The 72,089-nt window shown below is 44.3% G+C and overlaps 1 protein-coding gene across 1 annotated transcript; it reads left to right on the top strand.

Moving 5' to 3' along the window:
- The first annotated feature begins 23,413 nt into the window (after nucleotides 1-23,413).
- On the top strand, nucleotides 23,414-58,127 carry MTURN (maturin, neural progenitor differentiation regulator homolog). The gene is made up of 3 exons (XM_055420939.2): nucleotides 23,414-23,905; nucleotides 36,411-36,533; nucleotides 52,802-58,127. Exons 1-3 carry the CDS (start codon nucleotides 23,744-23,746, stop codon nucleotides 52,910-52,912), a joined length of 396 nt encoding a protein of 131 aa, XP_055276914.1. The 5' UTR covers nucleotides 23,414-23,743; the 3' UTR covers nucleotides 52,913-58,127.
- The last annotated feature ends 13,962 nt before the right edge of the window (nucleotides 58,128-72,089 follow it).

Below are 72,089 nucleotides of genomic sequence, written 5' to 3'. Positions count from 1 at the left end.
TAGGAGGAGACGGGGACGACAGAGAATGAGGTGGCTGGATGGCATCACCGACTCGATGGACATGAGTTTGAGTGAACTCTGGGAGTTGGTGATGGACAGGGAGGCCTTTCGTGTTGTGGTTCATGGGGTCGCTAAGAGTCGGACACGACTGAGCGACTGAACTGAACTGAACTGAACTGAACTGAATGAGGTGGATGAAACTGGAGCCTATTATACAGAGTGAAGTCAGCCAGAAAGAAAAACACCAATACAGTATACTAACACATATATATGGAATTTAGAAAGATGGAAATGATAACCCTGTATACGAGACAGCAAAAAACACACAGGTGTATAGAACAGTCTTTGGGACTCTGTGGGAGAGGGCGAGGGTGGGATGATCTGGGAGAATGGCATTGAAACATGTATATTATCATATGTGAAACGAATCACCAGTCCAGGTTCGACGCATGATACAGGATGCTCGGGGCTGGTGCACGGGGATGACCCAGAAGGAGGATAAGGGGAGGAGGGAGGTGGGAGGGAGGTTCAGGAAGGGGAACACATGTACACCCGGGGCGGATTCATGTCAATGTATGGCAAAACCAACCAATATAATATTGTAAAATAATTAGCCTCCAATAAAAAAAAGAAAAAAAAAGAAAAATGACAAAAGCAAAATGTAAATAAATAATCTAGAAAAAAAATAAATAAGGTGATTATATTGTCTGGTCTCCAATTTGCTGCGTCTAAATGTTAGATGCCCCCTGCCTCCGTTGTAGTTTTCTTGTTAGAAAATTGCTCTGTTGGTGAAGCTTGGAATTCTGAAGGGGTCCCCCAACACAGTTGCTATCTAAGGGCTATGAGAGAGCAGAATTTGACTGCAGGTTTCTCCAGGGGCCAGGGTATAAAGATGGCTTGAAACCAAAGCTGAGGAATCACAAGCATGCGTGGTGGAATGGCATTCCTCTCCTCCTTCTAAAAGCAGCCTGGACTCAGGAGAACGGGCGTTGTGTTTCACGTAGTCTTGAAAATGCAGGTCTAACTTTGGCACAGCCTTTCCATCTGCCCACCAGCATCCATGCCCCAGTTGACACAAGGATTGTGGAAAGCAGATGGAACACTGCAAAGGAGATAATCCTGGAAATTCAAACAGGCAGACAGGGTCAAAGAATGGAAAGCATTCTTGGGAGGCCAGCGTTTCCAGCTCACAGTAATCAAGGAATCAACTCAAACCCTTGAAGCCTGACAAACCCTTGAAGGCTGACAAAATGTGCATTTCCTGTAAGTTATTCCTCAGTGCTCCCCAGTTAAGTCACCATTATATATATATGTGATGTCTCAGCCAAATGGATTTGACTTCCAAATTAGGTTCTTGAAACTCAGATTAGTTCCAAGTTCAGTTCAGTTCAGTGGCTCAGTCGTGTCCAACTCTTTCCGACCCCATGGACTGCAACATGTGAGGCCTCCCTGTCCATCACCAACTCCCAGAGCTTGCATAAACTCATGTCCATTGAGTTGATGATGCCATCTAACCATCTCATCCTCTGTCATCCCCTTCTCATCCTGCCTTCAAACTTTTCCAGCATCAGGGTCTTTTCCCATGAGTCAGCTCTTCACATCAGGTGGCCAAAGGATTGGAGTTTCAGCTTCAACATCAGTCCTTCCAATGAACACTCAGGACTGATCTCCTTTAGGATGGACTGGTTGGATCTCCTTGCAGTCCAAAGGACTCTCAAGAGTCTTCTCCAACACCACAGTTCAGAAGCATCAATTCTTCTGTTCTCAGCTTTCTTTATAGTCCAACTCTCACATCCATACATGACTACTGGAAAAACCATAGCCTTGACTAGACAGACATTTGTTGGCAAAGTAATGTCTCTGCTTTTTAATATGAAGTCTGGGTTGATCATAGCTTTCCTTCCAAGGAGTAAGCATCTTTTAATTTCATGGCTGCAGTTATCATCTGCAGTGATTTTGGAGCCCAAAAACATAAAGTCAGCCACTGTTTCCACTGTTTCCCCATCTATTTGAAATGAAGTGATGTGACCAGATGCCATGATCTTACTTTTCTGAATGTGGAGCTTTAAGCCAACTTTTTCACTCTCCTCTTTCACTTTCATTAAGAGGTTCTTTAGTTCTTCACTTTCTGCCATAAGGGTGGTATCATCTGCATATCTGAGTTTATTGATATTTTTCCCGGCAATCCTGATTCTAGTTTGTGTTTCATCCAGCCCAGCATTTCTCATGATGTATTCTGCATATAAGTTAAATAAGCAGGGTGACAATATACAGCCTTGACATACTCCTTTTCCTATTTGGAAACAGTCTGTTGTTCCATGTCCAGTTCTAACTGTTGCTTCTTGACCTGCATACAGATTTCTCAAGAGGCAGGTCAGGTGGTCTGGTATTCCCATCTCTTTCAGAATTTTCCACAGTTTATTGTGATCCACACAGTCAAAGGCTTTGCCACAGTCAATAAAGCAGAAATAGATGTTTTTCTGGAACTCTCTTGCTTTTTCAGTGATCCAGCAGATGTTAGAAATTTGATCACTGGTTCCTCTGCCTTTTCTAAAACCAGCTTGAACATCTGAAGTTCACAGTTCACGTATTGCTGAAGCCTGTCTTGGAGAATTTTGAGCATTACTTTATGAGCATGTGAGATGAGTGCAATTGTGCGATAGTTTGAGCATTCTTTGGCATTGGTTTTCTTTGGGATTGGGATGAAAACTGACCTTTTCCAGTCCTGTGGCCACTGTTGAGTTTTCCAAATTTGCTGGCATATTGAGTTCAGCACTTTCACAGCAACATCTTTCAGGATTTGAAATAGCTCAACTGGAATTCCATCACCTCCACTAGCTTAGTTCATAGTGATGCTTCCTAAGGCCCTCTTGACTTCACATTCCAGGATGTCTGGCTCTAGGTGAGTGATCACACCATCGTGATTATCTGGGTTGTGAAGATCTTTTTTGTACAGTTCTTCTGTGTATTCTTGCCACGTCTTCTTAATATCTTCTGCTTCTGTTAGGTCCATACCATTTCTGTCCTTTATTGAGCCCATCTTTGCATGAAATGTTCCCTTGGTATCTCTAATTTTCTTGAAGAGATCTCTAGTCTTTCCCATTCTATTGTTTTCCTGTTTCTTTGCATTGATCGCTGAGGAAGGCTTTCTTATCTCTCCTTGCTATTCTTTGGAACTCTGCATTCGAATGGGTATATCTTTCCTTTTCTCCTTTGCCTTTTGCTTCTCTTCTTTTCACAGTTATTTGTAAGGCCTCCTCAGACAGCCATTTTGCTTTTTTGCATTTCTTTTTCTTGGAGATGGTGTTGATCCCTGTCTCCTGTACAATGTCACGAACCTCCATCCATAGTTCATCAGGCATCTGTCTATCAGATCTAGTCCCTTAAATCTATTTATCACTTCTACTATATAATCATAAGGGATTTGATTTAGGTCATATCTGAATGGTCTAGTGGTTTTCCTACTTTCTTCAATTTAAGTCTAAACTTGGCAATAAGGAGTCATGATCTGAGCCACAGTGAGCTCCCAGTCTTGCTTTTGCTGACTGTATAGAGCTTCTCCATCTTTGGCTGCAAAGAATATAATCAATTTGATTTCAGTATTGACCATCTGGTGATGTCCATGTGTAGAGTCTTCTCTTGTGTTGTTGGAAGAGGGTGTTTGCTATGACCACTGCGTTCTCTTGGCAAAACTCTGTTAGCCTTTGCCCTGCTTCATTCTGTACTCCAAGGCCAAATTTGCCTGTTACTCCAGGTGTTTCTTGAGTTCCTACTTTTGCATCCAGTCCCCTATAATGAAAAAGACATCTTTTTTGGGTGTTAGTTCTAAAAGGTCTTGTAGGTCTTCATAGAACCATTCAACCTCAGTTTCTTCAGCATTACTGGTCGGGGCATAGACTTGGATTACCGTGATATTGAATGATTTGCCTTGGAAATGAACAGAGATCATTCTGTCATTTTTGAGATTGCATCCAAGTACTGCATTTCGGGCTCTTTTGTTGACTGTGATGGCTACTCCATTTCTTCTAAGGGATTCTTGCCCACAGTAGTATATATAAAGGTCATCTGAGTTAAATTCACCCATTCCAGTCCATTTTAGTTCGCTGATTCCTAAAATGTCAACATTCACTCTTGTCATCTCCTGTTTGACCACTTCCAATTTGCCTTGATTCATGGACCTAACATTCCAGGTTCCTATGCAATATTGCTCTTTACAGCATCGGACCTTGCTACCATCACCAGTTACATCTGCAGCTAAGTGTTGTTTTTGCTTTGGCTCCATCTCTTCATTCTTTCTGGAGTTATTTCTCCACCAATCTCCGGTAGCATATTGGGCACCTACCAACCTGGGGAGTTCATCTTTCAGTATCCTATCTTTTTGCCTTTTCATACTGTTCATGGGGTTCTCAAGGCAAGAATACTGAGGTGGTTTGCCATTCCCTTATCCAGTGGACCACATTCTGTCACCTCTCCACCATGACCTGCCCATCTTGGGTGGCCCCACACTGCATGGCTTAGTTTCATTGAGTTAGACAGGGCTGTGGTCCGTGTGATCAGATTGGTTAGTCCTCTGTGACTGTGGTTTCAGTCCGTCTGCCCTCTCTCAGTGCCTACCATCTTACTGGAGTTTCTCTGACCTTGTATGTGGGGTGTCTCCTCTCGGCCCCTCGCCACTCCAGTGCCGCCATTTATAGTAGAAACAATGGTCTTAAAATCCAGCACTTTTGATTTACAGCAGCCAGGATTTTTGAGAGAAAAGGGAATTTGAAGTTTCAAAAGACTCTTCCCCTCAAGAGATCAATGCACAAAGTTTATGTTTTAAACAAGGTATTAGAAATGAGAAGAATAACGAAAAGGCTCTACTTCCTGCAGATTAAAGATTGCTGAGATTTTGTCAAATATATATATTTTTTAATAAAAAAAGATATAAAAATATTTAGAGGCTAATGAGTTCTTAAAAGGGGCACAGAAACCTCTGGTAGTGAGCAAAGAGCTGTCAAAGGGATTTTGTGCAAAATCAGGTAGTTGGAGAGTGGTTGCAAGGACATGATGACCCTGGAGCAGATGGAATGCCTCTCTCCAAGGGGGTCAGCATGGGCTAAATGGCTCCTCAGAGGGCAAGAAGGATGCTGAAGAAATCTTGAGGTGACATGATGGTGAGAGGAACTACCCGCCCCCCCCAAAAAAACAATGCTGAAATGACTGAGTTTGCCTGGAGCTGAACTTGATTGCTTTTCTGCCGTCGGGTGGAATTGAAAACTCAAATGTAATTTTATCACAGAAAAATAAGGTTCAGTCACTTACCTGTTAAGAGTTTTGTGGGCGATGAAAATCTTGCCCACCAAACTCTGAGAAGCAACATGAGAAAATTTGTTATAAGTCTATAGGTAAGTGTCTCATGGCATCCAAGAGAAGAATATGTGAGCCAGGTTCATAAAAGACTATAACCAAGTACTGGAAACCCTCTTCTCGGCTCTCATTGCTGCTTCTTTATGCACACCCATTTCTGTCTTCTCTGAGGATCAACTGTCTGTACTCCCTAATCCATATTCCAGAATATAGTGGCACCGAGATCGTAAATTATGTGACAGTTCTAGCCACATACAGATTCTAACTTTCTGTCTCTTAATCTCAATTCCGAATTCTTACAGAAGAATCTGATTGGCCCCCTTTAATCCCATGTCTGTCTCCCTCAGTTCAGTTGGCAGTGACCTGAAAAGCCATGGCCTATGGCACAAACATGACTGCTGTGGTCCCTCATCCTGTTTCAGGGCATGGTCCTCAGGGAGTTGGAAATGGCTAGGAGCTGGGAAGACAAGATGATGACTCATTCACTGTGAGCCTTATGCCTTGCTTCTGCCATTTACAAAGTAAGAGGAATAATATCTATAAATCCCTACTTCTAAATGAAGACAAAGAGAACTAACATTATTAAACTTCTCTCCCAGATACTAGACATTGTAGTAAAGTTAGCCAGGTTATCCTAACTCATCCTATAAACAACCTAAGATATGGGCATTTTAATTTCCATCTTTACAAATAACAAATTGGTGTTTACAGAGGTTAAATCTCAGCGCTTGTAAGGGGCAGAGCTCAGATCTGAACCCAGACAGAACCAGTGCTGCCGCAGAGGAAAGAGCTATTAAGATTGAGATAATGTCTGAAAGCAGCACATTACATTCTCAGCTATGAGTAAATTGCCTGGGACAGGATCTTGCATGGAGCAAATGCTCAGAATTAAAAGTCTCATTAATAAGAGCACCTGACTCTTCAATTACAGTGGCAGTCTTACCATCATGAAGTGTTTGGCTCACATTAATCCACCAAACACCTCTACGAAGTGGCCAACCATCTGCTTTAAGGGGTTTCTGCCAAGACACGTTGTATTAAAAATGAAAAAGGATATTAAAACAGCTGCCTATACCGATTTTAACTGTGATTGACCTTCAGCCACTGTTTGGTGCGATGGAACAGAGAGCTTTTAAAGCTTCCTGTGCTGCTTCATGTTGAGGTGTGATTTGCCAGCTTAGGGGCCTGTTGTCATGGTGTCTTTAGAATCTATCCATGTGCTCTGATCTTCTGACCTCCCAAAGCTAAATATAACTCTTTATGATTGGTGCTGAGCTCACACAAAGTCCAGACTGTAAACTTTTGCCAAATGAAATATTTGTCAACAGGTAATGATTAATCACCTACTGTATTCTTAGCCCTGAGAATATTAAATCTCTAAGATACAATCCATGCCTCTGAGAGGCACAATCTTTTCTGTGCAATCAAAACCCCAAGAGCTTAGTAACTAGGGAAATGCAACTCTAAACCACCTTGAGATCTGTCTTCATACTCACCAGGTTCAGTTCAGTTCAGTTCAGTCGCTCAGTCATGTCCGACTTTTTGCGACCCCATGAATCACAGCACGCCAGGCCTCCCTGTCCATCACGAACTCCTGGAGCTCACTCAAACTCATGTCCACAGAGTCAGTGATGCCATCCAGCCATCTCATCCTCTGTTGTCCCCTTCTCCTCCTGCCCCCAATCCCTCCCAGCATCAGAGTCTTTTCCAGTGAGTCAACTCATCGCATGAGGTGGCCAATGTATTGGAGTTTCAGCTTTAGCATCAGTCCTTCCAATGAACACCCAGGATTGATCTCCTTTAGAATGGACTGGTTGGATCTCCTTGCAGTCCAAGGGACTCTCAAGAGTCTTCTCCAACACCACAGTTCAAAAGCATCAATTCTTCGGCGATCTGCTTTCTAAGTTAGCTATAGTCAAAAGACAGAGGGGCACGATTTGGAGAAATCATAATCCTCGCACATTGCTGAGGAGAACGTGAAATGTGCAGCCGCTATGGAAACAGCATGGCAGTTTCTTCATAAGTTAAACATCGAATTATCATATGACCCAGTAATTCCATTCCTGAGTGTATACCCAAAAGAGTTGAACACAGGTGTTCAAACAAGAGCTCATACGCAAGTATTCACAGCAGCACTATTTACAATAGCCAAAATGTAGAAAAAACCCAAATGTCCATCAGCTGATGAGTGGATGAACAAAATGGGGTATATCTGTATGTGTGTGTGTGTGTGTGTGTGTGTTCAGTCTTGTCCAACTCTTTGTGATCCCATGGACTGTAGTCCGCCAGGCTTCTCTGTCCATGGAAGTTTTCAGGCGAGAATACTGGAGTGGGTTGCTATTTCCTCCTCCAGGGAATCTTCCCAAATGAAGGACAGAACCCATGTCTCTTGAGTCTCCTGCACTGGCAGGCAGATTCTTTACCACTGAACCACCTGGGAAGCCTAGCATATCTTCATAATGGAATACTATTTAGTAATAAAAAGTGATTAAGTGCTGATGAAACACTGGATCAATACTAAATGGAAGAAGCCAGACCTGAAAGACCACACATATCATATGATTCCATATTTATGAAAAGTCTAGGTTTCTCTATATATGTAATATATGCGTGCATGCTAAGTTACTTCAGTCATGTCCAGCTCTTTGAAACCTTATGGACTGTAGCCCTCCAGGCTTCTCTGTCCATGGGATTTTCTAGGCAAGAATACTGGAGTTGATTGCCATTTCCTTATCTAATATGTAACATATATGTACATAAATAACTGTAAGAGCTATGACCAGAGATGAGCATATCAACATGAAATGCCTTGTGATTCCACCTGGCATTCTGTCAGATGGCCTTTCTTCTAAGGGGTGGAGTGAAAACATACTGACCTGGGAGCAGCTATTGGAAATTGGCCCATCTGGTTTCCTAATTTAGTTCAGAAAGCAAATACCAATGGACTCATATACTGATCTATCAGTATCCTCATTGCTGAGTATATATAAATCATACAAGACCCTAAAACTATATATTTATATATTAAACTTTTGTTTACACTTCCCACTGTTTTTCCCCCTATTGTGTTTTTTAAATGGTGTTACTGTGGCTCATGTTCAGGGTCTTATACTCTGAATCCATCCCCTTCCAAGAAGTTTTGTAAAATCATGTTAATCTAAAAGTCTTATAGTTGTGAAGTTCATTTTACCCATTTAAAAATTATTGAGATATAGTTGACTTGTAACATTATATTAGTTTTCAGTGTACAACATGATTATTTGGGCTTCCCCAGTGGCTCAGCAGTAAAGAATCCGTCTGCAATGCAGGAGATATGGGTTCGATCCCTGGGCCAAAAGATCCCCTGGAGGAAGGCATGGCAACCCTTCTCCAGTATTCTTGCCTGGAGGACCCCATAGACAAAGGAGCCTGGTGGGCTACAGTCCATAGGGTTGCAAAGAGTCAGACATGACTGAAGTGACTGAGCATGATGGCACAGCACATAATATGATATCTATATATGTAAGTATCATGAAATGATCACCTCAATAAGTCTAGTTAATATCCTTCACCACACATAGCTACAATTTTTTGTGTGTAACAAATACTTTTAAGATCTTCTCTCTTGACAACTTTTAAATATACAGTATTGTTAACTGTAGCCCCTATGCTGTACATCCCCAGGACTTACTTATTTTATAGCCGGAAGTTTGTACTCTTGACCACACTTTTACCCATCACACTCACTCCCTGCCCCCCATCCACCTCTGGCAACCACCACTCTGCTCTCAGTATCTACGAGCCATTTTATTTATTTATTTTATTCTTCATATTAGTGAAGTTCTTTTTACCCCTTTAAAAATTATTGAAATATAATTGACTTGTAACATTATATTAGTGTTCGGTGTACAACATAATTATCTGGGCATCCCCAGTGGCTCCATGATCTTCCCTTATAGCTCAGTTGGTAAAGAATCTGCCTGCAGTGCAGGAGACTTGAGTTCAATTCCTGGGTTGGGACGATCCCCTGGAGAAAGAAATGGCAACCCACTCCAGTATATACTTGCCTGGAGAATCCCATGGATAGAGGAACATGGCAGGCTACAGTCCATGGGGTCGCAAGAGTTGGACACGACTTAGCGACCAAACCACCACCACCAGTGGCTCCATAGTGAGATACTATGGAATTTGTCTTTCTCTGAATTATTACACATTGCATAATGCCCTTGGGGTCTATCCATGTTGTCACAGATGGCAAAGATTCCCTTTTCATGGTTGAATAATATTCCATTGTGTGTGTATGTGTATGACGTTTTCTTTTCCCATTCATCTATTGGTGAACACCTTGATTGCCTCCATGTCTTACCTACTACAAATAATGTTACAATGAACATGAGGGTTCATATATCTTTTCAAGTTAGCGTTTTTATTTCCTTCACATAAATAGCCCCAAATGGAGATGCAGGATCATGTGATAGTTCTATTTTTAATTTTTTAAGGAAACTGCATGCTGTTTTCCTCAATGGCTGCACCATTTTACATTTCCACCTACAAAGCACAAAAGTTCCTTTTTCTCCACATCATCTCCAACATTTGTTTTTTCTTCTTTTTTTTAAACAATAGTACCTTGCACTGATCTGTATTAAAAAATTACCCTTAGTGTTAAAATACGTACATTTGGGGTGTCTTCCCATTTTAATGGGCTTATGTGGTAGCTCAGCTGATAAAGAATCCACCTGCCGTTCAGGAGACCCTGGTTCAATTGCTGTGTTGGTAAGATCCCCTGGAGAAGGGATAGGCTACCCACTCCAGTATTCTTGCCTGGAAAATGCCCATGGACAAAGGAGCCTGTGGGCTACAATTCATGGGGTCGCGAAGAGTCAGACATGACTGAGCGACTCTAAATGTTTAAATAGGTACATTTTGGGGTGTCTTCCCAGTTTAGTACTCCCATTTCATTGAGAGCATCTCTATCTCCATGAGACAGCCATGTTCAGGATTGATGACCCTGCTTTGCTGGTGCCATGAATAGATACCTAACCTGAGGTGAGGCAATCAGACCAGAGTGGAACTTGGGGATGACTGACTATGCCTTTCAGCTGGAAAGAGGGTTACGGAAAATGAAGAGCAGAAACTGCCATCATGGAAAACCATTCTCATCCACATGCCAGGAGAAACAAAGAAAGTAGATATTTATAGAGAAGAGCTGATTTTTTGAATTGATGTGCATAATGAAGGAAAAAGGGGGGAAATAGTCTGGCTAGAGAGAGAAAGAGGAAGGTAGGCAGGGAGAGGGAAAGACACAGAGAAAAAAAACAGTAGTTCTTGTTAGTTTTCTAGTTCCTTGTTCTTGGTTTTCATGATGTCCATTCCTGTCCTTGGGTTCTGCGAGATACCCTGAAATTTTGTACAAAGTTCTCCTGATTTTTTTTTTTGCCTAAGATAGCTTGAATGAGTTTCTGTTATTGACTCAGACTACCAGAACCTACTTCTCCATCTTGTTTTGAGCCCCTAAACAAACAAATAAACTTTGACTCTTTCTGATTTATAGGCATTTATATCTGTAATCATCTAATCCAAACCATTCATTTTATACAACAAAACATTGGTGTCCAAGGAAGTGAAATCCCCTGCTCAAGGTCTCACAGTTAGGAGATGGCAGAGCCAGTAACAAAACCAAGGTCTCTTGAGTATCAGCCTAGTGTTCTTTCTGCTAAACAAGGCTACCTTTTCATGAAAACAGTTAGCATCATGCTTGGGGCACAGACGCCTACTCCCTATTCTGAATGACCACTGGAGTGGTCAGTTGGTCCAGGCTGAGCATTTGAAGTATCCCAGACCTCTGGAGTCAGCTATGAGCTCCAGCTATTGGCCCAGAGATGAGCTCCTGCCCCAAGTAGAGATACCTAGGGACTTTTCAGGGAGAATAATCAGGTACTTAGAGAAAAAGGGATGATCTGACTCTCCATTTTCTGAGCTCTACTACACTAGGGATCATGTGAGCTTAGTGCTTCTAGGGATTTTCTTTTTAGCATGAGAAGACATACAGCTCTGAAGAACAATGCCAACTCAGAGGAAAACAGAACCAAGAGATGAAAAGAGACAGCTGCCCAATGACTTTATTTGAGTAGCTAGAGTCAACCATGCCAAAGTTTTCAACTCCTAAATTCTCAGTTACCTGACCCAGTGTGTTTTCTCTTTGCTTAAGCTGGTTTGGCCTTCTGGTGCCTACAACCAAGTAAGTTAGAATACCAAAATGTTGACTACTAACCACAGTTTAATTTATGTACTTTGCTTCTTATTCTCATATACTACATAGAGGATACATCTTTGGGTCATAATAAAGGGAAGTTAATTTTTGTGATTTAAAATTTAATTAATATGAGTTATTAAGACTTCCCCGGTAGTCCAGTGCTCCCTAGTCAAGGAACTAAGAGGCTGCGTGCCACACAACATGGCCAAAATAAATAACTAAACGAGTTATTGAGGCTACACTAAGAACAATAATGACAAATAAATATAACTGTGTATGTGCTTTTTAGAAATTGAGGTATAGTTGATTTATGATAGTACATGTTACAGATGCCTAACATAGTGATTCACAGTTTTTAAAGGTTATACTCCATTTAGAGTTATTATAAAACTTTGACTATATTCCCTGTGCTGCACAATACATACTTACAGCTTACTTATTTTATACATGGTAAGTGGTACCTCTTAGCCCCCTATCTCTCTCTTGCCCCTCCACTCTTTCCTCTCCCCACTGATGGTAACCACTAGTTCTCTTATCTGTGAGTCTGTTTCTTTTGTGTTGTGTTCACTAGATCATTTATTTTTTAGCTCCCACATATAAATAATATCATTACAGTATTTGCCTTTGTCTGACTTATCTCACTAAGAATAATACCACTAGGCCCATCCATGTTGCTGCTAATGGCAAAATTTCATTCTTTTTTGTGGTTGAGTAGTATCCCATCATCTTTATCCAATCATCTGTTGATGGATACTTAGGTTGCTTCCATATCTTGGCAATTGTAAATAATGCTGCTATGAACATTGGGGTGCTTGTATCTTTTGGAATTAGTGTTTTTGTTTCCTTCAGATATATATGCAGGAGTGGAGTGCTAGGTCATATGGTAGTTCTGGCTTTAGTTTTTTTGAAGAACTTCCATAATGTTGGTGACTGCACCAATTTCCTTTCCTGCCAGCAGAATTCTAGGGTTCCCTTTTCTCCACATCCTCACCAACTTTGGTTATTTGTAGACTTTTTAATGGTAACCATTGTGATGGATGTGAGGCGGTATCTCACTGTGGTTTTGATTGGCATTCCTCTGTTGATATGTGATATTGAGCAGTTTTTCATGTGCCTGTTGGCCATCTGTATGTCTTTTTTAAAATTTTATTTATCCGGCTGTGTTGAATCTTGTGGTACACGGGCTCTTTGTTGCAGCACATGGGCTTAGGTGCCCCATGGCATGTGGGATCTTAGTTCCCTGCGGGCATGTGCATGCTCAATCATGTCCGCCTCTGCACTCCAAGGACTGTAGCCCACCAGGCTCCTCTGTCCATGGGGATTCTCCACGCAAGAATACTGGCGAATGGGTTACCATTTCCTCCTCCAGGGGATCTTCCTGACCCAGGGATTGAATCTGAATCTCCTATGTCTCCTGCATTACAGGTAGATTCTTTACTGCTGAGCCACCAGGGAAATCTTTATTTCCCTGACCAGAGATCAAACCCTTCTCCCTTGCACTTCAAGGTGGATTCTTAACCACTGGACCACAGGGAAGTCCCTATCTGTATGTCTTATTTGCAAAAATATCTATTCAGGTCTTCTGTCCATTTTTAGATCAGGTTGTTTTTCAATGTTAGGTTGTATGAGGTGTTTATATATTTGGGTTATACGTATTGGTCATATTTGCAAATACTTTCTCCTACTCAGTAGATTGTCTTTTAATTTTGTCAATGGATTCCTTTGCTGTGCAAATGGTTTCAAGTTTAATTAGGCCCCATTTTTAAAATTTTGATTTTATTTCCTTTGCCTTACATGACAAGTTGAAAAACATTGCTACAAATTATGTCAAAGAGTTTTATACCTATGTTTCCTTCTAGGAATTTCATGGTTTCTGGTCTCACATTTAGATCTGTAACCTGTTTTTAGTTTATTTTTGTATATGTTGTTAGAAACTATTCTAATTTTGTTATTTTATGTGTCCAGTTTTTCCAGCACCACTTATTGAAGAGACTGTCTTTTCTCCATTGTATGTTCTTGCCTCCTTTCTTATAGCTTAATTGACCAAAAGTATCTGGGTTGAACACAGTATATCTTTCCATCTGCTTGTGTCATCTTCAATTTCTTTCATTAGTGTCTTACAGTTTTCCAAGTACAGATCTTTTACCTCCTTAGGCAGGTTTATTCTTAGATATTTTATTCTTTTTGATGCAGTTGTAAATGAGATTGTTTCCTTAACTTCTCTTTTTGATAATTCTGTTAGTGTATAGAAATGCAACAGATTTCTGTATATTGATTTTGTATCCTGAAACTCTACTCAATTCATTGATGAGCTCTAGTAGTTTTTATGGTGGAGTATTTAGGATTTTCCATGTATAGTCTCATGTAATCTGCTTTTTGCAATTTGTATTCCTTTTATTTCTTTCTTATCTCATTGTTGTAACTAGGACTTCTAATACTATGTTGAATAAAAATGGTAGGAGTGGGTATCCTTGTCTTGTTCCTGATCTTAGAAGAAATGCTTTCAGCTTTTCACCATTGAGTATGATGTTAGCTGTGGGCTTGGCATACATGACCTTTATTGTGTTGAGGTATGTTCCCTCTGGGGCTCCCAGGTGGCTCAGTGGGAAAGAACATGCCTGCCAATGCAGGAGACATGGGTTCAGTCGCTGGGTCAGGAAGATCCCCTGGAGAAGGAAGTGGCAACCCACTCCAGTATTCTTGCCTGGGAAATCCCATGGATAGAGAAGCCTGGAGGGCTACAGTCCACGGGGTGGCAAAAGAGTCAGACACGACTTAGTGACTAAAACAACAATGATTTTCCCTCTATGCCCACTTTCTAGAGAGTTTCTATCATAAATAGATGTACAACTGTTAAGTAAGCTTTTGTTTTCCAAGGAAAATGAATAAATTTAAATTTATCCTAAGGTAATACTTCTTGGAGTTTTTTTGTTAGGTTCTGGACCCCTTTACACTCACAATTTATTGAGGACTCCAAAGATATTCTGTTTATGTGGGGTATAATTATCAACATTTACTGTATTAAAAGTGGAAGTGAAAATCACTCAGTCATGTCCAACTCTTTGTGACCCCATGGACTGTAGCCCACCAGGCTACTCTGTTCATGGTTTTCTTCAGGCATGAATACTGGAGTGGATTGCCATTTCCTTCTCCAGGGGATCTTCCAGACCCAGCGATCAGACCTGGGTTTCCTGCATTGCAGGCAGTTTCTTTACTGTCTGAGCTCCCAGGGAAACCCATTAAAAGTGGAAACTAAGAAGTTTGTTTTTTAATTAAAAGTGGAAACTGAGAACTTTCAAAAATATATACTGATTTATTTGCCAATAGCCATGATTAATGCATTATATGTTAATATAGATAACATCTTACTGTTATAATAAAACAAGTTTTGACCCTGCAACCCCTGAAGATGTGTTCTAAGGTAAAATATTAGATTGTTTCAGAATGGGAAAAAGGATAGTGAAGAACAAAACTTGGCAAGTACATTTTGTTTGCATTAGTTTATAATACTTGAGTCTGAAAAGTAGCTCTGTAATGTGTTAAAATCTTAGCAAATTTGCCCAATTTTGGTAAGCTTGTTGCCTTGATTTACTGAGTAATACCTCAGCCTACAGCCTAAAAGGTTATCATTATCTGCTATGTAACCTGCCTGGGTAGCAAAGATTCTGGGTTTTACTAGAATAATTACCTGTGCTTTACGTTGACTTTTCTATATCCTTGATTATTTAAGGAAAAAAAGAATCAAGGTTCTTCACTTGTGAAAGAGCATAGACTTTTTGAAAAATCCTGTTACCATCTATGTTTTTCAGTGCTTTATTTTAACTCTAATTAAATAGGTAGTCAGTTATTTTTTCTTAGGCATCCATGATCCCCTCTTAAGTATGCAAATATCTTCTGACAAGTTTCTTTTATTTTCACTTTCCCAAAAAAATTGCTTGTAGATGACAGAGACTTAAAGTGGCTATGTTTAATTTATAACTAGTAATCTTCAAATGCTAAAGTTCTGATGAGGGAGTGCCTACTACAAGGAAATTTGGTTGTCCATTTACATCGATTATGATTACACATGCTCTGGAATCATTTACTCCATCTTATTTTGTGTATATCATTCTTTAGAATGATTTTTCTTGGCTTCTGTTTTTTCCATTCCTGCTGTCTGTTGAATTGGTGGACTTTCTTTGGTCCCCATTTTCCTGTCTATCTGTTTGGAAGTTTCTCCTCCTTTCTCTAGTATTTAGTGGTTACCTTTATGGCAGAACCTGCTAGATGTCTCTGCCATAGCCATTTTCCCTTTTTTTCCTTAGCAATAAAACTGGGAAATAAATCTTGCTGAGAAACTGCATTTCTGAGTTTCTCTCATAGATAGAAGGGACACAGTATGTGAGAAGTTGGTTGGCTGGAACATCTGGGAAGGCTCAATGAAAGGGTAGTGACAGGGGCTTCCCTGGTGGTCCACTGGTTGGGAATCTGCCTACCAATGCAGTAGACACGGGTTTGATCCCTGGTCCAGGAAGATCCCACATGCCACAGGGCAACTGAGCCGATATACCACAACTACTGAAGTCCCCATGCCCTAGAGCCCATGTTCTGCAACAAGAGAAGTCTCTGCAGTGAGAAGCCCACACACTCAGAGAAAGCCAGAGCAGCAATAAAGACCCAGCACAGCCGAAAATAAACTAATTAACACATTTAAAAAGGAAAAGAGTAATGACAGTTGGCCTATGTTCCTTTATTCTTTCTTCCTTTATCCTGCCTGGAATGTGGGTATGATAACTGAAACTCCAGAAACCATCATGCACCCTGAGGCAACTTTAAGGATGGAAGCTACACCCTCAGGATAGTAGGGCAGAAAGAGCCTGAGCCCCAGTGACCAAGGAGTGGCCAATCTGCCCTGAACTGCCCACCTCCAGATTTTATTCATATGAAATAAAGACCAATTCTGATCTTGTCACTTTAGTCAAGATTTTTATTATTAGCTGAATGCAATTTATAACTGATTCACCTGAAATTTTTAAACATGTATACTTAATGTAACAAGATCCAAACTTAATCAGTACCTCTACACACATTATAGACCAAGGACCACTACTATCAGAACTTTGGATATGCTGTCATTTCTCACTTTTTAAAAAGCTTCCAGCTGATCTTTGCACCATCTTCCCCTACTACACACACACTCACATATTTATTTTCTCAGATTCTTACAAGTTCAACAAGGTATGTACACTTACTCCAGTTTCACAGATGAAGAAACTGTGGTTCACAGGTGTTAGGTAACCTTTCCAAGGTCACACAGTTAATAGGTGGTAAGACTTTGGCCTCATGCGACGAGTTGACTTACTGGAAAAGACTCTGATGCTGGGAAAGGTTGGGGGCGGGAGGAGAAGGGGACGACAGAGAATGAGATGGCTGGATGGCATCACCGACTCTGTGGACATGAGTTTGAGTGAACTCCGGAAGTTGGTGATGAACAGGGAGACCTGGCGTGCTGTGATTCATGGGGTCGCAGAGAGTCGGACACGACTGAGTGACTGAACTGAACTGAACTGAACTGAACTGAAAGTCTTTCTAACACCCAAACTTTTCTATTGTGTCTTAAATCTTGAAAAGTAAAAGTGTTAGTCGCTCAGTCGTGTCTGACTTTGTGATCCCACACACTGTAGCTTGCCAGGCTCCTCTATCCATGGGATTCTCCAGGTAAGAATACTGGAGTGGGTAGCCATTCCCTTCTCCAGTGTATCTTCCCAACCCAGGGATCAAACCTGGGTCTCCTGCATTGCAGGCAGATTATCTGCCGTCTGAGCCTCCAGGGAAGTCACAAATCTTAGCTGTACTCTTTCATCAACTACTTGCTGGTACTGTAGCTGAGGACAAGCACACCGTCTGACTGGGGCAAGGCTGGAGTAAAGCAAGCTATGCTATTACCCAAATCATCATATCTTACTAAATGGACATATATAAGAGATCAGTCTGCTAATTTAAGGACAGCAGCTTCTGGTTTAGCCAATTCCAGGATACAGGACTTTTCCCAGAGGGAAATCTACATCCTTGTAGGAGTTCTCTAGTAATGCTCTTGGGACACCTTGCTAGAGAATGAGCTAATACAACTAGGTCCTAATAAGCCTCAGCAGACAAACAAAATAAAGGCAGAACTATAATCATGATCAGAAAGGGAAAAGAAAATAATATTAAAACAACCATTTTGCCACCATAAAATCTGTGTTTCTTTTTCAGAGCCACCAAAGAGATACCACTGAAAAGGACGTTTTGTGTGTTGTACGGAAAGAAGGCAATGAAAATGTTTAGAAGCAAGGAACTTGAGAAACTATTTTAGTTGAGAGTAAGGGCAAGGACAGGGAGTGACTGAACAGAACAGACTACTGAGGTGTATTAAATGAATTTTAAAAAATAAAATAGAAATAGTTTCTTTTCCTTTGACGTATGTAAAAGGAAAAGGCCTATCAGATAAATCTGATCAGATAGACATGCTTTGAAGACAAATGTAGTCAAATTATGTAACCCAGAGCTTCCTCAAGTTCTAGATGCAAAGCTTTTAGAGGAATAACAAAAAAGAAAAGATTTTGTAGAAATCCAGATCGACAGATTCAGAAACACAATTTGGAATGAATTTTTCTGGCCAGAGGGCAAGAATGCAGAAGAAAATCCTTCTCCTCAGGTTTATGGAGTATTTGGGTCACAATGACCCATTTATGTAGATTTTTAATTTTTGCTGATCTTCCAATTTAATTTTTTTCCAAACTCCAGTTAGAATGAAACATGAACTTTGGCATGGGTTGAACTCAAGAGACTACCCTCTATTTATCTTCCCCATCCCACTGCCCAGGTGTCACCTCTCTTGAGTGTATTGGGAAGGTGCACAGATGGCTCTCATCCCTCTTTTATTTTTAACTGGAGGACAATTGCTTTACAATTGTTTTGTTGGTTTCTGCCTCACAACAATGTGAATCAGCCCTAAATATACACATATCCCCTCCCTCCTGAGCCTCCCTCTCTCTCATCCCTCTTATGGTGACGTCTTGGGGGTTAGGTCTTCAGACCCTGGGGTCCTCTCACCTCTCCCATCACTGCTGTGACAAATCACATACCCCTCTAGTGACCGTCACCTCTTGGAGCTTGCCGTCTGCTGCGTCTCTTGATAACATGCAACTACCCTGAGTTCACAGGGTGAGTGTGGAACCAGCCACACTCCCCGTTCTGTCATTCCTCATACTGCATAGCCACGAGGCTGTGTGGATGAAGCAGATTCACCAGATGGTAGGGTTAGCTAAATGGACTTACAATGTGGGAGTAAATAAAAGGTACAATTATATATTCAAGTCAGCATTGCTCACGCTAGAATAAAAGCCACAGAGGACCTGGGAACGGGGGTGGGTGGAAGAGTTGGCTTGAGTAGGAGAATCTAGGGTGGGTTTTGCAGTTCTGAATTGGGTTCCTGAGAACTCCCAGCCAACGTGGGGTTTGAAGATGCCTTCTCTCCTTAACAACATCTCCAAAAGACAGTGGTTCAACAGGGGAAAAGTCTAGATTCATATTATAAGAAGAGAAAGATTTCTCTAAATGCAATGAAGCCTGCACAACTCTCTGCCCGCTAATGGAGCTACGTTTAATTTTCCTTCTACTTCTGAATAATGGCCAAAGGCAAAACAGGAAAGGGGACTCAGCAGTCCCTGATGTTCCTTCACTCCTGGGCTACACAAAAGACCTGGCTGAAGTTCTGGAATGACCACTGCCCTGTACCTGGAGCCCATATACACCTCTACATGGGATGACTCACAGGGCTCTCCAAGCAGGAGGGAAGCAGAGTGACTTGTCTTCCTATCTAAGAAACTGACTTAGCTGCCTTAAGGAAATCAAGGTCCAAGCAACTTCTGAAGATTCACTTTGCAGGACTAATTTCCACTGCTTTTATGTGATAACCCTCTCCCTTAAAGGTGCAAGACTTCTGTCTCTAAATCTGTGGTTCTCAAGTAGGGGTGATTTTGACTTCCAGGGAACATTTGACAATGTCTGGAGACATTTTGGGGCTTCCCTGATGGCTCAGCGGGTAAAGAATTCACCTACAATGCAGGAAATGCAGGTTCAATTCCTGGGTTGGGAAGATTACCTGAAGGAAGAAATGGCAGCACATTCCAGTATTCTTGCCTGGAGAATCCCGTGGACAGAGGAGCCTGGCAGCCTACAGTCCGAAGTGTCACAAAGAGTCAGATACGACTGAGCAATTAAGACATTTTTGGCTGTCACGTCAGTGAGGAGTGGGGGAAATGCTGCTGGCATCTAGTGGGTATGCCAGGGATGCCACTGAACATCCTACAGTGCAACAGATAACTCCCTACAAGAAAGGAATATCCAGCTCCAAGTACCAGTAGTGCTGCTACTGAGAAACTCTGTTCCAAATGCTTAGAAAATGAGATTTCACGTCATCTGTGACCAGTCCTCATCATGCTACCCTTCTCATGTCATTCCTGAATTTTACTTTTAAAATTCATCAGCTGATCTTCCTACAAAGCATTCCCAAGAAGTAGATTAAGAGTAATCATGGCATTTACTGAGTTCATAATATGTGCCAGGTTCTGGGAAAAGGACTTTATCTCATTTTTTGTCACCATTTTTCAGAAGAGAAAACTGAGGTTCAGGACAATTAAGTTGTAGATGTACATGAAGCTTAAATTCACTGAGGTGGGATTCAATGCAGAGCTCAAGTTTCTGATCTTTAACTCAATGCCTTTCTATGAAAAACAACAGTGTGCATTCAGTTTATTGAACAATTCCTTTATACTCAGAATTCTATTTTTCATCATAAGAATTTTTCATCTTCTGACAAAAAGTATTTGTTAAATACATAAAACTCTGTACTTATGGCCATCCATCACTTGGAGCAAACTTGATAGATGGATTTTGAAACACATGTATTTGTAAAACTCCCTCCTTTCCCCAAAGAAGAAAAACTATCTCTTTTATATATTTTATATATATATTCTCAAATTTAAAGAATCTCTATCTTGGGGTGTCTGTATTTAAAAGAAAGAAAGAAAAAAGCAACATTTTGTAACATTCACCACAGCAGATTGAATTTTCTTATTCATATGCCTGTCTCCTCTGTCCTGTGTATTCCTTTTCTACTGCTGCAGAACAAATTAAAACAAACTTAGCAACTTAAGACAATTCCTATTAATTATCTCACAGTTCTGTAAGTCAGAAGCTCTGTAAGTTTGAAATCAGTTATGCATAGCCGAGGCATAACTGACTTCTCTGCTTAGGCTCTCCCAAGGCTGAAATCATGGAATCAAGTCAGGCTAAGTTCTCCTCTGGAGGCTCTGCAGAAAATTTACTTTCAGGCTCACTGAGGTCACTGCAGTTGTAAGACTAAAATCTCACTTGCTGGCTGATGATCAGGGATTGACCATCTACACTCCTCTCCAATGAAGCAGCTCCCTCCATCATCAAAGCTGTTAGGAATGAATATCACTTGATGATGAATCTACTTCATGGCTTGAATCTCCAAGAAAAGCCCAGTCCCCTGTAAGGGCCCATGTGATTACATGAGGCCCACCAAGGACAATATCCCCATCTTGAGGTCTATTGATTTGACTTCTTAGTTACATGAGCAGAATCCCTCACAGCAGTACCTAGATTCATGTTTGTTTGAATAACTGGGAGAACATCTATGTATAGCAGGAATCTTGGTTTACAAGGAATCTTGAAGATCTTCTTAGAACCCTTCGAGTTCACAGTCTGTAAACTCCTTGATGGCAAAATCTGGGTCTTGTGCATCTTTGTCTGGTACTCAAGAGATGCTCCATGAATGTTCACTGAACTGAATTGTTTTAAAGGGATTGAGAAATTACTGAAGTCATGAAATTGTTACATATAAGCATTAATTTCCAGGTAAGGACAGCTCCCATCAGGGAAAACATCAATGCCCAGGTAGCCTTTAGGGTGATCTCTATCATGACCTCTTCCATGACCTCTTCCCCTATCAAAAGATTAAGTGGACTTTCTATTTTCACTATGGGAATGCAGCTTTGATTTCATTAAGGGAAGTCAAGAGGAAAAGTATTCTTATCCCAGAAATGGCAAGAGAAACAACTTTCCAGAATCGAATTAATTCTATTGAGTAAAGGGTGTTTTCAGTGGGTTCAAGGTGTCATGAGCTTCCCTTGCCGAGTCTGCTAGCTCTTTGAGAGCAGAATTACATATTATTTATATTAAAAAAAACTAAGATAGTGGCATCTGGTCCCATCACTTCATGGCAGATGGGGAAACAATGGAAGCAGTGGCAGATTTTATTTTCTTGGGTTCCAAAATCACTGCAGATGGTGACTGCAGCCATGAAATTCAAAGATGCTTGTTTCTTGAAAAATAAGCTATGACAAACCTAGACAGCATATTAAAAAGCAGAGACATCACTTTCCCAACAAAGGTCTGTATAGTTAAAGCTATGATTTTTCCAGTAGTCATGTATGGATGTGACAGTTGGACCAAAAAGAAAGCTGAGTGCCAAATAATTGATGCGTTCAAACTGTGGTGCTGGGGAAGACTCTTGAGAGTCCCTTGGACAGCAAGGAGATCAAGCCAGTTAATCCTAAAGAAACTCAACCCTGAATATTCATTGGAAGGACTGATGCTGAAGCTGAAACTCCAATACTTTGGCCACCTGATGTGAACAGCTGACTCATTAGAAAAGACCCTGATGCTGGGAAAGATTGAGGGCAGGAGGAGAAGAGGACGATAGAGGATGAGATGGTTGGATAGCATCACAGACTCAATGGACATGAGTTTGAGCACACTCCTGGAAATAGTGCAGGCCAGGGAAGCCTGACATGCTGCAGTCCTTGGAGTCACAAACAGATACTAGCAACTGAACAACCACAACACATTTATATCCCTAGAACTAGCATGGTGCTTGCTTCAGAAGACCAACTTTAAAGATAAAAGCTGACTGAATGTTTGTATTATGGAATGAATACTATTTGGCCTGTCTCTGCTAGTAGTCACTTCCTGTGGGCCAGGGCTCTGTCCAATGCATTTTCTGCAATCCAGCAATGCCTGTCTGGTCCCGGCAGCCATTGAACATTCAACAGGTGCAATGCTTGGACCTTGTTTTAACATGTACTTTCTCCTCTCCTAATTTGAGCAAGCTCAAACTCATGTCCATTGAATCGGGGATGCCATCCAACCATCTAGTCCTCTGTTGTCCCCTTCTCCTCATGCCTTCAGTCTAGACTTATGAGGCTTATTTTTAGAAATACTCAGCTTTATGTTAATGCAAAAAAATCCCAAATCCATAAACTTTCATCTTCTTTTCCAAACGGACATTCATTTCAGTGTCTAGTAAATGTATTTATGGAAAACATTTCATCATTCAGATGACAGAGCTGTGATTTCCGAAAAAGATAAGCTCTGTTTCCCTTTGGTTTTCTCAGCTCCTCCATTCCTAGCCTCAGACAAGGTACACTATGTGCAGTTCCGTGAATTTCTCTACACTTCAGTCTCATTGGGAAAAATGCCTTCTCGGCCTTCAAACTCCAGATAAACGCGATCCAGATAACTCCGCTTCACTGTAACCTGCGAGCTGCCGTTTTCGGGCCCGCGCTGTGACGTCACCCGGCTCACAGAGCTCGGCGTTGGTCTCCGACTCCGGTGATTGGCTGGATCCCATGACGTCACTGGCCGGGGCGGCCCTAGGTTCCTGAGGGCCCCAGGATGCTCCGGGTTCCTTTTTCAAAAAGAGGGCAGGTGGAGACAGGAGAGTCCGCGGAGCACCCTGTACCTCCGGCCGTGCTCCGTCCCGCCCCGCCACGCCCACTGCCAACCTCGCCCGGCCGGGCCGCGCCAGCCTCCGGGGCTGCCCGAAAAGGGGCGGGCGGAGAGGCGGAGCGGGGAGGAGCCGGGCGCGGCGCCGCGCAGTGCCTGGCCGCCGCCCACCCGGTTACACACAGCATGTAAACAGTCCCCGCCGGGAGGAGCCCCGGGACCGGAGGGAGCCCGAGCCGCCCGGCCCCGCCGCCTGCCCGAGAGCCGCAGACCGCGCGCTGCCGGCCCGGGAGGAGGGCGCCGGAGGGGAGGAGGGCGGGCGGCGGAGCGAGCGGGAGGCGCGCGGCGCGCGAGGAGGCTAGGGAGCGGCGGGCGCGGCGGGCCAGGATGGATTTCCAGCAGCTGGCTGACGTTGCGGAGAAATGGTGCTCCAACACGCCCTTCGAGCTCATCGCCACCGAGGAGACCGAGCGCAGGATGGATTTCTACGCCGATCCCGGCGTCTCCTTCTACGTGCTGTGTCCGGACAACGGCTGCGGGGACAATTTTGTGAGTGCTCGGGGGAGGGGCCGCCGCAGCGCGCGGGAGTGTGGACGCGCGGCCGCTACCCTGCGCCCCGGCGCCCGCTGGCCGGGGAGGCGGTGGGGCGGGAGGTGGGGGGGCGTAACCGCCCGCAGGCGCCCCAGTGCCCCGCGCTCCGCCGGGCGAGCCCCTGAGCCTGGCGCGTTGGGGCCAGCACTCCGGGTGAGGCCAGTAGGAGGCAGGCAGGGGCATCCTCAGAATCCGGGAAGCTGGGCTAGGGAGGGCAGTTTCCGGGACGCGACCCCGCGGCTCGAGCGCAGTGCTCGGCTGGAGCATCTCCGAGGATGTCTCCGCCTAGCTCCAGTCCGGGCCGGGGCGCACGCACCCTTCACTCCCGCAGGATCCGGAGTCCGGAGCTTCCTCGACCCAGGCGTCCCGTCCGGGTGAGGAATCTCGTTACCCTCTCAATGCGCAGACACAACTCCTCGAGTTTTCTCGCCCGAGAGAACCTTCATCCCGACCCCTCTCCCCATGTTATTCTCAGTGGTATTAAGACACAAAGCCTCTGTCCACACTAGCGATGCCCCATCTCCTGGACCATCTTTGCGGAATTACACCCCGGATCTTAAAAACGCACACGCGCGTGCGCACACAAACACACACGCTCACACACAGAGGCACGCCTAGCCCCCTTTCCTCTTGTGCTTCCATTGCTCCTCTATGAGCTTCCAACGAGATGTGTGGAGCCCGAAAGGTTCTGTCCAGCTGAGGCGGCAGCTTTGGCCCTGACATAGCCTTTCGGTTTTTCCAGATGGGGGTGAAATTCCCCCTCCCCATCCCACCTCCCCGCCCCGCCCCGGGCTCGGAGGGACTTGGACCTGAAACTGCGGTGTCCAAATTCTCGACTTTGTTTCCTGCCCTCACTTGGGATCTTGGTGCTGGCAGTTAAGGAAGGGGAGGTAGAGGGCCGGGGAGTTGGGGTGCGAAGTGTGGAGACTGGGCGAGGATGGCGTTCCATGAAGTATTTGTAAGGAGGGGGAAAAAATAATGGTCCCTACATGTAAGATGGAGGCGGCTATGGGCTCAGGTTACCGGCCTGAGTTGCCGGCCTGAGCCTGGAGCTGGCGCTGCTAACGCCCCTGGGGACGGAGGTGGGGCAGTGCCGAGGCGCGGCCTGGCGCTGGCTCTTCCGGTGGGGTGAGAAAGCTGGTTCAAAGTCCAGGCTGTCCTGCACCCCAACTACCACAGAAAGTTCGACGAGGAGTTAGCGTGATTGTCTTTCTTGGCCCCAGAGAGATGAAGTCCTCTATGTGACTTAACATGAAGCATGCCCCTCCCACCACCTCCATTCCACTCCACAAAGGTGAGAGACTCACCAGGCCCCAGCCTCCTGACCCTCTAGAAGAGGGATAGCCTTGAGTGACAGTCAGATTTGACTTGTGGCACCGTAACTCTGGTCAAAAGCATTTTAATGTTTTAAAATGCTCAGTGTACACACCTGAAAAATGGGTATAATACCAACCCCCAGGTGATCAAATAGATAATGCACCTGACAGTCTCCACTGCACAGCAAGGGCCCCACAAATTTGGGTCAGAGATCTGGGGTTCCCCAGAGTTTAGAATTTGTCTCTTTAAGAGCCTCAATTTCTCACCTGTAAAATGAGGCTAATCAGAATGCCTCCATCGTAGGTATTTGTGAAGTGCAAGTAAGGTATAAATGTATGTAAGAACACTGTTAACTGTAGTTAAAATAAGTACGTGTTGTTTGTCAATGTGGAAGATCATTAAAAAGGGATTTATCCCATCGTAAAAGTATGAATAAGGGCCAGGGATGTAGTGGAAAGGGCACCAGGATCCAAGTAATTGCAGTGTTAGGGTTTGACTAGGGGTCCTTTCCACCCCTGGGCTTCCTTGGTCTGCCAGTGGCCTTTCCCCTCCTTACTGTGTGAGATGGGGCAGGAATCACTCATGGTTCTGGAACTCATGGTTCCACACAGCCATCCTGCTGTCACTGCAGGAGACATATCCAAAGAGAATAAGTGGGTGAGGAAAAGCACGGCTATTCTCTTGATTTGAATATGTTCAGCAAACCATCATTCAGAAACATGAAGTCTATCAGGCCTTTATAAAGGGCACCCATATTACATTTTAAATCTCCACCTGTATGAGTGAAATACTTGGAAGTATTTCTTTTGAAAGCATTCATTCACTGACAATTAAATGAAATAAATAGGAAAGAAAGTGGTGGTGGGGGGGTGCGAGGAGTAATTCATTGGGCAGACTGGACCTTTTTCAGTTTTTAGAGGGCATAATAAACAAGATGCCAAACACTGGAGTTTTCTTAGCCCAAAACCTTGCCTCAGATTTGCAGGCCAGGTTTGTCAAGATGCTGTTTGCCTCTAGTTAAAGAAACTTAGACATGAAGAAAATGTCCTATCTTTGTTCATTTCTTTTTCCCAGGAAAATCTGCTAAGTATTAGAAGAAATTTGAGATGAATGGAATCCTTGTAATCTGAAGGATTTGTTAACAATAAGAATATTTACATAGCATTTCTCAGTTTATGAAGTGTTTTTATATCATTTATTCATTTAACAAACATTTATTGAGGGCTCATTCTGTACCTGGCCAGGGCTACTTAGAATGGGGCCATTCTCTTCATCTGAGAAACAGTGTGGTATAATGCCTAGGGGCACAGGCTCTGGGGCAGGCTACTCGAGCTTTCACCCCGGCTCCCCACGTCTAACTTTTTGCCTTGGAGGAAGTTGTTTAACCCCTCTCTGTCATGACTTCCACATCTGTAAAATAGAGATGATATTAGTACCTCCCTAGTGGACTTGTTTGAGAACAGTGCCTAAAGTGGGGATGATATTAACAACCCTCAGGCAGAGTTTTCACATAGCAGTCCCTCTGGATCTATTTAAAATGTTGATAAAACGGCAGGTTGTGTTACCACTCCCTCCCTCTCCTAAATTGACTTCCCATCACTTTTGCAATAGAACCTAAGCTTTCCTGGCTTCAAGCCCCCACATGATCTGTCTCTCGCCGCCTCTCTGACCTCATCCTGGCCCATTCTTCCCCCTTGCTTAGTGTGTTCCTGCCACACTGGCCTTTCTGGTCTTTAGAGAAACCAAGCTCATTCTTGCCTTAGGGCCTTTACGTCTGCTGTTCTTTCTGCCTAAAATACTCTTCCCCCACCTCCTTACATAGGTCCTTTCTTTATACCATTGCAGCCTGGGAGGAAACTTCCTGACCACATACTCCCTTACTTCACCCTCTTTTATTCTTACCGTAGCACTCACTAATACTTGATAGTCCATTGCTCATTTTCTGCCTCTCCCACTAGCCTATAAGCTTCATGAGAGCTTGTCTTATTCATCCCTGTATGGCAGCGCTCACAACATACCAGACATGGGATAGATATTCAATCCATGTTTGTAAGAATGAATGAATGAGTGATAGCCTAGTGTAGAAGACATATTAAATGTCAAGAGTGACAGCTTCAAAGACAGCTACCACTTAAGTGTGAATTACCATGTATCAGACTTTGTATGTATGAACCCATTTAATCTTAGTAATCTCAGAAGCCACTCTCTATAATTATCTCCACTTTACAGATGAGAAAACTGAAGCCAAGTGAGGTTTACTAACTTCCCTACACCTAATAGATGGTAGCCCTGTACTGAATACCTGGTTTACCACAGGGGTGACAACAGGGGACCCGATTCAGACTTGGGTTCAAGGGCTACTTCTTATGGAGCCTCACAAAAATTCTGTAAGGTGGGTATTGATATATCCCTATTTTATAGGCGAGGAAACCGAGGCTAGTAACTTTAAGGACTTAGCCAGGACTATGCCAGTAAGAAGTGACAGGGTCAGGACTTGAGCCAAAGCCCAGAGGGCTGTCCCTTCCACCATGCAGAAGGTCTCCTGCACAGGATCAGGCTGGGGCCTAGGAACAAGGACTTCTTTTTGTCTGTCCTCTCTTTGGGAGCTCCTGGGTCCCTTGAGAACTCCTTCCCCTGCTTGCTTTATAAGCTATGTGGTCCCTTTGCAAACTGCTGCTGATTCAAGTCTCTCTCTACGGATGGCTGAGGAGTTCAGGTCCTGGATAAAATGCTGGCAATGCCCTGTGTGTGCTGGGGGTTCAGGGACACGGCTACCCTGCCTGGCTCTTCGGGTGTCACAGAGAGGGTGCCGAGAGCTTAGACAGGCGGCACGCCCATCCTCTGCCAGCTTGAAAGGTCCCCAGGGCTCAGTCAGGCTTGAGGAATGGGGCGTTGGCAGCCACTAACATGCCAGACGGACAGAGGGGCACGTGCTCCTGGGCATGGCAGCACCAGCTGCTTTCCCTCCTCGCCTCGTCCTGGAGAAAAGAGCTCTCTGGAAACAAAGCCCACTGCCCAGCCTCTCCCTGCTGCTGACAGCGGGGGTTGGGGGGGTGCTCCCTTAATTGTCCTGCCATCCATTCACAACATGTTTGGTTCTACATGTATAGTTTAATCCCACCTAAATACAAAACAAAGATAGCCATTGTCATAGTATTAAAGAAACATGTTTTATTTATAGAAGAACTATGTGATTTAATTTTGTATGTGTCCCTGTGACTGTGACTTTATATGTATATATATAGATATAATCCCCATTTTCATTCTAGGCATGTCTCTATTATTAACTGTGTGACTAATAACCTTTTTATTTTGGAGAAAGAAGATACAACTTGTTTGAATGAGGTTGCATCATCATGTTTCCATGGTGGTATAGTGGAGAGAAGGCCCTGTCTTGTTCAATTTAAACCCTATCCTCAGTTTCCTCTTCTGTCTAATGGGGATAATCATACCTATATCACAGTATTTGCAGGTTAAATGAGCAGTAGTGGTAGACTGTAAAGCTTCCTATGGTGGCCATGTATTATTCATCTAGAGAGATTGCATCAGGGAAAAAGATATGTCCTGTATCATTCATGGAGTGGTTATCCCAAAGAGAGTAAATTTCTGCGACGAGTTGACTCACTGGAAAAGACTCTGATGCTGGGAAAGGTTGGGGGCGGGAGGAGAAGGGGACGACCGAGAATGAGATGGCTGGATGGTATCACCGACTCTGTGGACATGAGTTTGAGTGAACTCAGGGAGTTGGTGATGGATAGGGAAGCCTGGCGTGCTGTGATTCATGGGGTCGCGGAGAGTCGGACACAACTGAGCGACTGAACTGAACTGAACTGAAGGGGGAGAAGACATAAGCACTCATACCGGCCTCTGCTAAATGAGAGGCTATCTCTTAGAACCTTTTTTGTTAAGATTTTTTTTTAATGTGGACCATTTTTAAAGTCTTTATTGAATTTGTTACAGTATTGCTTCTGTTTTATGTTTTGGTGTTTTGGCCCTGTGGCATGTGGAATCTTAGGATCTTAGTTCCCCTACAGGGGATCAGACCCACACGTCCCTGCATTGGAAGGCAAAGTCTTAACCACAGGACTGCCAGGGAAGTCCCTCTCATGAAATTTGAAATCTTTATATCCACCCTGCTGTGCTTAGTAGCTCAGTCGTGTCTGACTCTCTGCAACCCTGTGGACTGTAGCCCACCAGGCTCCTCTATCCATGGAGTTCTCCAGGCAAGAATACTGGAGTGGGTTCCCTTGCCCTCTTCCAGGGGATCTTCCCAACCCAGGGATGGAACCTGCGTCTCCTGCAGCTCCTGCTTTAGCAGGTGGGTTCTTTACCACTGTGCCACTTGGGAAGCCCATGTCCGCCCTGGAGGTATTGCTATTTTCTTTGACTTACAAAGGAAGGAGCTGAGGCTCAGGTTGAAAGCGTGACATCTCTCTTGATATCCTGGCTTTGCCCATTACTTCCTGTGTGACCACAGACAAGTTGCTTAAACTTTCTGAGTCTCAGTTTCCTCCTTGATAAACCAGATCAGTGTTTGACACCAAGAGCAGATTGGAGGTATGGTCAGACATGTTCAGAAATAATGTTGGCTGTCATGAGATGGCTTGTCACTCTTCCCTCACCTCTTATGTGGGTAGCAGTCAGTTTTGGGTTAAGCTGTTTTGGGTTAAAATGGACTCCCCAGTACTGCTGGTAGCAGAAAACCCACGTGGTGAGGCTGAGGCGCTTCACAATGGCCCTTTGAAACAGATAACTGACTCCTGGCAGGACAGCGGGTGTGTTCTTAGCTCCCTGCCATCCCCAACTCTGCCTAAGCACCAGGAAGTCAAGCACCATCCCCACAAGTGTTAGAACAGTAGGAGCATACAGACTGTGATCAAAAAGGTGTTTGTCATTTGAATTACTTTAATAATCTAATTCCATTCTTGGACAAGCTAGATATTCTTATCTCTACTACAGAAAACAGAAAGGTGCTCATTTTCCTGTTTGCAGTTGACATTGTTTTATTGTCTTAAACCAGACGAACTTTGATAATAAACTCTGACCCAACTTAATGACAGAAAGAAGGGCCACAGATGACATGTGCTGAAATCAGAGTTCTCACTGGGGATTTTCAGCTCCAAATGGACAGGAATCTGTAGGAAAGAGTAGGCTGATCAGGGCAGGTACAAGTTGGGGCTGCTTCACTGCAACCCATGTTGTCCTGAGAATTGGAAGTAGTTTTAGTCGATAATGACATTTACATTTTTTTTTTTAGTGTAATGAGTGCATGCTACGTTGCTTCAGTTGTATCCAACTCTTTATGATCCCACGGACTGTAACCCTCCAGGCTTCTCTGTCCATGAGATTTTTCAGACAAGAATACTGGGGTGGCTTGCCATGCCTTCCTCTAGAGGATCTTCCTGACCCAGGGATTGAAACTGCATCTTTTGTGTCTCCTCCATTGCAGGTGGATTCTTTACCACTGACCCACCTGGGAAGCCCTTTTAATGTAATTGTTGTTCAGTTGCTCAGTCATATTTGACTCTTCGCAACCCCATGGACTGCAGCACACTAGGCTTCCCTGTCCATCATCATCTCCCAGAGCTTGCTCAGACTCATGTCTATCAAGTCAGTGATGCCAACCAACCATCTCAGCCTCTGTCATCCCCTTCTCCTCCTGCCTTTCCCAGCATCAGGGTCTTTTTTAATGAATCGGCTCTTTGCATCAGGTGGCCAAAGTATTGGAGCTTCAGTTTCAGCATCAGTCCTTCTAATGAATATTTAGGATTGATTTCCTTTAGGATTGACCGGTTTGATCTCCTTACAGTCCAAGGCACTCTCAAGCATCTTTTCCAACACCACAGTTCAAAAGCATCAGTTCTTCAGTGTTCAGCCCTCTTTATGGTCCAACTCTCACATCCATTAATGACTCCTGGAAAAACCGTAGCTTTGACTAGACAGACCTTTGTCAGCAAAGTAATGTAATGCCCATCCTCAAATATGTGGTTAGTCACAGTTCTATTCTATCCTCAAATGGTGGTCCCAGAACCAACAACATAAGCATCACCTGAAACTTGTTGGAAATGCAGTGTCAGAAACTCCTGTGTGGGACCCAGTGATGATGTTTTGATAAGCCTTCAGGTAACTGAGAGGGCTTCCCTGGTGGCTCAGACGGTAAAGAATCTGCCTGCTAAGCGGGAGACCTGGGTTCAATCCCTGGATTGGGAAGATCCCCTGGAGGAGGGCATGACAACCCACTCCCGTATTCTTGTCTGAAGAATCCTATGGATAGAGGAGCCTGGTGGGCTACAGTCCATGGGGCCGTAAAGAGTCAGAAGTGACTCAGCACAGCACAGCACAGGTGACTGAGATGCACTCTAACACTTAAGAACCACCTCTTTCCTGTCCTTTGTGAAGCCTTTTCTTGGCATTTCTAATATTGTAACAGTCCATGTCTGTGATCTGCCTTGGCTCTAACTACCAGATTGGAAGTTCAGTACATTCTGTTCCCAGATGTATATTTGCCAAGGAGTTAACATTGTTCATATCCACAGGTTCTCTGACCCCTTGCTATAGTTTTATTATGACCAGAGTGGGTGTTTGGTTTCTCATGCTTAAGATATTTTCCAAGTGAAAGGCCTTGTGGCCATGCCCTGTGGTGCTGGACTCTGGGTCAAGTTCCTGTTTGTCCTTGTACAAGGCTAGACCCCAGATCTTGCTTTCAGGTGTTTTAGCCCAGCCACCACATACTCTTTCTGCCCTCCCCTGGTTTTGGAATAGGCCTCTCTAATTTCCTTTTTTTTTTCAAAGTTTAACATTATATTTCAATTAAACTGAAGAATGTTAATAAGCTCTGAGTAGGTATACTTAACTTTTAAACTTATACATTTTAAACAAGAGAGGCAAGGCACAGTACATTTTTATTCTGCATTGGTTAATATGCAACATATCCCCACTTCCCTTGAGAAACAGTATCATATCTAAAGCACACTTTGATGAACACTGAATATTAAAATATTACACAGTCATTCCTCAGAATCCTGAGAGGGGTGGCTGGATTTGTCCCAGGATCACCCTCTCCCCTCACACACACAGATACCAAAATTCAAGGATGCTTAAATCTCGTAACAGCAGGCCCTCAGTATCCACAGGTTTTGCATCCACCTAAGGAGGGCCAACAGTCTACAAGTGGCTTGAACAGCAGTGAACACAAACACCCTTCAACTTTTCAATATTCTAAGAATATAGCACTGATAACATGAAGAAAAATGTCTGGATTTATTTTTAAATTCAAAATTCTTCTGGTTGGTCTCCACTGAGAGGCCTCAGAGGCGAAAAGGAAATCAGGTTACCACCAAAGGAAATGTGTTTGGTCTGTTCTTGATGTCTTCTCTCTAATTTTCTAAGAGTAACCCTCCTGCCCCTGGAGAAGGAAATGGTTACCCACTTAGGTGTTCTTGCCTAGAGAATCCTAGGGACAGAGGAGCCTGGCAGGCTACAGTCCATGAGGTCGCAAAGAGTCGGACACGACCTAGTGGCTGAACAACAACTACAGATCTCCTACCCCTAATCCCATTCCTGTTAGTTCAGAAGAGTTGGTCTGTTTTGTATGTGGGCACTGCCTTGGGTCACTGGTTGTTTGTCTTTCTTTGCATAGGGCTCTGCAAAGCAGTGGAAGCCAATCTGTGTTCTATCCATGGCATGTGCCAGGCTTGTTTACCTGGCAGTGTTGTCCTGATCTCACTGGTTTTTATATGATTCTCCTTCTGTTGTTTTCCCTTTGTCTTTTTTTTCCCCAACTACAGACTTATTTTTTAGTTCATCTTACCTTGTATTCTGCAGATTTTCACTGACTGCCGTGATTAGTCTTAGAAGGGGGCAGTTTCAGTAAAACTGAATACCTTTTGTTATGAGATACAATGGATATGAAATAATTAGCATTTAGTAAGTGATGTCTTATAAGTGGCTATGTACACCTGGGTTTGTCTTGTTCCAAACCCCCTGCTCCGTCAGGTTATCATATGGGCAGGAATTCAGTTAAAACTCTTTTCTAAAACAAGAAAACCAACACTGCTGGCAATTTGGGGTAAGTTAGAAAGCCACGTGAAGGAAATTTAGGGAGAATGGACAGAAAGTCCTTTCACAGTGTTCAGTCTTTCTTCTCTAGGGCTTCCCTGGTGGCTCAGCAGTGAAGAATTCACCTGCAATGCAGGAGCTGCAGGAGACCTACGTTCCATCCCTGGGTCAGGAAAATCCCCTGAAGGGAGGGCATGGCAACCCACTCCAGTATTCTTGCCTAAAGAATCCCATGGACAGAGGAGCCTGCTGGGCTACAGTCCATGGTGTCACATAAGAGTCAGACATGACTGAAGTGACTTAGCAGACATGTATGCAAGTCTTTCTTCTCCAGTGTATTTATAAATCAACAACTCCAAAAGTGGAGTAATGAAAATGGTGGCATCGTGAATAACCTCCTCTTCATGAGGCTGTAGATAGCCTAGAAACACTTAAACTGAAGAAACTGATTGCCAGGCGGTGGTGGATACACTGTGATTCTGTTACAGTTTGAGGGATATTGGAGAAGGAAATGGCAACCCACTCCACTATTCTTGGCTGAAGAATCCCGTGGACAGAGGTACCTGATGGGCTACAGTTGATGGGATTGCAAAGAGTTGGACACAACTGAGTAACTAACGCTTTGAGTGATATACTTTTCTTAATTTATTTCCTTAATTTATAACTTCAAATACTTTTTTTTAAAAAAAGATAGTTAAAAAATAGGCTATATTTGTAAAAAGAAATACAAGGTTTTCATAGATACACCTTCTTCTGAATTCTAACCCAAGTTGCCTTGGATAGTGTTCTCAGTGAAATCACATAGGCTGTCTGATTTAGCGTTACTGCAGATGGAAATCCCCCACACTATCCTCCTGCAAATGCAAAAGGGGAAATAGGGGACTTACAGCCACCATTTATTGAATAGCTATTGTACTATCTGCCAGCCAGGCACTGTACTAGGTACTTAATCAACTTTTTACTTTCTCTGTAATCTTCATAACAAGTCTAGGGAAGAAGGCAGGCTTAAGATTTTCCATTGTGTGGTGCTAGGTGTTAATCCCATCTCTGACTTGGATAAGAATTTGAAATATGCCAGAACTTTTAAAAATTTTAGTTTGAAAATAGGTGTTGAGCCAAACTTGTATTAAAGTGGACTTTATTGTTCTTGCTGAATCCCCACCAAGAATCAAGTGCAATAATGGATTTACAGGCACTTCATACTATTATGCTTTTTTTACAGTGCAAGAGACTATTACATGACTGGCATTTCAGTGACTCGACAACTTTAAGGCCCTCCATTTAATAGGGAATCATGTTTGAGCTGTTCTCTAAAGTTAGAGAGTCTAGAAAGTATCTTTATTAGGTCAAGGAGGAAGCTACTCTAGAAGTCTGCTGGAAGTAGAGCAGCATGTATCAGAATTGGACTTTCACATCTGTGAAACACAGATAATTGGGCTGTAAAGATGGCATATTAGAACCATGTTATTCTCTCTTGAACCTGAGCAGCGTTTTCAGTTCTTTCCAGTTCCTGAAGATCCTGCAGTGAAAAGGAAGAAGGGGAAATCTGTTTATTGCATGTTGGGCATATGACTTTCTGGGGGTGATGCTCTTATCATTTGTATTAATAGCAGGGGTAAGTATGTGCTTGACATGGACCATTTCTCCAAGTTGATCTTGTCCCTTGCTTCCCAGTGCCTATTCCTTGCTCTCATTTGCCAAACAGCTTCCTCTCCTGTACACTTATTTCACCAGTGTTGAGCTGTCATTGATCCGGCCCCTGCAAACAGCAATGCTTGGTACCTGACTGACACCCTGATGTCATCCTGGTCTTCAATAACCCCTGCCCCCATCCTGTTGCTCAGATATGCAGAGCAGGGGGCTTCTGCATCTTCATCTCTCAAACCAGTTTCTTGGGCTTATTCCAGATCCTTGAACATTTATGGGAGAAACTAGCCAAGTCTTAAAGATGTGCTAAAATGGATATCCTCATGTGGGAAAGAAAAAAAAAAAAAAAACTTGCCTAGCCTAAGAAAAAATAAAGCCTAAATCAGTTTCCTTCTGGTGCATGTTAACATCGCAAAGTGTTGCTTGGGTACGTTGCCCTCTTATATATATATATATACATATATACACATAATAATTTTACTTTATTTACGTTTATGTTTTTGGTTTTGGTAGGGGAATGTTGATCCCCCTGCCCTTTTACTATGTATGGGATGATGTTTATTTCTTCACTGCTACATGGGCTTTTCTCTAGTTGAGGCAAGTGGGGGCTGCTCTCTAGTTGCATAGGCTTCTCCTGTTGCAGAGCACAGGCTCTAGGTGCAGGGGCTTTGGTAGTTGCTGCACATGGGCTCAAGAGTTGCAGCTCTTGAGCTCCGGAAGATAGGCTTATTAGTTGTGGCACTACTTCACAGCACGTGGGATCTTCCTGACCCAGGAACTGAACCCACATCTTCTGCATTGACAGGTAGATTCTTTACCATTGTTCCTCCAGGGAAGCCCTATGATATCCTCCTAAAGCATTTTAAGGGAAGGTGAGATTTCAGAGAGCCTTTGTTTCCTGGTGAGTAGGGATGACTTTTCCATGTGTCCTCCTAAATTCGTTTCATTTTGAAGTAAATTGACCATCGCCCCCACTCTCAGGCTAATCTGGGTAAAGAATGTTTCTGGGTAAGCAGTTACAAGCTCTGCCTACTTAATCCTTCAGCCATTGCTGAAGGCAGTGGTAAGGATTATGCAAGCTCTTGGTTTCTCCTCCCTCCCGTTTTAAAGCCACCCTTCGCCAGCATCAGGAGAGGGACATTGGAAATCACGGGTAGGGGAATATTGATCCCCCTGCCCTTTTACTATGTGTGGGCAGATCTGATGGAAAATTGAGCAGGTGAGATTATGGACCAGGAGCATGGGGGGTTTCTGCAGGGTATTCATTTTCTGCCTTCGATACAAATCAAGAATAACTATATGGATTTTTACTCTGGAACGGAGGCCTTCTTCAAATTCACATAACTGGAAAAAAAAAAAAATCTTGGTTTTGTGTATTTCAGACTGAGTATAATAACTGTGTGTCTTTGTTTTCTCCTTTCCCTTACCGGTGGGCGCGCAGCATGTGTGGAGTGAGAGTGAAGACTGCCTGCCTTTCTTGCAGCTAGCACAGGATTACATCTCCTCCTGCGGCAAGAAGACGCTCCATGAAGTCTTGGAAAAAGTTTTCAAGTCTTTCAGACCTGTAGGTGCCTGCTTGGCTTCCAAAGCCGTCTTATTGTCCCCAGTGACTGTGCTCTGAATAACACGGATTGTGGGGAAAGTGGGCAAACCTAGAATGACTAATTGTTTTTCTCTTGTCTGCCCTGTGGCTTAAAGATAGCAGTTCGTGGAGGGAGGCTGAAGGCGGAGAGGGAGGGGGGAACGGGATGTGACACAGCTGTTTGTTGCGGGGATGATGGTTATTTCTAGCATCCCTTGAGTCAAGAATCTCTGATTGGGTGGGAAGCACACAGTCTTTTATGAGACAACTGAGTATTCCGGTTCTCATCGAGTAGACTTAAAACCAAAATGCTTGCAAGTGCTATGGAAGTTCTCTTGTAATAGAAAATTGCCGGAAGGCTGTATAGAGGATGTACCTTCATGTGGATGGATATGGAGACGGAAACTGGATAGTTGTTCTTTTCTCTTTTGATAAAGTCTCTTGTAGAGAGCTTGCTTCCCCCCCCCACCCCCTAGCCTTCTTAGTATTTAGGAATCTGGATGTTTGTGGTTAGCTGATGTTTTGTTTCATTCTAGCTGAAAAACTTGTGAAATGAATACTCACACCTATTTTATAAACTACTACTGTCTCTTTATTGGAAGACAAAGTCAGATTGTGTGACATTTCCCCCAAGTTCAGTTCCCTGCCCACTGTAAGCACTCTACAGTTTCAATGTTATTTGCTCTAGAATTTCCATTTTTTTCAAATCTTTTAATATAGTATCTACTTCTTTTTTTATAATTTTATTTTTGGCTGTGCTGGGTCTTTGTTGCTGCTCTGGCTTTTCTCTAGTTGCAGCAAGCAGGGGCTGCTCCTCTAGTTGTGGGAGGAACTAGTCTAGCTCGGGCTTTGCGTTGTGGTGGTCTCTCTTGTTGCGGAGCACAGGCTCTAGTGTGTACGGGCTTTGGTACTTGCAGCACATGGGTTCAGTAGTTGTCGTTCCCGAGCTCTGGAGCACGGCTCAATCCCACACTGGCTTAGTTGCTCCAAGGCCTGTGGGATCTTCCCTGATCAGGTATTGAATCCGTGTCTCCTACATTGGCAGGGGGATTCTTTACCACTGACCCATGACCTACCAGGGAAACCCCTAGTATCTATTTCTTTCTTAGAATCTTCAAAGTTGTTTTTTGTTTCTCTGAACATGGTAGGCTTAGCTGCATAAGAGACTTTGGGATATTCCAGTGTTTCAAAATTTTGAAGTCTGTTTTGTCATCTTTTGTTTTCACTGAGTCCCTCTCCTGGTATCTTGTTTCTTTGTGTGTTGGATTATCTCTGTGTGCTTGAAAATTTGTATATTTGTACTTGAAAATTTATATTTTGGGATAAATTAAGGCCTAAGATAATGGTACTTTCCTCCAGAGAGGATTCAGTTGGAGACCACCTTCAAACAATTTTAGACTTGTAGTTCGTAGAACTCTCCAGGTGATGCAAAGCCAGGTTGCAGGTCTGGTTTCTTCTTGTTCTGAGAGCAGACTCAGTCTGTTCAGGCTGTTATAACAAAACACTAGGTAGCTTATAAACAAGAATTTATTCTTCATTGTTCTAGAGGCTAGAAGTCCAAGACCAGCATGCCAGCAGACTTGGTACCTTGTGAGTGCTCACTTCCTAGACAGGTGGCCATCTTTTCATTGAACCTCATATGGTGGAAGGAGAGAGAGAGAAGCCAAGAGACTCTTTTATAAGGGCACTCGGTCATTTATGAGGGCTCCACCTTCATGATCTGATCACCTCCTTAAGGGCCCACCTTCTAATATCATCACCTGGAGGGTTAGGATTTCAGCATATGACTTTGGAGGGGAGAACATAAATATTCAGACCATAGCATAGGCTTTTGGGGTCCTAGCCTAAGGCAAGGATAGTTTGTCAACAGAAGCTCCTTTGTTGACTTTGGTCTCCCTAGCTCTTAGAGTAGGCCAAGCAGGCAGTAGTTTCTTTGAGAACAGTAGATGAGATGTCCTCAGGACAAAAGCAACTTTTTATGATAGGCTTACGTCTATGGGTACTAATTCTCAATATAATTAAGAAGGCATTTTTCATATTGAATCCAGCTTTTTTTAGTTCTCTATGGAAGAATTGGTCCTGACCAGTATCACTTAATCCACCATTATAAGAAGAGGAATTTTAAATGGCCTTTGTCACTCTGATTAGTATCATTTGTCCAACCAGTTCTTTTTGTTGTTGTTTGTTCATTTTCTAAGCCTGTTTGACTCATCCAAAATAGACTTTTGACTTACAGATACTGGTCTATCCCACTTTCATCCATTCAATTTGTATTTACTGAACACCCAGTAAGCACTTGACACTCTGTACTGCTCTGTCCCTAGCACTTGAACCAGACAGATGAAAATCTTAGATCTCATGGGGCGTGTATTCTAGTGTCTGGGAGACAAGATAAATGAGGACAACACATAGCGTGTTAGTGACAAGTGCCAAGGAGAAAACAGCATGAGTCAGGGAAAGGGGCTGAGAGGTGTCTGAGGCCCTTTCAGCTCTGATTAAGGGAGTAGGCAGTGCTGCACGGAGAAGGTTACTTGAGTGAAACTGAAGTGAGATGTGGGCTGTGAGGAGATCCACAGGAAGGGCTCTCCAGGTAGAGAGGACAGCAGATACCACCCCAGGGGGAGAGAAAGCCAGGGCTCAGGGAGCAAGGGGAGGCTGGTGTGGCCTGAGTGAAGGTGGAAGGCAGGAGGCGTGAGAGATGAATCTGAGGAATTTCCCGGGCTTGTGGGTCACAGAAGGACTTGACCTGGGGAGCCTCTGAAGGGCTTGAGCACCAGAGAGATCCGCCTAGTAGAGAGCAGGCTGTGAGGGGGAGAGGGGGTGCAGGGAGCCCCGTGAGGAGGCTGTCACTGTCATCCAAAAAGAAGATGAGGATGACTCCAGAGTTCCTCAGCTACTCGCTGAAGGGAATGGCGTTCGTTTACTGAAATGGGGACAGTGCAGGAAGAAACTTGGGGAGTAAGGCCACCAAGACTTCAATTGTGGACTTGCCAGTGTGCTCTTGCCTGGAAAATCCCATGGGTGGAGGAGCCTGGTAGGCTGTAGTCCATGGGGTCGCGAAGAGTCGGACACGACTGAGCAACTTCACTTTCACTTTTCACTTTCATGCTTTGGAGAAGGAAATGGCAGCCCACTCCAGTATTCTTGCCTGGAGAATCCCAGAGACGGTGGAGCCTGGTGGGCTACCATCTATGGGGTCACACAGAGTCGGACACGACTGAAGTGACTTAGCAGCAGCAGCAGCAGTGTTTGAAATGCCTGTTAGATATCCAAGTAGAGACATCAAAGCGTGCAAAAGTTAAAGAAAAACCATGGATTCCCTTAAATCGTACCTTCCCCCCTGACCCCCCCGCAAATATCTGATTAGCACATGATACTCACTTTGCAGCTGGTTTCCACAGAGGGTCCACTCATGAGCTGGCCACCTGGCTCTCTCATCTGTGGTGGCCAGCCACAGGTTACCGGCAAAATGTGCTTCACTGGGGAAGGTGAGCTCCCACCGGAGCCCCTTCTGCCATCTTACTTTACCAAGCCTATGGCTGTGCTTAAGCAATCAGGCAGCCTTATGTAAAGGGGAAAAAAATGCAGTCCAAAAAATCCAGATATTTAGCTAAAAGCGATTGACTTGGTTGAATACTTTCTTTCAGATCAAGCTGCTTGTGTAACAGAGACACACAGATTTTATTAATGCTGTTGGGTTTCCTGAGTTCATTTCTCAAGTGGAGCCTTCCGCCAAAGCGGGCAGGATGGTACTTCCAAGGTGGGGCCTTTGCCTGGTACGAGGCCCCTTTTGCTAGGGGAGCTTTTGTGTGCTGGGCGCTCTAGCTGAGTTTTTTGTCTTCAGGAAAGTGCCTTCTCGGGGCTGGTGAGGGTGAAATACACACAGGCTTGGGTTTCTCTTAGTTAGGATGACCCTAGATCAGATGAGAAGGGAGTGTTACAGACCCAGGTGAAGGACTTCTAGAGATCAGGGGGGAAGCTTTCACCCTCTCCCTCTCCACAGAAGAGTGCCTTTCTCCCCACTGCTATTTATCTGTTTTATGTAAAGGACGTTTTATATAAAGGAGGCTTAGGTTATGATTCAGGAAAGGGTCTTGTTGCTGTCGTAGCTTGTAGTATTTGTTGAAGTAACACGTACCCAAATGCTGCAAGGTTATCAAGCAGGTGAACTTGAGTCTGTCATTTCCCTGAAAATTTTTGATAATCTGATCCAATTGTGCAACTGCCTTTTTTTTTTTTAATAGTTGGGGAAACCACAGGAGGAATATTTTTACCTTTCTCTTAGAACAGCCTCATTCATGGCTTTGAATCCTTGTTTTCCCTTGGCAGGCCCGTTGCCAGCCCCTATCCTGTGCAGTGTTTCCAGAAAGATAAGGACCTTTCTATTAACAGCTTTCTGCTGCCTTTGGGGGCAGTAGTCAAGCAGAGTCAATTCACTTTGCTGAACACACACATGCCTGCCTGCCTGGACCAAAAGCATGGAGTCATCTCCTAGCCCTCCCCAGTGTCCTGCCCGAGAGGCTCAGGGTGCTACGGTAGCACTCTTTACCTTTCCATTCAGTTTAGTTCAGTTCGGTTCAGTTGCTCAGTCGTGTCCGACTCTTTGCGACCCCATGAATCGCAACACGCCAGGCCTCCCTGTCCACCAACACCAACTCCCGGAGTTCACTCAAAGTCACGTCCATTGAGTCGGTGATGCCATCCAGCCATCTCATTCTCTGTCGTCCCCTTCGCCTCCCACCCCCAGTCCCTCCCAGCATCAGAGTCTTTTCCAGTGAGTCAACTCGTCGCATGAGGTGGCCAAAGTATTGCAGTTTCAGCTTCAGCATCAGTCCTTCCAATGAACACCCAGGACTGATCTCCTTTAGGATGGACTGGTTGGATCTCCTTGCAGTCCAAGGGACTCTCAAGAGTCTTCTCCAGCACCACAGTTCAAAAGCATCAATTCTTTGGCGATCAGCTTTCTTCACAGTCCAACTCTCACATCCATATATGACCACGGGAAAAACCATAGCCTTGACTAGATGGACCTTTGTTGGCAAAGTAATGTCTCTGCATTTTAATATGCTATCTAGGTTGTTCATAACTTTCCTTCCAAGGAGTAGACCTTCCCATTTCATAGACGGTGTGCTTCTGCCTGCTTTCTGTTTGCCTTCCTGCCCCTCCCTTGCCATAACAATCAATCTCACAAAGTCCGTGCCCTACCAGAGAAATCTGTTGTTGGATCTGACAAGAAAAAATAATTATTCTTTTTCTTATTCACCATCTTACCTTCCTCTTTTTCCTCTGTCTCTTCATAACGTAATTAACAAAATGCAGGAGCATCTGCTATTTGCCAAAGCGCTGCTTTGGCGAGTAAGAGACAGGCATGTGTACTCAGTCGTGTCTGACTCTTTTCGACTCATGGCTGTGGCCCACCAGGCTCCTCTGTCCATGGGATTTGCTAGGCAAGAATACTGGAGTGGGGTGCCATTTCCTTCTCCAGAGGCTCTTCCTGACCCAGGAATCGAACTCTCATCTCTGTGTCTCGTGGCAGGTGCCAGTGGGAAGCCATGCGCCACCTGGGAAGCTCCTGCAGGAGACAGGGCACAGTGCCAGTCCTGGTGCTCTAGGACCTGGCTTTCTGGGAGGAAAGGCAACCACAGGAAAGTACAAAGAAAGCCCAGGTTACATGGCTAAGCACTGATTTTGGTCCAGACACTCTGCCTGACACTGTGCAGATGGAGGGAGGGGGTTCCCTTCCCTGTCTCCTGGCTCCACTCTGCTGGTTCTTTGGGGAAGTGTTTTCCGAGAGGATGTCAGTGAACAGGCACCAACCGCAGCATGATGGCTGTGGTCCCTTGACCTCGTTATGCAGAATCAGGTTACTACAGCGATGAAGAACCCATGCTCTGTGGGGGCAGGCCGCCTGGATTCAAATCCCAGGTCTGCCACTTGCTGGCTGTGTGACCTCAGCTAAATTACTTGACCTTGCTGTTTCTCAGTTTCCTCATTTGTTAAAACTAGGAAACAAATGATGATAGTTACCTTAGGGTTGCTGTGAAGATTAAATGACGCAATTTTTGTTGGGGACTTAGTGCAGGGCAGCACACATGAGAAGCGCTGATTAAAGGCTGGCATTGACGTGGATGGGATGGGGACACTCGGCAAAATAGTGTTGAGAGGTGAGCTCAGTCATGGAAACTTTCGTAGGACTCTTAGGTTTTTGGTAGAGAAAACCATTTGCTAAGTCATTTCGGCACACACTTAACAGAATCATCTGGCTGAGGTAAAGGATCTTCAAGGGGTAGTGTTGAGGTATTATAGCCAGAAGTTTATCAACATTGATTTTGGCAAAATAATAATCATCCATTCAGTACTTCATCCATGCAGCTCACTGGGGTGGAGGCTAGTGCTACAACAGGGACGACCAGATGCTTCTCTCTCCCAGAGGGACACAGGACCAAAGAGCCTCTGGTGACAAGGCCATGAATGATGTTTCTTTTCTTTGCTGGATTTTCTAACTTTTCCATGATGCTACAGAAACCACTTATGATCAGGAACTATGTTGTGATTTTTTTTTTTAATGTTGTCTTGCCCACGATGTGTCCAGAGGACTGGGAATCTCAGATGTGAGTGGGCTCATCGAGGAGTGAGGTATGGGCAGGGCCTTCACAGGGAGGTGAGACTTGAAGAAAGGGCAAGATCCGGATCGGGTCAGCAGGGGAGGAGGGCTGGCCAAGAGCAAAGACCAGGAAAGCCTGCCTTGGCTCCTTTACTGAGAGAACCTTAGAGATGCTCCTACATGGGGCATGGTGGTTCAGCCCCGGCCTGGCCAGCTCCTAGTCTGTGTGGCCTCTAGCAGGTTGTTCAGCCTTAGTGTTCCCATCTTTAAAATGGGGGTCATACATGTTTCACTGTCTTATGGATGCAGGGAGAGCTTCAGAATCAGAACACACACAGGGCTGTCAAAGCCCAGCCACCCTATGAAGGTTAGTCTCCATTTCCAGGGGCTTCCCTGGTGGCTCAGCAGTACAGAATCTGCCTGCCAATGCAAGAGATGCGAGTTCAGTATCTGGGTCAGGAAGATCCCCTGAAGAAGGAAATGGCAACCACTCCAGTATTCTTACCTGGGAAATCACATGGACAGAGGAGCCTGGCAGGTTACAGTCTATGGGGTTGCAAAGAATAGGACATGAGTTAGTGACTAAACAATAACTACAGCTCTATTTCCAGCTCATAACTGCTGTTAGGAAATGCATATTAGGTGGATATGTGACTCCATGGATGGAGCAGGGCAGCCTCCCTCCTGGACTTACCCATACTCTGCTACACGCCAGGGGCCTCCTAGCTTCTACCTAGTTTTTCTCCTTCCTGCCGGATTGTCGTATTCAAATGGTACATGTGTGCAGTGACACCACCAAGCAGGCTGTCACTGCAGTTTGCGAGCAGATGGGTTTCTCTGTGTCCTGAGACCAGTAATGGCTTCAGAGACACCTGTCATTAGCTTCGATAAATGTGAGTAGGAGAATTGGAGTCCTGCATTTTTCTTGTTTAAGTGGTCCTGGATTGATGGTCGCTGGTTATCGCATGAGTGAGCTAGTCAATGAAAGAGTGGTTATGGGTCTAAGTAATATTGACCATACCATTCCTTTTTATCCCCTCCATGTTTTTGTATCTTTTATTTAGTAGTGATTGATAGTCTACCCCCTGGTTAGAGAACAGTTCACAAGAGAAGAGAGAGCTTACCGTTTCCAAGTTAGCTGTAAAACCAAACCTCATCTTTGCCCTTTCAGCTCTCTCAAAGCTTTACTCTATTCTCCTGGAGTGTTATTCTTCCTCCTCTTACCAGCACTGTGGACATTAGGGTCACAAGGCACCTGTTGCTATGACAATTCTCTGTGCTGTTTTGGTTGATGTTGCTTTCATGGCCCTTCATTGAGTGAGAGCCCACGCTTTTCCAGGTTTTCTCATTCAGATTGACCTTTGTCCTCTCCCTGGGGTTGCTATGTGACTCCACGTTTTTTTCTCTTTTGAGAAGCAGAGACATTTCCACAAGAAAAATTTCCTTAATTCTGTCTTACTGACATGAGCAAGATTGGTAATTTTTTTTGCCACTAATGGCTGGAGAGCTGGGGATTAAACCCCACAGGAAAACCCTTTGTGACCCAGAAAAAGTTCATTTTTTGCTTCTAATCTTCTAGTCTGCTCAAGAGTCTGGAAGAAGAGAAAGAATCCACCCTTAGGAAGCTACCCCAGTGGGTCATAAAGTCTGATAGGAAAGATTATGCACAAATGTGGGTTTTAATAAAGACACATTGAATTAACAACATTAGAAATCAGCTATACTTCAAAAATATTGATAAGAAAAACAAACACAAAACAGCCAACCACATCCAGAAGAAAACCACATTGAATGCTGACAATTTAAGTTTATCATGGCATTTGTTGTTTGCTTATGTTTTGAACATTCAGACCCTTGTCATTTAGGGTATGATAGTCGGAGAAGGCAATGGCAAGCCACTCCAGTACTCTTGCCTAGAAAATCCCATGGATGGTGGAGCCTCGTAGGCTGCAGACCATGGGGTCGCTACGAGTCAGACATGACTGAACGACTTCACTTTCACTTTTCACTTTCACACATTGGAGAAGGAAATGGCAACCCACTCCAGTGTTCTTTCCTGGAGAATCCCAGGGACGGGGGAGCCTGGTGGGCTGCCATCTATGGAGTCACACAGAGTCGGACACGACTGAAGTGACTTAGCAGCAGCAGCAGCCCCTAAAGTAAGGGAGTACCTATTGCTCTTGCCCATTTGGGTCTTACATCACTCTTGCCGCCTCACCTTTATTTACTTTTCCTATTATGGAGAAGACAGACTGACCAGGATCCCATCAGAGGTTTATTGGTAGCACCAGCATCATGGCTTAAGGTCATTGTTTTTGTTCAGTGGCTAAGTGGTGTCTTTTTGACCCCATGGACGGCAGCACACCCGGCTTCCCTGTCCTTCACTTTACTACCTTCTGGAGTTTGCCCAAGTTCATGTCCATTGAATCAGTGATGCCATCCAACCATCTCATCCTCTGCCGCTCTCTTTTCCTGGCTTAAGATAAACAGTGACAAATTTCCCAAATGCTTTAGAGTCTCAGTACTCAGACTGTGGTTTCTGGATCAGCAGTATCCCCATCACCTGGGAGCTTGTTAGCAAAGTAGAATCTCGGGTCCCACCTGAGACCCACTGAATCATAATTTCCCTTTTAGGTAGATCCCTAAGTGAGTCATGTACACAGCAAAGTATGAAAAATGCTGCTTCAAAAAGTCCTCTGGAAGGAGCTTACAGGGACCTCAAAAGCCACAGGGCTCTTCCTGGAAGCCCCAGATGCCTAGCTGGTTGACCATGCACTCCAAGGCCTAGATAACTGTCTCCTTTTATAAAGACACTATAGTCTGAGTGCTTGAGTACCACCTTCAGAGATAGCAGATGCTAAATGTCAACTGATTTTAGCCTCAGCTAGTTTATACCATCTTTAAAAAGACCTGGAGTTAGTTTTGCAGATAACTGATACTCTAATGGGTCCAAAGAGCTTTAGTTCTCAAGGATTGACATCTCTGCCCATTAGGTACAACCCTGTTAGGATGGGTGGACTCCAGTAGTCCTTATGTGTTCAGAGAAAGTTCTGAAGGAGCAGGACCCTGGGAATGCTATCAATGTTGTCCAGAGCAATCATGAAGGTTTTTTCCAGGAAAGTGAAAAAATTTTACTAAATAAAAGGGAATGATTGTATCAGGAGTAATTTAAATATACTTGACAGGATTTCTTGGCCTTTTTCCTTATAAGAATGTGTGGGTGCAGTTAAAGCAAGGGCTCAGGATTCTTCCCAGTCTGTTTATACTCCTGTTTCTGATATGTCTTCTTGACTGTTAAAGTTTTGGATCCAGTAATTAAATTTATTTTTTTTCCAGTCTGACTCTTCAATCTATTCTTTTTCCCCCCAGTTTTATTGGGATGTAATTGACATAAAGCATTATATAAGTTTATGGTGTACAGCATAGTGATTTGACTTATATACATTGTGAAAAATAATTATCACAGTCAGTTTCATGAATATCCATCATTTTATATAGATACAAAATGAAATAGAAAATAAAACTTTTCTCTTATAATGAGAACTCTTAGGATTTACAGTTTAAACAACTTTCTTATATAGCATGCAGCAATGTTTAATTATATTTACCATGATGTACATTACACCCCTAGTATTTATTTATTAATAACTTACAACTGAAAGTTTGTACTTTTTGATTGTCTTCATCCAGTTCTCCCTCCCCACCCCACCCCCACCTCTGGTAACCCAGAAGTTAGACTTATCTACCATAGATGAGACTGGATGCAGAGGTGGGAATGCTAGATTTTTACATTTCTGTATGGTGTCCATTCTTGCTCTTGTGCTTCTTTCGTTCTCCTCTGCATGCTTCCAAATTGTACATACTCATAAATGTTGATGTTAACACTGCATATTGAATTTTTTAATGTTTATTACCCAGTTGAAAACACTGAAGCCTCCAGCTATAGAAATAGCATGGACAGCTGGAAGGGAGTCTCCCGGGTAGCCTGGTGGTTAGCCTGGTGGTTGTAAAGTCTACAACCCGGTGGCCTGGTTTTGAATCCTCCTCTGATGCTTCCTGGGTAACACTGGGCAAATTTACTCAACATCTCTTTGTAAAGGAGATAGAATAATAATACCTACCACATAGGATTATTATGAAGATGAAAGGAATTCATGTACAGAAAGCTGCTTATACTGTACCTAGCACAGTAGCCTAACCAATATTAACTCTTATGATTGAATCCGAAGTATGACAGAATTGGTTGGTTCATTGGAATGGAAGCCTGGGAATCAAATGAAGAGGCTGACAGAACTGAGTTTCTTAGTTCTCTTCCTAGGACTGATTAGCCATGAGGGGGTCTAGAAGCAAGCCCAGCAGGAGAGAGAAGAAGAAGCAGAGGATGAAGACAGGCTACTCATGCATCATTAGTCCCCTTGAATCACTGAACTGGCTGTGCTTTAAAATGAGAAACAGACAGTCTTTGTAACTAGATGATTCATATGAGGCTGTATGGTTTGCAGATCATGGCCACATTCACTTTCTCATTTAATCTCCATAGTTTCTCTGGAGTAGAGCAGCTGTCCTTTACAGAGAAGGACGCTGAGGCTCAGCAAAGGTGGGGTTCCCCAACCAGAACCCTGGCTTCCAGCTGCCAGGTCCAGTGCGTTTTCCACAAAAGCTCTCAGTGAAATCTGCAGACCCTTTACTAAGGTATCTGAAATGTCCTGACAACCATTGAGAGCTACTTCTTTTCTCTCTGTCTGTAAGGATTGGGGTACATGCATGCGTGCTAAGTTGGTTCAGGCGTGTCTGACACTTGGCAAACCTTGTGGACTGTAGCCCACCAGGCTCCTCTATCCATGGGATTCTCCAGGCAAGAATACTGGAGTGGGTTATCATGCCTTCCTCCAAGGGATCTTCCCTACCCAGCGATCGAACCTGTGTCTCTTATGTCTCCCGCATTGGCAGTCGGGTTCTTTACCACTAGCACTCCTTGGAAGCCCAAGGATAGGGATGTTGAGCTCTCAAATTAGCATCTGAATATTTCCTGCCAAAGAGAAGGGCCTCCCAGTGTGGCTGATGCTCTGGACCTAGACCTATGTGCTTTGGATTCACACGGATGATAAGGTGGAAAGCTGGGCAGAGGAGAGTGGAAGGGTTTCATGCTTGGCTTGCTGGAACCCCTTCTACAAGCCAGCCTAAGCTGAGGAGAGGGTGAGTATTAAGGGATACATACAGTTTGGGTCCATGTGAATTATGTAAAGTATAATGACAACGGCTAATCAATGACATGTCACTTTAGGACAAGATGGCCAATATATAGATGCATGCGTCAGCTGCACTTTCTGTACCTGTGACAGCCATTGCTAACTGAACAGGATCTTCCCCACTGAGCCTCAGAATCGTCCTGAACCCAGGGCTCCAGGCAGCCAGTCAGATTTGTTAACTGAAAAGGAATCCAGTGACCATTCCTCTTTTAAGGAGCATCCCTTCAGTACAATGAGAAGTTACATTTCTTGTTGAATTCATGAGTCTTCTTTTAGCATTTTGGTGACTCTGAAGTTCTTGGTCACAGCAACAATATTTATGTTTTATCAGCTACTTCAATGGTACCGTTCATTTGATACTTTCACCTTGCTGTGTCATCCAGCAGCTCTTAAAACTGAACACTGAAATATTAGTCAACTGTGTTCATTATAACCAACCATCTTTTTTCCCTCCTTGGAGTCCAACTTTACCTTTTATTCCATCCACTAAGATACAGAAGGGAGACAGTGGTAGGAGAAAGGGGCTTCTCCCTTCTCCCCAGCACACACAAGATAAATGCACACTGTGGAGACAAGATGTACCCTCCCTGCCCTCCTCTGCAGTCAGCAGTGTCTCTGAGACAGCTGTAGCCTTCTGAGCTCATGTCTGCAGCTGGCCGTGGTGCCTTGGCAGACCCCGTGCATCATATAATCCATGATGCCCGACAGATGATTTTTGTCCCAAGTATGTTCAGAGGGCTCTCCGAGACCTGTAAAGAGTTGTGGTCTGAGAACTTCAGGGTAAAGGTGTCCTTTGGTCAGGACTCTGCTTACCCTTTCCTCCTGGAAGTCTTTGAGAGGGAATGTCAAGGGGGCGTATGTCAGGGTGCTGGGAGGCAGTGCAGAGACAATGGAACAGTCCATCTTACTTTGCCCTAATACATTTAGTGTTTGGATCACAGGGCCATTCAGTGAAGTGGCCTGAAAATGGTTGATCCTTGCCTGCAAATGATCAACCAAGGGGCCACATGTGAGAAAGGTTCATCAAGGAGCTGAAGGTTGGCAGCCCTGGATCACAAGACAAGGCCAAGATGCCCACAGCCATGGCTTCCTGCCGGCACCAGAGCATTCATCCATACTGAACCGACGCAGCAAGGGGCATTCACAGTTTCTAACCCAGGACCAGCCAGTGCTTTAAGAAAATGTTTACTGTGTATTTATAGTGAATTTCCCTGATGATAATTATAGAGCATTTGGAAAATACAGAAAGATCAAAAGGAAAAAAATTACCCATAATCACGTTGCCTAAAAAACTACTCTTAAAATTTGGGCTTATTTCATTGAAGTCTTTTTTTCTTTGCATTTGTGTATACTTTATTAAATTGTATCATTAATCATCTTTTTATACACATTAGAACTTTTTGTTTTTTTAATTTTTGGCTGTGCTGGGTCTTCATTGCTGTGCACGGGCTTTCTCTAGTTGCAGTATGTGGGCTTCTCATTGTGGTGGCTTCTTTTGTGGGACCTGGGCTCTAGAGCACAGGCTCAGTAGTTGTGACCTGTGGACTCAGTTGCCCTGAGGTATATGGAATCTAGAGTACAGGCTCAGTAGTTGTGACCTGTGGAATTAGTTGCCCTGAGGCATGTAGAATCTTCCCAGACAAGGGATCGAACCAGTGTCCCCTGCATTGTCAGGTGGATTCTTAATCACTGGACCACCAGGGAAGTCCAGTACATTTTCTTATATCATTAGATTATTCAAAAATATTACTTTAAGTGGATATATAAGATTCCATTTTATGGATGCACCATAATTTATTTTAACCATTTTGTTGAATGTTTTAGTGGTTTCTGTGTTTTTACATGTGTGTTATGAATAATAGCAGCATTCATTTTTATAGGAGAAAATATAGAGGGGAATAGATATTAACATCTCGATGGGATAGTCAGCACTGTTCATTGTACTGCTGCTGACAGCCCAGATATCTGTGTGCATATTTGTTATATGTGTATGATACTTAAAAGTAGAGACTCTCTAGACTCTTTGATAAAACCTACCAGCCCTGTGAGCACCAATCCTTGAGCAATTGACATTTCCATCAAATAAGTTTATGGAAATAATTATAAAGGTAGTTGACTTCCATGAGATATCCAAAGCTGCTGTACTAAGTCTTATTAAGTGCTGTTGAATTTTTTTTAATTGAAATATAGTTTATTTACAACATTTTGTTAGTTTCAGGTATGCAGCGTAGTGTAATGAGTCAATGTTTTTATAATTATATTCCATTTAAGTTATTACATAACGGTAGCTATAATCCCCCATGCTGTACAATGTATTCTTGTTGCTTGTTTACTTTACACATAGTTGTTTGTATCTCTGAATCCCCTACTCCTGTTTTGCCCCTTTCTCCTTCCCTGCCCCTACTGGTTGCCACAAGTCTGTTCTCTATCTGTGAGTCTTTCTGTTTTGTGGTATGCATTCATATGATTTTTTAGATTACACATATAAGTGATAACAGAGTGTTTGTCTTTCTCTATCTGCCTTATTTCACTAAGCATAATACTCTCTAGGTTTATCCATGTTGCAAGTGGCAGAGTTTCATTCTTTATCATGGCTAAGTAATAACTCCAGTGTGTGTGTGATAACAGAGTATTTGTCTTTCTCTGTCTGCCTTATTTCATAAACATAATACTCTCTTCGTTTATCCATGTTGCAAGTGGCAGAGTTTCATTCTTTTTCATGGCTAAGTAATAACTCCAGTGTGTGTGTGTGTGTGTGTGTCTAAGTAATAACTCCAGTGTGTGTGTGTGTGTGTGTGTCTGGCTGAATAATAACTCCAGTGTGTGTGTGTGTGTGGCTGAGTAATAACTCCAGTGTGTGTGTGTGTGTGTCTGGCTGAATAATAACTCCAGTGTGTGTGTGTGTGTGGCTGAGTAATAACTCCAGTGTGTGTGTGTGTGTGTGTGGCTGAGTAATAACTCCAGTGTGTGTGTGTGTGGCTGAGTAATAACTCCAGTGTGTGTGTGTCTGAGTAATAACTCCAGTGTGTGTGTGTGTGTGTGTGTGTGTGTCTAAGTAATAACTCCAGTGTGTGTGTGTGTGTGTGTGTGTCTGGCTGAGTAATAACTCCAGTGTGTGTGTGTGTGTGTGTCTGGCTGAGTAATAACTCCAGTGTGTGTGTGTGTGTGTGTGTGTGTGTCTGGCTGAGTAATAACTCCAGTGTGTGTGTGTGTGGCTGAATAATAACTCCAGTGTGTGTGTGTGTGTGTGTGGCTGAGTAATAACTCCAGTGTGTGTGTGTGTGTGTGTGTGTGTGTGTCTGGCTGAGTAATAACTCCAGTGTGTGTGTGTGTGTGTGTGTCTGGCTGAGTAATAACTCCAGTGTGTGTGTGTGTGTGTGTGTCTGGCTGAGTAATAACTCCAGTGTGTGTGTGTGTCTTACGTCGTCTTTATCCAGTTATTTGTTGGTGGACATTTAGGTTACTTCCATATCTTGGCTGTTGTGAATAATGCTGCTGTGTACATTGGGGTACACGTGTCTTTTTGAGTTAGCATTTTGTTTTCTTCAGATGATACCCAGGAGTGGAATTGCCGGGTCGTATGGTCGTTCTGTTTTTAATTTTTTGAGGAACCTCCATTCTGTTTTCTATGGTGGCTGCACCAATTTACATTCCCACCAACAGTGTAGTGGGCCTTTTTCTCCATATCCTCTCTAATATTTGCTATTTATAGACTTTTTGATAACAGCCATTCTGAAGTTTGAGGTGATATTATTGTGGTTTTGATTTTTATTTCTCTAATAATTAGCAGTGTTGAGCATCTTTTCATGTGCCTGTTGGCCATCTGTATCTCAGCTCTTCTGCCCATTTTTTGATTGGGTTTTTTTTTGATACTGAGTTGTATGAGCTGTTTATGTATTTTGAATATTAACCCCTTATCAGTCATATTATTTGCAAATATTTCTCCTATTCAGTAGGTTGTCTTTTTGTATTGCCAGTGATTTCCTTTGCTGTGCAAAAGCTTTTAAGTTCCATTAGGTCCCATTTGTTTGTTTTTCCTTTTATTTCTTTTACCTTAGGAGATAGATCCAAAAAAATATTGCTACAGTTTATGCTAAAGAGTGTTATGCTTATGTTTGCTTCTAGGAGTTTTATGGTTTCTGGTCTTCCATTTAGATCTTTACTCCATTTCGAGTTTATTTTTGTATATGATGTGAGAGAATGTTCTAATTTCATTCTTCCACATGGAGCTGTCCAGTTTTCTCAGCACGACTTATTGAAGAGAGTGTCTTTTCTCCATTGTGTGTCCTTGCCTCCCTTGTCATCAGTGCTGGTGAATTTCTCTCAGCTGCCTTTGGTTGTCTTCCTGCCTTTTGGCCACTTGGCACTCATAGCTGCTTCTCTTCTCTCCCCTGTAGTTACTGGGGCTTCCAGATGCAGATGACGACGCTTTTGAAGAGTACAGTGCAGACGTGGAAGAGGAGGAGCCAGAAGCGGACCACCCCCAGATGGGGGTCAGTCAGCAGTAGACTTCCAAGGGCTCCCGCCTGAGAAGGAGAGTGAGCCCCGTGTACCTAGGGTGGGGTCGTGAGCTCCTGGGTTAGCATTTTGCATTAGCACTTCGAAAGAGGACGTCTGACTCCCAGCATCCAAATTAATATGAAATACCTTTTTAATGACCACACAATATCTGGGATGAGCTTTGCTCAGAAGTGACCTGAATTTTACTCCCATTTCAGTGGGTCTCTATGGAGTTGTCTCGGTAGCCTTTGCCAGTTTGAATTTAGAGTCCATTCTGTGGCTGACTGTTCTCTCTTGAGTTTATGTTGGAGAACTAACATTTGCTGACTCGAATGTCGAGAACTCTGAATGTATTAAGAATATGCGTTGAGTCATCACAGGTGACATTATTGAGGGAAAGCATGGCAGAGAAGAAATGCAGTCTGCACTTTTTATGTACCTTTTAAGTGTGTGTAAGTGGAAGGTTTTGCTTATAAAGCATGAGTTTTAATATCTAGTCATTAAAACTGCCCAAGTGCAAATACATGGGCAGAAAAGGAGAATTACTTAATTTTGGATTAAGAGGGTAAGAGAAGCAAAGAAGCCTTTGTTTAAGTGTTCTGCCATTACTGGGTTACCTGGATATAGAGCAACTGGTTCATGGTTAGGTAGAAACATTACTTGCATGTTCAATTATTTTAAAACATGCTGATTCCAAAGCTACTTTTAAAGTGGAGAATATAAATGGGGTGACATAAATTATTGATCTCTTGAAAATGTTTATAAGCCACCCCCATATGAAACATTTACCTTCTCTCTTTATAACAAGATGGCAACTTATTAAATTATGAAAACATCCCGAATCCAAGTGCCACTTAAACTTTGAAGCCATAGATGAATTTGAAAGGAAAATAAACCAGGATAAAAAAATTGTTTTTTAATATGATGGAATCCTTACTTCCTTAATTCATCTCTTATTCTTTCCAAAAAAGTCAAGCAAAAGATCCCACTCTATAATTTATTTAAAAACTGTAATCAAGTGCTTTGAAGAACTCAATTGCAGTGAAGTCATAAAGTGATATGAAGGTGGGACTTTTTTAATCATGGGTTAGCTTGGTTCAGTGGGGAAGTTTTAATGATCAAAACAGTCAGACAACTCACAGAAACAACCGTGATAATAACTGGAAACACTGCTGTCACCTTTGGGGAAATTCTTTGCAATGCTAACATGGAATTATTTAAAGCGTTCATTTTTCTTAGACCCTTCTGCGTCTCTGGTTTTAGTAAAGGATGCGGACTGCCTCTTTTACAACACTCGACAGACCGTAACATCTGGGGTGGAGCTGTTGTTAACACGCACACATGTGCCTGTTGGGTTGTCAAAGTTTGAGACTAAGAAAGCAGTGGGAAGAGGCCACAGAGCTTATGGGAGTCTTGTATATCTTCCAGGCATGTCGGTGTAAACTTGATTATCTCAACATTTTCTGTTTAACGGATTGGTGCTGTGAGGAGCACAGCTGCTCGTGGTTAAAATGGTGTCCTGCAGTTTTAAGTCATTGGGTAAAATAATTTCGCGGTTTCCATCCGTGCTTCAGTGCCCACGTTTTGTCTTAATTTTTTTTTTTTCTTGGAAAGACATAGTAAAGGTTAACTTGAAGTGAAATGAATTTCCTTCAGGGTAGCCTGTTAACAAATCTTGAGGTTTCATCCAGTGGGGTGAGCAAACTCCATGCTTTGCTCTCATGCCCGTGTTCTGATTGGCTGTGTACCTGAGCACAGGTGATTGGAATTGTACCTCCCCATAGGTAGCACCCAGATCCATAAGCTCCATTTTCACACAGTAGGCCGGAAGGATGACTTCTGCCACCAAAATGAAGACATTTGACTAGCTTGCTCCATTCAGTGGTTAAATTGGAAATTTTGTAGTTTGAGGCTTGAAAATCTAAATTTACATATGTTTGAAAATTGAATGGACATTGATATAAAATGTATTTTATGAAAAAAGTGTTTAGGCTTTGACCAGGTACATTTTGGTATTATTATGCGAATGTTCTCTGTCTATAAAAATTGAGCTGAGATAAACTCAGCCATTCCATGCCGGGGAGAAATCTGGTCTTTGTTCTGCCCCCAGGGGTTGGGGGGAACATCGCTGTCTGTTTCTTATTTTTGTGGCAAAACCCCAAGGAACTTTGCGAATCAGATTGTTTCCTTAAAGCTTCGTTTTCTCTGATTGTGCGTATCTGCTCCAGTGCACGCTGACACACGTGCACACCCACACACACACACCAGCGCTGTGGATTCTCTGTTCAGGTGGCACTAGAGCTTGCTCACTGTGGAGCCTCACCTGGCTGGTCAGGGAGGCAGGCAGCCTGTGGTTCTCATTATGGAAGTGGCTCCCTGGCTAGCCTCTCATAAACACACTGACCAGAGAGGCACTGTGGCGCCACAGGAGGAGCGGAGACCCAGGAGTTAGGAGAGAGACCTGGATTTAGTCCTGACTCTGCCAGTGACCTTGGGCCAGTCACTTCACTCACCTAAAGCAGGTGGTATTTGCCTTCCTGCTTGAACCACTGCCCTTCCTTAACTGTCTTATTGTGTGTGTGTATAAAGAGCTACAGTCAAGGAAGCTCTTCGAGAAACGCAAAGGAAATACCTTATGAATCTTGTTTGTGTTGGTCTGTGAGTGTTCGCAGCCCTGTAGCCCCGATGCTAAGGGGCTGATGAGATTTTGTTCCTTGGGTGAGAAGGTGAAGGAGGGCCCCAGAAATGTGGAAAACATACTTATTCCAGTTGGCATGCTTTGGTGTGGAAGTCAAGGGTTTTCCTGGTGCCCTGACAGACTGGGGCTTTGGAAATAGAATGAGTTTAACTTAACTGAGAAGGGGAATTGACATGAGGAATAGCTTTGAGTGAAAGATGAGTACTTTGTTGCCATGTCATCCAGGGAGAGAGAAAGAAATAATAGGAAGTGACTGAGTATGTATGCGCAGGCATGCGTGTGAGTGTGGGTGGGTGTGTGAACAGGGGGATGGTTGATTGCTTATTGATCACTGTGGGCTAACTGTGAAGTCATGCCTGTGGTAACATTACAAAACCTGGATCCCAGGTTCGAGTGACTCACAGAAACATTTTTCTGATGGTGACACAGTTACTTTCCCTGCCTGATAATCATACTGAAGAGACTTTGGGGAGTCAAAGAACAGATTCTGGAGGGAGGTGAGACCCCATAGTATGCCTGTCATCACCCTGGAGATCCCAGTGTCCACCCAAGTCTTCCAGGCTCCCAGCAGCACATACTGCTTTTCCCCCATGCCTAGAACATGAAAAGTCTCTTATTTAGGAATTCTCCTTGTGTCCTAGTGCCGGAATCAAGGTTTCTAGTGTCTGCGAGTGAAACCTCTCTCCTCTCACAGTCCGCGTCCACACAGGAGCAGAAACCTTTCCCCAGCACAAGTACATCTCTAAATACTGCTTCTGGTTCGTGAGAGCACAGAGTGTTTGGACCCAGGGAGCTGTGATACTAGAGCATTGTCAGAATTTATATTTTGGAAATCTTGCATATTAAAGTGTACGGGTGGGGAAGCTGTGGTATGAACAGACCTGATTTCCCATGGTTTGAGTGAAGACACATAAGAATAGGCAGGACTTAACCTGTGGTAGGAGGAGATGAGTGAAGTGTTCAACAGGATGACAGGGTTAGGGTCTGACTCTTTAAATAAATAAAGCCAAGAGGCAGTTATTCTATAAAGTACAAGAGAACTATTTTCCTGGCTATCTCACCAGGGGCCTGCTTTCCTGAAAAGGGACTGACTGCTTGCCTGTTGAGAGGCCAGGCCTGAGTGGGGGGTGGCTTTGTGGCTTTAAAAATCCACCCCCACCCCAGCCAAGGAGACAGTGGATGTCCTGCAAATTGGTGGAGTTCTGTTCCTCATTAAACCACCTGCCAGAGAAGCCTGTATTTCCAAAGTGCTGTCAGATCTGAGAGGAGCCTCTGATCACCTGGCAGGCAGGAGAACCAAAATTGACCTCGCTGCCTGCTGCAGAGAAGGGTCTGTATCAGAAATGTCCCCGCTGGCCAGAGGGCAGAGCCCGCCTCCTCCACCACGCTTCCGGATTGTAGAAAGCACAACTGAAACTCAAGTGGATCCCAGATCCCTCTTCCCTCTAGTGAGTGTTAACTCCAAAGAGATGCCATTGCCTGATTGGTTAGTCTTTACAGTGCCAGAGAAGCCTCAAATGTTTTGCATTAAAAACGAATCTTCTTCCATAAAGACACAATCAGTTATCTTGGTGATACCAGGTATGAAGTGAAAGGCTGAAATCTTCTGGATTTTATGCAGACGAATTCTCAGACTTGCCAGAATGCCAGTAGCCACTGGTATCCGTGGCAGCGTGGTATCTGTGGTAAAATATATTGCTAAAGCTCATGTTCATTGGGCAGGTTGTTAAATAAGTTGTTGTCTTTGATATCACATTTGGATTACACACATTTGGCTATCACTCACATTTGGCTATCACTCACATTTGGATTACAAAAACAGAGGACCCGTGAGCATTTCATGTTGTAGAAAGTCCATTTAAAGCACGGTATGGTTGAATAGGCACAAGTAGTTAAAAGCAGGCGCCAGGCCACACACAAATGAACATTTAATTTGCTGAGAACTGTGCGCTCAAGTTGTTTAGTACCACGGAGAAAGCTGACGGTCTGTTCTTTGTAAAAACTGCCTTTGCCTGTTTTTTCCTTTTGTTTTTGTTTCTTCAGATTCATTTTTTACTTTAAATACCTTCTGATAGCTAGGCAGATAAGATACAGAGCAGTGCTTTGTATCTCCTCAGCTTTTTAGAGGAGAGAGTAAACCGTCAGTTCTAGGGAAAACCTGAAACCATCTGTGAACCAGTCTTCATTTGTGTAAGAGAGCAACATTGAGCTGTCCGCGTAAGAAGCAAAATGAAGAAGCAAGGAATGGTTTGGGGCTTTTGTTTTTTAGGTGAGAAATGTTTCATGCAGGGTGTGTATGCTTTCTTTGCCTTTGTATTTCTTTTTGAATAAGTCTCTTGTAAATTACGGAACTGTGAAATGGGTTGCCAAAAACTGTTGCCCCTCGTTCGATGCTTCAGCAGTGTAAACCCCAAATTGAACCCTGTCTGCACCTGCTCCTTCCTCACTCCCCCGCGGGTGAGCATCTCATCCAACGATGTAATTATCATACGCTTGCTATTAAAGAGCCTTTCGATCTCTGGTGACATGTGCCTCTTGTTTACTGTCTCCACCACGTTTGGTCCTAAAGGACACCTTACTTGATCCAAAGGGGGCCGGGAACTGGGGATCATCAGCCAGCTCTGTGGTTGCTGTTGTTGGGGTCTGACTGGGGTGGGAGTGGGCGAGTGAGGATGTGATTGCAACAACCACTGATACGATTCAGATGTTAGTAATTGATGTATTTGGAAACATTAATCTATTCTGATGCTGCAGCTGGTGTTTAGTAATTTTCCAGTCTTCCTTTGAACCTTAGATTTTTTTTCTTTCTTGTCCTAATCAGGAATCCATTATGGCACCAATTAGAAACCCGTGGTCATTCTGTGATGACAGGACACTATTTCCCACTACTTTCCCCCCACTTGTTATTCAGCAACAGTGGCATTTAAAGAATAAATCTGAAAGTTGGTAATAAGTCCCATTATTTAAGAGCAAGTTTCTATCCCCAAATGAATAGGTCTCCATAGATTGTAAATTAGATTTGCGATTGCCTGAAATAGACACAGCCTAGAAGCTCATGTGTGTGTTTCAGGTAACTTAATTTGTGCTTCTTCGTTTTAACACGGCTGTTGTCAGAGACTGTACTGAGTGGTAGGCAGTGTGCAAGCTTGCAGACCTCACTAAGTGGCAGTGATGTGGTCTTCCGAGACAAAGCCTTTCTCACAAGAGAATTCCCTTGTTACTGTTAGTAGAGCACTCTCACAGATAGACCTTTTGGTTTTTAATATTTATTTATTTGGCTACATCGGATCTTAGTTGTGGCACATGGGATCTAGTTCCCTGACCAGAGAGTGAACCTGGACTCCCTGCATTGGGAACGTGGAGTTTTAGCCACTGGACCACAAGGGCAGTCCCTCACAGATGGACTTTTAAAAATGTTAACCTGCTACTCTATCCAAGTGCAGGGCTTCGTGTTCCCTTAGCAGAGACTCTTTCTCTACTTGGTTGTCCTAGGACAAGGCTCTAACCCTGACTGGCTATGTGATCATAGACTTGTCACCTCCCTGTCCCTCATCTCTGTTTCCTCATCTGTAAAGACAAGAGTATGGATTCATTTCTAAGTTCCCTCCGGGCACTAGTGTTGTGAGGACATGTCTTGGCCAGTGAGATTAGGGCAGGAGGGAAGCAAAGTTTATAAGGAAAGTGCTTTCTCAGGAAACCAGGGCTGGACAACCAACAACGGCAACACTAGTTCTCCGTTTTGAGCCCATATTCTCTAAGGCCCCTTTTAGAAATAGAGTCCAAAAGAGAGGGATTAATAGTTGGAGCAGAGGGGATTTTTAGTAGGGAAACTACTCTGTGATACTGTAATGGTGAATCCATATCATTATAAATCTGTCCAAACCCATAGAATATACAACACCAAGTGAACTCTGATGTAAATTGTGAACTCTGGGTGATAAGGTATGTCAGTGTAGGCTTCAAATGCATCACTCTGTGGGGGATGTTGAAATGGGAGAAGTGACACATGTGTATGGACCGGGGATCAATGGGAAATCTGTCATCTGCTCATATTTGCTGTGATTCTAAAGCTACTATAATAAGTAAGCACTAATAAAACGACAAAAAAAGAAGGACCCCAGCCAAAATAGTAGATGTGTATTAGCTCCAGTGCTGACATCCCTGGATACTTTCTCCTGCCTTCCTATATCTCCCTTCTTTTTGTGATCAAGAATACAGGATAGGGGACTTCCCTGGTGGCCCAGTGACTCAGGCTGTGTGCTCCCAGTGCAGGGGTCCTGGGTTCAATACCTGGTCAAGGAACTAGATCCCACATGCTACAACTAAGAATTCGCTTGCCACAACTAAAAAACAAAAATATCCCACATGCCACAAGTAAGGAACCAATATGCAGCAACGAGGATCAAAGAGGCTGTGTGCCACAACTTAGACCTGGTGCAGCCAAGTAAATAAATACTAAAAACAGAATAAAAACCTACAACAAGATGGGAAAATTTGGGGTGATTTGCTTAGGGAGGTCAAGAATAGCCTTCTTTCCTTTAGAAACGAATCTTGTTTTCATAATAAAGTCAGGTCAAGTGGGACCTCCAATGTCCCTAGTTTTCATTGTGAATGTAAGTGGGTTGAAATAAAATAAGCAAAACCCAGTGTTTGTACCCTGCACCAGAACTAGAGCCAGTGGGCTGGCACATGTGTGCAGGAGGGGCTGGCAGATAGTGCCCCCCCCACCACTGTGCTGTCCTGCTGAACTGGGGTGAGGGGTGATGGGTGAGGAGCAAACATTTCCTGTCTTCCTTAGTGGGTTTGGCCACCTGATACTTTGGAAACTCCAGAAATAAATCCCAAAATAGCTGGCCCTCTGCTTTTCCTTTTAGTTTCGTAGTAGGCAAACACTAACTTTGAAATACTTTCCCGATTTCTAACCTTCCTTTTTCCCTTTTCTGGAGCAAAAAGCAATGATGTTCTCAAAAATCTGAGGAGGCTGTAATTAGGCAGTCAAAGAATAAAGTCGGCATTTCCTATTAGGCAGCATTTAAAGGAGCAGAGAAATTTTCTCCTTGTTTTCCAGGAAAATATGGCAACCGTGCAGGATGTAAAAAACAGGCCGTAAAACAAAGTTGGTCCTTTGGGATGCTTTTTAATTGGAAGCCTCTAGAGGTCAGCACCACACAAAGAAAGGGTTTCCTAGAGCTGGCGAGGCTTTCACCCATTTCCTTGTGGAGCCTTTGGGAGAGGCGAGAAAGCAGACCCCCAGTGTGGCACGAAAGGAGCGAGCAGCCCAGCTACGCATAGGAGGGAAAGGTGTAGAGTCCTTTCTTTATACATGAATCCTAGCATTTGACCCCAGTTGGCTTTATTCCTTCCTCATCCATCTTTCTCTGCAGCTCCCCCACCCCCATACGTACACACTGTCAGCTCAATAAACACAACTTATTGACCGATCAATGAAGCGTGGCATTTAGCTCCCTCTGAGAAGGGCTGGGGAAGTGCCAGAGAGGAGATGGATGGCATATTTCATTTTATTCTGAGCAAGGTGAAAGACCGCTCTGTGTTCTGAGGTTGCCCGGGCCTTTCTGGTGATCAGCTGGCAGGCTTTGTGAAGCCCTGTTGCTTCCAACCCAACTTCTGAGCCGAGGACAGTGCTGGGTCCCAGCAGGTCTCAAGTCAGGCTCCCTGAGGCCTGCACAGACCAGTGGTGGGTGGGGAAGGATTTGCGTGTCTGTAGGACATCTGGCCAGAAGGTACTTAGGAGCCCCTAAAAACTGGTCGAGATTCCTGGGAGCCCCAGGACACAAGATGCAGTAGCAGCATAGAACGTCACAGGCCACCGGAGGACAAAGCCAAAACCAGGGCAGCCTTGGGGGTTCCCAGTGGCTCCCAGAGTTGCCCCAGGGTTTCCTTTTAGCCCAAGAAGGAACAGGAAGTCCTTTCCTTCCCTCTCCCCATTTCCCCCTCTGTTCAGGTTTTTTATTGTTTCTACAGCGTTAGGTCTAACTCACTTCACGGTCGTGGGATGGACAGCTGTCCTTTGCTGGGTGACTTTGAGCTGGGACTCCCTTCCTGAGGAGGGATATTGGTAGAAAGGACACAAAACATGTCATAAGCATAGTGGAAGCCCCTACTGCCCTGAGAAACATTTTAACAGTGGCTTAACAGCAGTCTCGCTACTACCAGTAGATCTCAGAATGGTGTTCTTTGATTCTGTTGAGTGCGAACAAGGTTTGAGGTTACCTGGCTCCCCAGTGTCGCTGCATCTTTTGTGAGTATGGCATAGCCCGAGGAGGTTTCGATCATTCTCCTATCAAGCAAATAGTTCTAAATGAATATTACCCAGCCGCGTGCACTGTTACGTGTGATAGTGCCCTTTCTAAGTCCTGGGCACTGTACTAAGCTCCTTTAGACTCCTACAATCCTTCCAACAAAAGGTAGATGTTATGATTGATATCCCTCCTTTTTTAATCTTTCTGTATCTCAAGGTTTGCTCTTTTTAAATTTTATTGAAGTATAGTTGATTTACAATATCGTGTTTAATTCCTGCTTACAGCAAAATGACTCAGTTATATACACACACATATATATGACTCAATGGACAGGACTTTGAGTAAACTCCGGGAGACAGTGAAGGACGGGGAAGCTTGGTGTGCTGCAGCCCTTGGGGTCAAAGAGTCAGATCCGACTTAGCAACTAAATAACAACAACAACAATAATACACACATAAAGTCTTTTTCATATTCTTTTCCATTATGGTTTATCCCAGGATAATAAATATAGTTCCCTGTGCTGTGCCGTAGGACCTTGTTTATCCATGCTATATATATACTAGCTTGCATCTGCTGATGCCAAACTCCCAATACTTCCCTTTCCCACACGCCCTCAGTAACCCCAGCTCCTCTGCGTGCTTCTCAGGTGTGCGGATTGGAACACTTCCAAGGCAAATTCCATCGACTCTGAGTCTCACTTGCTAGTCTGGATGATCTCTGCCGTTGTTTCCTCCACTAATGTGGGGAAAGAAAAGCCAGCCACATCACATCCCTAGAAATGTTGGTGCCCCAAACCTGCTTTCCCTGCTTCTGAGGTCCCCAGTATCCTACATAATTCCTCATGGTTGGGATCCTGTGGGACCCAGCAAGCGTGGGCTCGCTGGCGAGGGGCTCTAGAGAAATGGTGCTGAATCCCGGGAGCTGTGCTTTTCTGTTTTCCAGATGATACTGGGATCAGATGAAGGAGAGCAGAAAAGCTGAGTCAAAACCAAACCTTTGAGCGTAGGAATTCTCCAGGGAGCATGAAACTGCATGGGATCAGAAAGACAAGGGGACAGACAGTGTCACATGGCGATGAAGAAAAGAGGGGATTTGGGTGTGAATCTTGATTCCCACATAGCCTTGGTCTTTTCAATCTTGAGTTTCTTCTGCTGAGAAATGGTGCAGGCCCCTTGGGCTGCAAGGGGCTATAAAAAGACAAACTCTTGAGGAGAATCAGCTTTAAATCAGGTCTGGAAAATGAACTACTGAAGACACACAGACTACACCGCCTCCGCCGACATCGCTCTGCAATGGGGTTTCAGGTTGGACTTGCACTTGACCAGGGGCCCCCTGCTGAGGACTTCCCTCCCACCCCCACCCTCACCGCTCCCAGGCCTGGCTTTGCCACCACACCCTCCGGGCCTCCATTCCTCACCTGCCATTGGGCCCTGTATCATTCAAGTGAAAGTGTTAGTCGCTCAGTTGCATCCAATTCTTGGCCATCCCATAGACTATAGCCCACCAGGCTCCTCTGTCCAAGGGATTTCCCAGGCAAGAATACATGCCCCAATCTGCCACGGCACAGCCTAATTACCTAGCTGCATCCCACCCTGCCACACACCACTTGCCTCACATAATCCCACCCTGCAACATGCCTGGCCACCTTGGCTTGTACCTGTGCACCCACACACCTACCCAGCTCCCCTCAACCCACACGACATATGCCTAGAGCCGTTACAGTAACCCTGTCCTAACAACAACCACCTCATCCCAGTCCATCCAGTGACATGATTACCCTTCTAGCCACAACGTGCCTGACCAAGCATCTACACATCTCACTCAGAGATGCACTGGAGTGGGTAGCAATTCCGTTTTCCAGAGGATGTTCCTTACCCAGGGATCGAAACCAGGTATCCCTCAATGCAAGCCAGATTCTTTACCGTCTGAGCCACCAGGGAAGCCCTTTATCGTTCAAACTTCATCTAAATTTAACAAGGGGATATAATGCCGTCCTTTAATAGACAACATTACTACTTCAGAAATATGTCCTTCATCTTTGCAAGTGGTCTTAACTCACAGGAAAATTTGTGCAGCAAAGTGTTATTTATATTGAACCCATGCCATTTCATAGCTTTCTTTACAGTATGGTTAAAACTGGTGATTTGGGGGACTTCCTGGCGTTCCAGGGCTTAAGACTATGCTTCCACTGCAGAGGGCATAGGTTCCATCCCTGGTTAGGGAACTAAGATCCCACATGCAATGCAACCAAAAAAAAAAAAAAATGCAGCAAAAAGAAATTTGGTGATTTGGCAATACTTGTGATAGAGCTAAACTCTCCATTTCTCTTGATTTCCTCCTTCCTTCAAAGACTATTTCTGACTCTGGCCAGCTCCCAAATGACTCCTGTAACTGGTTACAAGAAGTGCTTAGTGAGGGAATATGAGTGGCTTGGTGTAAAGCTCTTGTGAAGGAAACACAAACCAGCACCCTTCTTGTGGTGAGTGAGAAGCATCTTCTCTACCGCCACCTCCCAAGATTTTGAAAAAAGGTCTGTTACCCATCAGTGAGCCAGAACCATCATCCAGCTCAGTGCTAATGAACTCATCCAGCCCAGCCACACAGTCCAGTCCCTTCAGAACTCTGGCCAAACCTTTACTTAATGCACAAAAGCTGACTCCCTGGGGTGCATTTCAAACCTTGCTCTGACTCCACACTCTCTAACTCTGGAAAAGCATAAACAAAGTTGGCCACATGCTCTTGAAAATCCCATTTGAAAGCTAGTGTTGGTGATTCCAGACAGAATTTTGACACAAGACAACAAACACTGAGTTAGGAATGCTGTTTGCTGCTTGGACCTCCTCTCCCGGGGACGGTCCTGCCTGCTGCCCAGGGACAGCATTACAGATGTGGAGTTGGGCAGAGCAGCTGCTGGGAGATACAATGACCTTGGTGTGTTAGTTCATCATCAAGACAATGGCACTGTTGTGGATTTTCTAGAAATAGAACTTTTCATCTGGTGCCAGAATGTGCTATGCTTTGGAGCAGTGATGTCACAAGGAGGCAGAAACTAGGGAATTGATCCTCTTGGCAGAGTGACTGATTCTGTTTCCCAACCTCTGGACATTTACTGATGTCATTCATCTTCCCCAAACCTGCCAGCCTGCGGGTGAGGAGAGACCCACAGCTACAGACACAAGTTCTCATTTCTCTGGCTCTGATGCTCACTTTAGCGGTACTCAGCCCTCCACAGATTCCCCCAAATATTCTGAGGTTGGCCTCTAGGGTGTCTCTTATGTGTTTGACAAGCTCATCTTTGGTGACACCAGGTGTTCTCCTTTCTGTGTGACCTCGCAGCCATCCCTGCTAATGCTGCAAGACTCCCAAGTGGGAGCTGGTGGGCCAGTGTCCACAGACAGGCCCAGTTGTCCACCAAAGGTGTCCACTTTGCTGCCACCACCTGCCAGTGTTGGCCCGAGGCTGCCAGCGCGAGGTAGTGAGACCCTGGGTATGTGGTCCAGGGTGCTGACCCCAGGGAGGGTGCCACCCAGGTGACAGCCCTGTTTTTATTTATTTTTTGTTCCAGCCATTTGCCGAAGGGGCATAAGTCCAAAGAGTTGGACATTGCTTTGAATGACAGATTAGGAATCAGCTTTTCATCCAGCCTTTCCTGTGTCATCCTGGAACCCAGTTTGTGAGCCTGACACACTTCCCAGGAGTGGATGCATGGCACAGGTCTCATTACTTTTACCCCATGATCCCTGAATGATCCTCCAGGAAGTATCATCAGTAGATAAGACAGTCGTGAAGCAGCCCTGGCCCCAGATACCTCCTGGTGGGAAGGCAAGGATATATGCTGTGGCCCCTTCTACTTTCTGTGCAATTTCCATGTCAGGAGAGAAGCTACCCCCCAACACAAGACACTCACTTTCTGGTGGCTGGTGTTGCTCTCCAAGGCTGCCTGGCTACACACCATCTCTGGGAAGACTCAGAAATGGCCACATTTGAGCAGGAAGGCTGGAGAGTAGGAAAATGGCTCATGTGCCTCCAAGCCAGTGGTGAGAGATTGATGTGACATTGTTCTATTAAAGTTTCTTAATCAGTTTCCACCTGCTATAATAGGAGGCTGTAGACTGAGTAGCTTATAAACAACAGACATTAATTTTTTACAGTTCTGGAGACTGGAAGTCCAAGCAGATTCAGTGTCTGAAGATGATCTGCTTGGTTCATGTGTCCTCACGTGGTGAAAGGGGTGAGGAAGCTCTCTGGTCTCCTTTTAATGGCACTAATCCCACATGTGAGGGCTTTACCCTCACAGTCTAATCACCTTCCAGAAGCCACACCTCCAAATACCATCACATTGGGATTAGGTATCTACATGTGAATTTGGAAGAACACAAACATTCAATCTATAGCATAAAGTCACCCAGGTTTCTACATCTAGAACTATATATATTCAGCCCCCATCACCTGATTTCAGAGTCATAGGAACCCTGGAACTCTAAGACCTCTTTTTCCAACACTCTCTCTTTAAAAGAATCTTCCATGAATCTGCACCATTCCCCACCCCCTAGCCCCACAACTTAGTCTTCACCAAGGGGGTAGGGCACATTCCTGAAGTCCTCATTTTGGCCAGTCCATCAATGCTGGGTGACTGAGTCTATGAAAGCTCTTAGCACAACTGGCCTTTGTTTGTTCCTTGTTCCATTTTCCTTTCCAATTGGTTCTCATTTTCTGCTCCTAGGATTGCACCCCCTTCTCAGGGCTACACAGACATGCTCTCCTGCTGCAGACCTGTCCTCCTGCCTGTGGCTATTGGATCAGGCTTTGGTTCCCAGGAACGGTCACTCCAGTCATAGACTTGACCCTTCTGCTTTAGATCCTGTAGAAAATTGGGTGGCATTTCCCTGCTATGTTCAAAGATGCGGAACAGGGATTTTGGTTTGAGAGAGCTGTATTAGAGCTCTGACATCTTCTCAAAGCCAGGCCACTGGGTGGCAGAACTGGGTTCTGATTGGGACCAGGTCCACGGATAGCATCTTCTTCCAGCAGGGTCTGTGTTGACCTCAGGTAGCCCCCAAGTCATGGTAACTTGTTTAGAAAGACCCAACTGGAATCTCTGTCCACGGAGATAAGTGAGTCTGAAGTGATAAAAGAATCAGGTTCATTACTTACCAGTCCGACTTCTATGCTGCCTGGCCTCGCTGTGAAACTCAGCACAGCTGCCTGCAGCAAGGGTCTGCCCCCAGTGCTAGTCCGTGATGGCCCCAGGCTAGGGAGTTTGAACAGCTGCCCGCTGACAGCACAGACTCCTCTCCCAAGATTATCTTTCCCACTAGGCCCGCAGCTGGTTCTGTGCAGAAGGTATAACATGGTACAGATGCTGTTCAGGCTGCCAAGCAGTGGAAACCCTGCAAAGGACTTCTATTTATAGACAAGGCATTCCTGGGGGCACTCAGAGGCTCTCGGGCCTGCTGAGAAGTAGCCAGATTCCCAGCAGGCACTGATGGGTGGGGCTGCAAACCTCTGCCAAAGAAAGGCCTTGTTCTGCCACAGACAATGGTAGGGTGGCCCTGGCGTGATGTCAGACGAGTTGGCAGCAGCAGCTTGTGCGTTCCCACTCCGACTTTACAGTTGAGCTCTGCCAGATTCAGGGAACTATCTTGGGTTTGGATTTAGGAGAATGAATTGCACCAAAAACCAAGGACTGTCTAGCTCCAATTGACTTAAGTAAGGAAATGGCCATAAACCACAGGTAGCTACTGAGTTCTGGCTGTGCCTGATTCTTAAAGGCGCAATGTAATTGCCCTCCAGCTAAGTGCTATAGCATGGTGACCAGGGCCAGTGCAGGACAACAATTGCGGTGGTTTATCAGGTAGCCTGATGGCTTTCCCCAAGACCTTCCTGAAGGCCCAGCTCCTGCAGGGAGCTGCAGCATGCAGCTGGGATGTTTCTGGTCGAAGCAGCAAGGCTTCCTTAGGCAACATTCAGGATTTCATTCATTAGCTGTTGTTGTTTAGTTGCTAAGTCATGTCCGACTCCTCTGTGACCCCAGGGACTATAGCCCACCAGGCTCCTCTGTCTGTGGGATTTCCCAGGCAAGAATACTGGAGTGGGATGCCGTTTCCTTCACCAGGGGATCTTCCTGACCTAGGGATCTAAACAGCCTAACTATCCCTTCCCCCTGCCTCACCAGTAACCATATATTCATCCTCTCAGTCTGAATAAGTTAGTTTGTGTCATTTCTTTTTAGATTTCACATATAAGGGGACATCCTGTCTTTAGATCCGTGTGCTCCAAGAGCCTCAGGGCTGAGGGGAAGTCCTTCCCACTCCTGAGTAACTCCAACCACTCCACGCGCCCCTTTCCTCAAATGCCAGCCCAGACAGAGCCCAGATCCCTTATTCATTCAGGAGATTTCAACATGTGCACCCTTTGAGGCACAGTTTCTCGTTTACTTCCCCAAAGGCAGACATATTATCATTTTATTATTGTCTGTGCCTTCTTGACAGATGAGAAAACTGAGGTTTATGAAGTGGAATTAACCTGTCCAAATTCACCCCGAAGGGAAATGTCTTCGTATCCTCTTGCTGTGTGGCAGATTGCTACAAACATAGAAGCTGACAGCAACTCACCTCTGTTATCTGAGAGTTTCTGTGCTTCAGGACCCTAGGCACATCTTAGCTGATTACCAGACGGTCAGGCAGGGCTGGGGTTTCATCTGAAAGATCAGCTGGTGAGGATCCACTTCCAAGGTACTCACTTGTGGACAGAATTCTGTTCCTTTTGAGCTGTTGAACCTCAATTCCTTGCTAGTTTTTGGCTGGAGGCCACTTTAGTTTCTCATCCTGGGGGCCTGTGTGATATGGCTGCTCGCATCATCAACGTGTGTGGGCTGAAAAGGCCACAGAGAGTCTGCGAATGAGACAGAGCCTACAGTCTCTTAGCGCTTTTCTCAGAAGTGACGTCTCCTTACTTTTGCTGTATTTTATTGGTCAGAAGGAAGTTGCCAGGCCAGGCCATACTCAAGGGGAGACTACACAAATGCATGAAAACTAGGAGCGGGGATGATGGGGTCCACCCGAGTCAGTCTGCCACAGGAAGTAACACCTGGGGTTTAACTCAGGTCTGTCAGTCTCTCCAGCGTCTGGGTTTTCCTTCTCTGCAGGCCTGGATCCTCGGTGCCTGTTCCTTGCTATTGTCTGAACAAAAAGGTTACAGTGATATCACCTTTGTCATGTGACTGCCTCAACTAAAATCTCTTTTAGCCAGGGATCTTGAGTAACCTGATTTTAACAAGCAAGAAATGGGAATATTAAATTAACAGTGTTATTTAAAGCCGAGCAGCTAAAGTGATGAAGCAAGGAAGTGATGAAGGGAGGAGCAAATATGATGCCTTGTGATAAAGGCAGCTGACAACTGTCATCATCTTTTAACCCCGTCCTGCACTCAGAGACCATTGGTAAATAATCTCTGTATGCCTGGCCCAGCAAACTGGCTACCTCTCTGGAGAAAGAGGTGTGATGGAGGAGCAGGAGAAAAGCAGCCAGCACGCTGTCACAGCAGCCTTGTCAGGGAGCCACCTTCTTCCACACCACTGGGGTGGACAGAGCTTCCAGTCTGTGTGATGGAGCACGGATGGACTGATGGAATGTCCTCTGTGATGACAGCTGGGACAGATGGTTAGTGTCTATCATTCCTATCTCCCCCAGTCACCACCATCACACCCTGAAAACTTCTGATACCAACAATTTGAGGTGGACCGTAAAGAAGGCTGAGCATTGAAGAATTGACGGTTTCAAACTATGGTGCTGGAGAATACTCTAGACAGTCCCTTAGACAGCAAGGAAATCCACCCTGAATGTTCATTGGAAGGACTGATGCTGAAGCTGAAGCTCCAATACTTTGGCTACCTGATGTGAAGAGCCGACTCATTGGAAAAGACCCTGATGCTGGGGAAAGATTGAGGGCCGCAGGAGAAGCCAGTGACAGAGGATGAGATGGTTGGATGTCATCATCAACTCCATGGACATGAGTCTGAGCAAAGTCCAGGAGATCGTGAAGGACAGGGAAGCGTGGCATGCTGCAATCCGTGGGGTAGCAAAGAGTCGGACATGACTTAGCAACTGAAGAGTCACCACCACAATTTCCAGCACTGTGGCTTCTCAGCAGCTCAGACAGCAGTCTGGGGCATTCCTCTGTTTACATCTGTATCTCAGGCCGCAGTTGGGTGGCGCCCACACTGTCCCCACCTCCTCAGAATGCTCACTCAGTTCCCACCACCCTCATTCATCTCAACATTTGGGACCTCTCTCTCTAGCTTGATCCACATGGTCATATTTATTTAATGACTTCTTATTAAGAACTCATTATAGGCCGGATATCCTTGCAGGCACTGTAACAGAGAAATTCCTTCTATGTGGATATATATGTACGTAGATACTTATGTGATAGAAACTAAGAGCCTTGAAGTCAGATAGATCTTGCCATTTAGTAACAGGAGACTCTACTTTGGCAAGTTACTTAAACTTTCCGAAACTTCTGTAAATTGAAGATCATTATTCCTACCTTGTAGGACTATACAGTTCGAATTAAGTGAAATAATTTGTGTGCAGCACCTAGTATTGTGCCCAGCACATAATAAATACTTAACAATACTTCTGTATGATCAATTCAGGACAGATCACTAGCAGAGGTTCCCCGACCCCGCCAAACTATAGGCTCCCTGAAGGCTGGGGCCACATCAGTCTTGCTCACGGTTGTGTTATTCGTAGCTGGTACAATCCAGTACAACTGCAGGCAAAAATGAGTCTTCAAAAACATTTGTGGCATGGCTTAGTCAATGAATAGATAATGCTGCAATTAATGGTGAAATATTTATGGAGTGCATCTTTCTAAGATGCTCAAAGATTTCTCAATATCATCTAATGCAGTTTCCAAGTCCAACTTGGATGATAAGTAGTGAGTCTGGCCATTTATTTAGGCATTTGACAAAGACCAGAAGGGGCAGGCTTGCCTAAGACTGTACCGTTGAGCTTGAATGGTTATAGGGTTGGGATTCAGTTACTTGTACTCTCAGCTCACAATTCCTACACACCAGTGTGATGAGATCATCTTCCCAGCTTGACTGATTTAGCAAATAGGGAAAAGCCCCTCTGAATTAGAACTTTCTAATTCCCGTGACTATGACTCACTTTGGAAGAAACAAATCAGTTGCCCCAGGCCTTGGTGTGAGCAAATGGTGGCACATTAGCCGGCTGCCTTCTATGTGTGAGTCCAAAAGTACCATCTGAACATCCCTGCAATGCCCCCATAGGTGATTCTCCTGCAGGGCGAGGTTATCTGCTCAGGTGTGACCAGCAGTCATGCTTGGAGGATGAGAACCAATCTCAGTATCCAGTGATCTGGCCTTGAGTCCAAGCTGCTCGTGCTGTGTGACCTTGGTTGTGCTTCTTTAACCTCTTTGAGTTTTTATTTTCTCCCTTGGAAATGAGGGGAAAGAACACCTTGTAAGGTTTTAATGATACGATGTATGACAAAAGTTACCTAGCAGGCTTCCCAAAGAATGCTGGTTGCAATCTGCACTGGAAAGCAGGGCAGGACTGGGGAAAACCTTCCTATTGCCTATCTCTCCCTTACAGTCTGGCCAAATTCCATGGGCATTTTGGATGAGGAAGTGATTTTTAAGATTTATCTCAGAGCAGAACTCTTGTGTCCAGCAAACTGAACACAGAATGGAGCAGAAAAGCATGAAACTGACAAAGTGGAGCTCATTCATCAGAGTGGAGCTGGGGGGACAACCTAGATCCTTGTCTGGGATCTGCTCCTCAACGGTTTCAGAGGTCACCGTGAACCCCAAAGCTTCTCAGAACTTGGCTGGAAAACAGCTGAACTAATGTATTCTGCATGGTCCTTGACAAAGCAATAATAGTATCAATACAATACAATGATATAAGTACTAGCATTTTGGGCTTCCTAGGTGGCGCAAGTGGTAAAGAATCCGATTGCCATTGCAGGAGACATAAGAGATGCAGGTTCAGTCTCTGGGTTGGGAAGATCCCCTAGAGGAGGGCATGGCAACCCACTCCAGTATGCTTGCCTGGAGAATCCCATGGACAGAGGAGCCAGGAGGGCTACAGCCCATAGGGTTGCAAAGAGTTGGACACAACTGAAGCAACTGAGCACACACACACACACACACACACACAAGAATATTATTATTTTAATGTAACTACTGGCCTATGGGCT

Source organism: Moschus berezovskii, chromosome 3, assembly GCF_049115385.1.
Source record: "Moschus berezovskii isolate FMDL1 chromosome 3, NW_MosBer_1.0, whole genome shotgun sequence".
Classification (NCBI taxonomy): domain Eukaryota; kingdom Metazoa; phylum Chordata; class Mammalia; order Artiodactyla; family Moschidae; genus Moschus; species Moschus berezovskii.
This window is presented reverse-complemented; position numbering and strand designations above follow the sequence as displayed.

Bases quoted from the DNA above. Each gene is read 5' to 3' on its own strand.
- MTURN (XM_055420939.2), top strand. From the start codon at position 23,744: ATGGATTTCCAGCAGCTGGCTGACGTTGCGGAGAAATGGTGCTCCAAC. The intron at 23,906-36,410 runs GTGAGTGCTCGG...GTGGGCGCGCAG, and splicing joins ACGGCTGCGGGGACAATTTT to CATGTGTGGAGTGAGAGTGA. The intron at 36,534-52,801 runs GTAGGTGCCTGC...TCTCCCCTGTAG, and splicing joins TTTTCAAGTCTTTCAGACCT to TTACTGGGGCTTCCAGATGC.